At 36.3% G+C, this 72089-nt stretch overlaps 5 protein-coding genes and 2 long non-coding RNA genes across 9 annotated transcripts; 5 read left to right on the top strand and 2 right to left on the bottom strand.

Moving 5' to 3' along the window:
* The first annotated feature begins 19652 nt into the window (after positions 1 to 19652).
* On the top strand, positions 19653 to 21052 carry LOC110935032. Its single transcript, XR_002588812.2, has 3 exons — positions 19653 to 19777; positions 20290 to 20355; positions 20955 to 21052. It is a non-coding gene; the product is annotated as an uncharacterized LOC110935032 (long non-coding RNA).
* Positions 21053 to 26378: 5326 nt separating this feature from the next.
* Positions 26379 to 27792, top strand: LOC110935031. Its single transcript, XR_002588811.2, has 3 exons — positions 26379 to 26503; positions 27015 to 27080; positions 27695 to 27792. It is a non-coding gene; the product is annotated as an uncharacterized LOC110935031 (long non-coding RNA).
* A 9441-nt stretch (positions 27793 to 37233) lies between these two features.
* On the top strand, positions 37234 to 38323 carry LOC110937204 (transcription repressor OFP5-like). Its single transcript, XM_022179597.2, has one exon. The coding sequence runs from the start codon at positions 37493 to 37495 to the stop codon at positions 38297 to 38299; it is 807 nt and encodes a 268-aa protein (XP_022035289.1). The 5' UTR covers positions 37234 to 37492; the 3' UTR covers positions 38300 to 38323.
* Positions 38324 to 38984: 661 nt separating this feature from the next.
* LOC110933858 (heat stress transcription factor A-4c) lies at positions 38985 to 40152 on the bottom strand. Its single transcript, XM_022177060.2, is given in 4 exon segments — positions 38985 to 39152; positions 39154 to 39888; positions 39958 to 40074; positions 40141 to 40152. Coding segments are annotated over 4 exon segments (927 nt in total). The 3' UTR covers positions 38985 to 39089.
* On the top strand, positions 39990 to 41594 carry LOC110937203 (transcription repressor OFP5). Its single transcript, XM_022179596.2, has one exon. The coding sequence runs from the start codon at positions 40769 to 40771 to the stop codon at positions 41576 to 41578; it is 810 nt and encodes a 269-aa protein (XP_022035288.1). The 5' UTR covers positions 39990 to 40768; the 3' UTR covers positions 41579 to 41594.
* A 1109-nt stretch (positions 41595 to 42703) lies between these two features.
* On the bottom strand, positions 42704 to 45206 carry LOC110937202 (heat stress transcription factor A-4c). Of its 3 annotated transcripts, XM_035988586.1 has the most exons (4): positions 44385 to 45206; positions 44144 to 44190; positions 43677 to 44043; positions 42704 to 43588 (listed from the first exon to the last, which is right to left on the bottom strand). In XM_035988586.1, exons 3-4 carry the CDS (start codon positions 43830 to 43832, stop codon positions 42833 to 42835), a joined length of 912 nt encoding a protein of 303 aa, XP_035844479.1. In that variant the 5' UTR covers positions 43833 to 44043; positions 44144 to 44190; positions 44385 to 45206; the 3' UTR covers positions 42704 to 42832. The 3 variants fall into 3 exon arrangements, with proteins under 3 accessions (XP_035844479.1, XP_035844478.1, XP_022035285.1); XM_035988585.1 differs by having other exon boundaries at positions 43677 to 44190; XM_022179593.2 differs by lacking the exon at positions 44144 to 44190.
* A 1018-nt stretch (positions 45207 to 46224) lies between these two features.
* Positions 46225 to 51898, top strand: LOC110933857. The gene is made up of 11 exons (XM_035989454.1): positions 46225 to 46559; positions 46654 to 46728; positions 47432 to 48417; positions 48503 to 49183; positions 49623 to 49929; positions 50010 to 50117; positions 50206 to 50659; positions 50738 to 50921; positions 51132 to 51210; positions 51313 to 51386; positions 51455 to 51898. Exons 1-11 carry the CDS (start codon positions 46538 to 46540, stop codon positions 51881 to 51883), a joined length of 3399 nt encoding a protein of 1132 aa, XP_035845347.1. The 5' UTR covers positions 46225 to 46537; the 3' UTR covers positions 51884 to 51898.
* Positions 51899 to 72089: the final 20191 nt, after the last annotated feature.

The following is a 72089-nucleotide window of genomic DNA, read 5'->3' as shown; positions in this document are numbered from 1 at the left end:
TAGATCTGAAGCAAAAGGGAATAGAGATTGGCGAAAGCTCTAAACAGTCTGAGGAAATCACGTTCCAGGACGAAATAGATCGCCTATTAGAGAAACTGTGATGTTTTAGAGCCTATCAACGATAATCTCTTTTCTTACCCGGCTACAGTTCAATTCCCACTAAACCTAGGACCAGCTATTCCAGACCCACTAGTTCATACCAGACCATTAGGCCAAATGGAGGAATGGTGGACCAACGACTGGCAATTCCAAAATATAGTCAACAGTCCTTATAGTTTCCTTCCACAATTTGACCTAGAACCACTCCCAAATCCTCCCATGAGTAATGAAAACCTAGCTGAACTCCGTCAGTTCGGTGAAGAACTGATAGGTACAGGTAATAGGATCAGGGAAATGGGGGAGCATCTAACTTGGAAGTACGATGAGAGGGAGCATCATTACTAGAACTGTCAGTTAAACCACAGAAAGCCGTATTGTATAATAGTAACTTAAAATTCTGTAAAATGGGCAATAAAACTCTGTAAAATACAGGTGTGTATGGATGCATATACAATATACTAACAAAGTAAAAGTCGAGAAATCGACAATTTTGGTTATACTTGAATGTTGTGATAATCTATGTGTATCTATGTGAATTTTGTCATTGATAAGTTAGATACTAATAATTTTACCAAATTAGCAGATGGAAAACGCTAACAATGAACCAATTAATGAAGTAAATCAATCTAAGCAAGAACAGGAAGATCAATATATAACTCGACAAGATATCGAGCATTTTATCGCCCAAGGGATAGCTCATGCTATTCCAGAAATTGTAGCTGCTGTTCGAAAACCTGCCGAACCATAATTAATTCCTAGTAAACGTATTCCAGAAGATAACGGCAGTAACAGCATAAATGGAGGCGGTAATCATGACGATCATGATCCGCAACAGGCCCCACTCCCTAAAAGAATGAAAGCTGCAACGCCTGGTTGCACTTACAAAGAATTTCTTGCTTGCAAACCCGTTGAATTTGCAGGTAACGAAGGGGCAACTGCAACACTGCGTTGGTTAGAGAAAACCGAAGCAGTAATTGCAATAAGCAAATGTGCCACAGAGGATCAAGTAATGTATGCATCAAATCTATTCAAAGAAGGAGCACTCGAATGGTGGAACACGGTCCTCCAGGCAAAAGGAAGAAGGATAGCCTATGCAATGAGTTGGGAAGAATTTAAGAGTCTTGTAGAAAGAAAATTCTGTCCCGAATACGAGAAGGAACAAATGGCAAACAAGTTCCTAAGTCATCGTATGCTAGGAGTAGATTGTCGGGGATATACTTCGACATTCTTTGAATACGCAAGGGTAGTGCCATCACTGGCTTCGCCAGAACCGGTACTTATCTCTCGTTACATCTGGGGGTTAATTAGTGAAATCCGAAACATCGTTAAAGCTGCGAGACCTCGTACTATTGACGATGCTGTAGAATTAGCTAATACCCTAACAGATGAATTGGTACGCACAAGAGAGGAAGATCGCAAGAAGGAATTAGCTCACAAGATTACCCAAGGATTTCGTGTGGGTAATGCCAAGAAGAGAGGAACCGGACAATCCTCATCATCTCCTTTCTGCAAAATTTGCAAAAAGAAGCATTATGGACAATGCAACATGGTTTGCAATTTTTGCAAAATGAAAGGACATCGGGAAGAAGACTGCAGGAAGAAAACAAAAGTTTGTTATAATTGCAGAGAAATGGGACACTTTCAATCTGAATGTCCTAAGTTAGCTAAACCTGTAGTTAACCAAACCAAACCAGCCGAAGGAACAACTAAGAGAAATGCTCGTGCATTCCAGCTGACCACTCAAGAGGCTGAACTCATTCCAGATGTGATAGCTGGTACGTTCTTAGTTCACAACATATTTGCAAAAGTATTATTTGACTCTGGTGCGAACCAAAGTTTTATAAATACTTTATTTTTCCAAGATCTTAAGTTACCTTTAACCACTCTTAGGCAAATCTTCACAGTAGAAACCGCAGAAGGAAATTCTGTGAAAATAGATAAAATCTGGCAAGAAGGAAAAATAGAACGGTTTTCTGCAAATTTGTTACCAATGAATTTAGCAGGATTCGATGTAGTATTAGGAATGGATTGGTTAATAGCCAACCATGCACGAATCCTATGTGACAAAAATACAGTAGAAATTCAAACACCTACAGGAGAAGTAATTTTAATTACTGGAGATAAACCCCGAAAGCCATTAAAATTTATCTCAGTAATGAAATTGGCTAGTTATTCAAGAAAACAGGAAATGGTGTATATGATTTCAGTAACCATTAACACTAAGGATAAGGAACTTCAGGATATTCCGGTAGTGTCAGAATACCCAGACGTTTTTCCAGAAGAATTACCTGGATTACCACCTGATAGGGAAGTAGAGTTTAGAATTCATTTAATTCCAGGTACTGCACCAATAGCTAAAGCACCTTATAGATTAGCACCTACCGAAATGCTAGAATTGAAAAAGCAATTAGATAAATTACTAAGCAAAGGATTCATACAACCGAGTTCATCCCCTTGGGGTGCACCAGTACTGTTTGTGAAAAAGAAAGATGGATCGATGAGAATGTGTATCGATTATAGAGAGTTGAATAAGGTTACAATTAAGAATCGATACCCACTACCTAGGATTGATGATCTTTTTGATCAATTGCAAGGAGCTAGGTATTTCTCTAAGATAGGTTTAAGATCCGGATATCATCAGTTGAAGGTACAAGAAGAAGACATACCTAAAACTGCTTTCAGAACTAGGTATGGTCATTATGAGTTTACAGTCATGCCCTTCGGATTAACGAATGCCCCAACAGCATTCATGGACATGATGAATCGAATCTGTAAACCATACTTGGATAAATTTGTGATCGTTTTTATCGACGATATACTTATTTACTCCAAAAGCCAAAAAGAACATTGTGAGCATTTACATGTTCTCTTAACTTTGTTAAGAAACGAAAGGCTTTATGCCAAATTCTCGAAATGTGAATTTTGGCTGCAAGAAGTACAATTTTTAGGTCATGTGATAAATCACGAAGGAATCCATGTAGATCCTGCTAAGATAGAAGCAATTACGAAGTGGAAAGTTCCACAAACAGCAATGGAGATAAGAAGTTTTCTAGGCTTAGCTGGATACTATAGACGATTTATCAAAGATTTTTCTAAGATAACCGTACCATTAACTAAGTTAACCTGTAAGGCTGCTAAGTTTGAATGGGGACCTAGACAAGAAGAAGCCTTTAAGATTTTAAAGCATAGGTTGACGAATGCACCAATCTTAACTTTACCTGAAGGAACAGAAGATTTTGAGGTATACTGTGATGCTTCAAAATTAGGATACGGATGTGTGTTAATGCAACGTAAGAAGGTAATTGCGTATGCTTCTAGACAATTGAAAAAGCACGAAGAAAATTATACGACTCATGATCTAGAATTAGGAGCCATAATTTTTGCCCTTAAGATATGGAGACATTATCTGTATGGAAGTAAGTTTACTGTCTATACCGATCATAAGAGTTTAAGATATATATTTGGGCAAAAAGAATTAAACATGAGGCAAAGAAGATGGATGGAGATGCTAAGCGATTACGACTGTGATATTCAATATCACGAAGGAAAGGCAAATGTAGTTGCAGATGCCTTAAGTCGTAAGTATCATGAGAAACAGAAGCGAGTCCGTGCTCTGAGGTTAAATCTACAAATAGATTTAATGGCACAAATCAAAGAAGTTCAGAAAACAGCAATCCAAGATGATGCTGAAGGAATGAAAGGTTACCTAAAAGAACTAGAACAAGGAAATAATGGAATTTGGAAATTCCATAAGAAACGAATTTGGGTACCTAAGCAAGGAGAATTAAGAAATAAGATTTTAGAAGAAGCCCATAAATCTAGGTATACCATGCACCCAGGAAACAATAAGATGTACCAAGATTTAAGAAATAATTTCTGGTGGATAGGAATGAAAAAGGATATAGCCGAATACGTATCCAAATGCTTAACTTGTTCACAAGTTAAAGCTGAACACCAGAAACCTTCAGGATTACTACAACAGTTAGAAATGCCTGTATGGAAATGGGAACTCATAACAATGGATTTTGTTACTAAGTTACCCAAAACCAAAAGAGGTAATGATGCGATTTGGGTAATCGTAGACCGATTAACCAAGTCAGCTCATTTCCTACCAATGAAAGAAACCTTTAGTATGGGAAGGTTAGCACAACTCTACGTGGACGAAGTAGTATCCCTACATGGAGTCCCGCTCTCCATTGTATCGGATAGAGATAGTCGATTTACTTCGCATTTTTGGAAAAGTTTTCAGAAAGCAATGGGAACTCGACTAAATCTAAGTACTGCTTATCATCCACAAACAGACGGACAGAGTGAAAGGACAATACAAACGCTAGAAGACATGCTCCGAGCATGTGTCATTGACTTTGGTGGTAATTGGGATAGCCATTTGCCATTAATTGAATTCTCCTATAACAATAGTTATCATTCAAGCATCGAAGCTGCACCATTCGAAGCATTGTACGGACGTAAGTGCAGAACTCCAGTATGTTGGGCAGAAATCGGAGAAAGTCAATTATCAGGTCCTGAAATTGTACAAGAAACTACTGACAAAATAACTCAGATCAAGGAAAGATTAAAAACGGCTCGAGATCGTCAGAAGAGCTATGCAGACAATCGTCGCACGCCACTCGAATTTCAAATAGGAGATAAGGTACTTTTAAAAGTTTCTCCTTGGAAAGGAGTAGTACGATTCGGAAAGAAAGGAAAGCTAAGTCCGAGATATGTTGGACCATTCCCAGTGATTCAACGAATCGGACCAGTTGCTTACCGTTTGCAACTACCAGAAGAATTGGCTGGAGTACATGATGTATTTCATGTATCCAATCTCAAGAAATGTTTAGCAGATGAATCCCTGGTAGTACCTCTTCAAGATGTAGAGGTGAACGAAAAGTTGAAGTTTATAGAGAAACCACTACAGATCGAAGACAGAAAAGTCAAGTTTCTCAAGCACAAACGACTAGTGCTAGTAAAAGTCAAATGGAATTCAAGGAGAGGACCATAATATACTTGGGAACTGGAATCGGAAATGAAGCGAAAGTACCCTCATCTATTCCAGTAAATCTCGAGGACGAGATTTTTCTTAAGGTGGGGAGGATGTAACAACTGTCACGAAAATCCATAATTAGGATGGTAATTAGGTAATAAGGAAACCCTAATTGAGAAACCCAAGTAATTCCGCATAAACCCTAAAATTTTCATAACAATCGGAATTAGGATCAGGGCCCCTAAAACTCAGGGGGGGTTAAACCCTATTGACGTTTATCTTCAAAACTTGCTGGAGAAGTAAAATTTTCGTTGATTAACAACTCATCCAAGCTACTGGGACACGAACCTACCCTACCCTAAATTGTTACCCGTCGCGACACGCTACAGGACCAGGTCTCCCTGTCGCGATACGCGGGGGAGTCCAATTTTCAGATATAAATAGGGGGCAGTGGCACTTGAACTTCGGTGTTACTGCGACGTCCAAACTCATAATACACACTGAGTTAGACGTAAATCACTATCAAACACACACGAATCACGAGGTGCTGCCACAATCAGGGTAATAACTCGATCGCTATTACGATTCAACGTCCGATCGATTATAACTATCCAACGATAGTCCGGGTGCTGCTCAATTGAGCTTGTACTTTGATTATTCGTCGTGATTTCGACTTGAATATTAGAGTGCTGTTCGAATTCGGACTATGCTCTGTTATTCGTTGTGAATCCGATTGAATTATCGAGTATTGCACTGATTAATCGTTGTGAAAGTTTAATCTCGTGAATTGACGTAACTGCTGTATTAGTTACTAACCTGTGTGTGTGCATTGTGTTAAATTAGGTTTAATCAAGGATAATCAGTAGGCTTATATCTATTGCTCGTTAATCTGCAATGTGAGTCATTCTTCTTTTTAAACTGTTTTCTCACAGTTTGTGAGTAAGTATTACAATACCTCAAATTATTTTCAAGGTTATAATTACAGGGATTAAGTCTTTGTAATCACCAAATTACAGCTGGTATGTGGGGTATTGTGCACATTACTGTTATTATCACTCTATGTGAGTGAATATTACTCTATGTGAGTTATTATTACTCTGTGTGAGTACACCGTCACTATTTGGGCAACAGGACCCAATAGTGGTATGACCACAGTCACAGAAATGAATCGAGTGACAAATACCCATTCTTGATAATTGGTTGATAGAAACATTGTAATCGCTCTTAATACTGCAAATTATAACTAACGGGTCGTTTTAGAAAACAGAATGATTCACTCAGTATTTCCCGCTGACAAAACCTTTTTCAAACATGTTTCGGGTGATCTGTGTGATCCAGAAAAAGTGCAGTAAAGCACTATCAAGCTCAGGGAAGTGGCTCAGTGTAAATAAATGAATAAAACATGTTTTGAGAAATAAAGATTTCTGTGTGAAATCAACGTATTGTAAATTATGGGATTTATCCCTTAAACTTTGTGTAATATATTAAACGAGCATATTTCACGGATAAAAGATCCTGTTATAAAAAGACTTCCGCTACCGCAATTAATTAAATACCACGGGAACTGCCTCGCGGTCCCCCGACTCCGTCCAGGGTGGGTCGAGGGGCCGTGACAAGAGTCTTTGTTATAAATTTAAAACTTACTTTCATATTACATGGTATTTATGTTTTATTTTTGCGTCGTCGGAGTCTAATTAAGTAGTGTCTTAGTTTTTTTGTTTAGAGTCGTTTTACCGTTTTTTTGTCAGTTTTTGCAGTGGATGCCGCATACGCGTTCACAAGGACCCCCACCGAAGCCAACCTTCTCTTCTTCAAACCTAAAGGTTAGTACATCTTCTTCTTCATCTTCAACCCGTTCTGACTCTACCTTCCAATCTAAACCACCAGCCTTTGACTTCACACCGAAGTCATCACCGTATAATTCCCTACCACCTTCCCGTCCTACTAGTCCACAACCCTTTGCGCCAAACATGAACCGTTAAACCATCCACCAGTAGTCCACCACCGGTTTCACCGATGTAAATTCACCCATCACTCTTACCGTCATTAATAATGATAAAATCTTGGCATATCCCGTCTTATATCATGACCGCTATCACTAACTCGTTCCGATTCCACGGTCGTGATGACGAGGATGCCCTCGCCCACATTAACCGGCTGACCCGCATTTGTGGCACTTTCTCGATTGAAGGTGCTGGGAATGACGCCCGGTTTCTTAAGGTTTTTTCATTCTCATTTGCCGGTCGGACCGCCACTTGGCTCGATTCGCAGCCGGCAAGTACTTTCACCACTTAGGCCGCCCTTCGAGATGCTTTCCTAGCTAAGTACTTTCCATTCGCAAAAGCATCTCGCCTTTGTGATCAGGTCCATTTGTTCTGAATGGAGCCTGACGAGCCCTACTACCTTGCATGGGAGAGGTTCCAAAACCTACTGTCTCGATGTTCTCAACATGGTCTCTCCGATTGGGCCCTTGTAGTGAAGTTCTACAATGGGCTCACCTATGACCCTAAAGCCCATTTCGATACCTATGTAGGAGGCCACCTTATGGGTAAGAAATAGGTGGCTGAATGCAATGACTTGTTCGAGAGCTTTGCTCAATATGAGTACGAACAACGGTCTGCAAACAGGAATTCCATTCCTGCACCTAGTTCATCCTCCACTACGAGGAGTGTACACCAAGTTAGCTTGGAAACTACGATGGTCGCTACTTCGAAAAATCTCAAGAGAGAAGTGAGTAAAGGGATCCAAGAGCTTAAAACCAAAGTAGATAAGTGTGAGGTATGTCGGGGGGCAATGGTACAATAGAGTTTCCTATGCTTACAAGGGAGCAGGTCGAGTACATTACCGGTCAAAATCAGGGTCCCACGAGCGCGCTTAATAATAACTCCAATTATAATTCAAATTGACAAAATAATAATAATAATTGGCGTTCTTATGGTAATCCTCCTGGTTTCCAGTCGAATCAAAATAGGGGCAAGGTCAGTTTGCGAGTTCAGACCAAGGGGGTCAGTTTGCTAGTGGGGGTTTAGGTCAGTAGGGTCAACCTGGGAGTTGGGGTTCGGGTAATAGTTTGGATAGAATGGAGGAACTTCTTTCTCAATTAGTTGTTAAGAACCAGGTTACACAGAAAACACTAGCGGAGCATGATCTTCTTTTGAAAAATCAACAATCCACACTCTTAGATCTTCAGTGGTCCGTAGGTGATATTGCCCGGCAGTTGCAAGAACGACCACCGGGTCAGTTCTCGGGTAACACTTAACCAAACCTATCAAACCATCATGTGAAAGCCATAACCACTAGGTCAGGTCTAGAGCTAGGGGAGGTTGAGAGACACCTGTTCAGGTAAGGGTAGAAGAACCAGTGGGTGAGGGTTTAGAGTTAGAATCGCCCATGTTAGAGAAGGTTGTTATGAAGCATTTCTTAGATATGTTCAAACAACTTATGATCAATTTGTCGTTAATAAAAGCTCTTAAGCATATGCCGAAGTATGCTAAGTTTTTAAAGGATCTCCTGAAAGGGAAAGATAAATTAGAAGAGCTTTCAAATGTCCCTCTAAATGCTGAATGTTCTGTCGTGGTGATGAACAAGCTACCGGAGAAACTGACAGATCTGGATATCTTCACAATCCCGTGTTTGTTTGGTGGCGATGTTTAGAATCACATGTTAGCCGACCTTGGTGCTAGTATTAATTTGATGCCATATTCATTTTACGAAAAACTAGGCTTTGGTGAGCTCAAGCCAACTCGTATGACCTTAGCTTTAGCCGATAAAACTGTTAAGTATCCCCGGGGGATTGTAGAAAATTTGCAAGTAAAAGTTGATAAATTCGTCTTCCCGGTGGACTTTGTTGTGCTAGACATGGAAGCGGATGAAAATGTACCTTTGATTTTAGGACGTCCATTCTTGTACAATGCTAAAGCTCTTATAGATGTCTTCTTAGGCACTATCATGCTTAGAGCGGGTGAAGAATTGGTAAATTTTAAGGTCACTAAGATGAGAAGGTCGAGTGCTCGAGTGGAGGCGATAGCATCGGTGGGGGAAAGAGTGAGGGAAGAGAGAAATGTTGACCGGTGGATGAGTGATCCTAGTTTAGAGATGGTGATAAAACCTAAGTGTGGGGATCGTTCTGGTAGGAAGGCTGAGGAATTAGAGAAACGGATAGAGTGGTTAGAAGCTAATATGGAAACACTGAGTGAAGCTCAGTGTCAGGATGGATCTTTATTTAAAACATCTAGGCTTACACCACCAGAGGATGAGTTCGGATTTTGTGAGAGGTATGGTGGAGTTTGGAAAGAATCGGGTTTTAATCGGTATGATAGTGCTAGAACCCGTGAATTAGGATACGGAGGTGAGCTGGGTCTACATGATCCTCCGTAAGTGCTTAAGAAGTTGAGAAATTAGGGTGGTATCCCGTTTGTAGAGTTTGTAGAGTTTTGATTCGTATTCATGTTTTCGAGTCTTATTTCATATTTTTGGTAGTTCGCATTTTGTTTCGTTGAGTTTCGCAAGGATACATTACTGTTACGGAGAGGAAATATACGAAGAATTCACGCTTAAGGTAAGTGTTTATGTTCCAAATTGGTTTGGGGAGTTTTTGGGAATGTTTAGAGAAAGTTTAGAAAAATTTTTCTAAGGCATAAATGATATAAAAATAAGAAACTTTATGATGTTAAGGGTGTCTCGCCACCCGCGAGACATATGGATATACCTATCGCGGCCCATCATAACCAAAAATGACCCGGACCAAAAATAGGTGCGCCGTGGGGCGCGAGAAGTTTACATTTGGGCATCGCAGGCCGTGAGGCCCTATTAAAACGTGAAAAAATAATTTCTTTGCCCAAATTTGATGCACAATTATCAAAATCGTTGGTTCTTCGTTGTTTAGCTAGTCTCCAAGGTATGTTTTTCTGAATTTTGTACTACGAGACTAACTTATTGTTCTTTGAGTCAGTTTTTGTGTCGAGTCGGTATTATGCTGGTTTTTGCTTGTCTTTATTTATGTAGGCTTGAATATGTACCGCCCATACTCAATCTCCATTCGGGTGTTGTTCGGAGCTATTTAGTGAATATCAGGCATTTACCAAGTATACCAATCAGTGTTAGAGCCGATCGCGAACAAAATGCTATACGATCGAGCTGGATATGATTAGAGATTTGGAGCTTACGCGTTAATTAACCAGCTAAGTCCTTTCCAATTTGCCTTTGTCCTTTTATTTCTCATTTATTTTAGTCTTTTGAGTCGGATTCCATCATATATTGAGGGCAATGTAGAGTTTAAGTGTGGGGATGAAACTATCATTTGAGTCTGTCTAGTGTCGTTTGAGTCGTAAAATCTGAAAAATAGAAAAAAATAGAAAATAAAAAAATCCAAAAAAAATTTAAAAAATAAGAAAATGTTCCCTGTTTTAGAAGTTTGCAAATAAAAACGGAAAGTGATAGAAAAGTCGGATATATTCGGGTTTCGAATAATAATAATATAAGTTAAAAAAGTTGAATTCGTGTCAAACATGCGATGTTTGAGTAGGCCCGATCCGGTTTCTAGGTTCCTTTGAATTTAATATACCTTAATTGTTAGTCTACTAGTGAGTTCTCATCTAGGAGACATAGGAAGCCGAAACCGCCAATAATAGTGTAAGGAATGCCGTTATAAGCTAAAATTGGTAGAATTTTTTAACAACAAAAAAAATATAATAAATTGAGCTAGATTGATATAAAAACGAGGCCTATGTAATATTTATTAGGGATGGTGACTCTAATTTAGATTGCCTCTAGGTTAAGTTAAAAAAAAATGCAGAATTACCGACGCTCACGTTGTCGCTCTCGGGGATGGTGACTCTGGTTAAGACAACCTCTAGGTTAGGTATGCAAAGTCTAGTGCTCAAAAGAAAAGAAAAAAAGATAGAAAATATTTGATGTTAAACTCTTTTGATTTTGGTATAAAACAGTTAGGAAAGGGTCAATTGATTCGTTCCTTTTGTTTCATGCGCTTGAGGCGGGATTAGGTGAAACTGCGGCTTTTAGTGTGAGACCCTAGGTAGATTGACTAAACTTGAACATAAATTGCATGATAAGGTCTTGGAACCGAGTTTGGGTTTAAATGGACACATATACTTGCAATTGCGGTTAACACGAGTTTTAATTTTAATAAGTAATTTAGATTTTGAACTCGAATATTTTATCTGATTATGATTCTGTTTGCATAATTATTTTTCAGGGACGAAAAAAGGTTAATTGTGGGGATATTTGATGTATTGCAAAATACATTGATTTATCTTGTATAGTTTGTATGGTTTTAGTTAGATTTAGTGTCGTTTTATTTAGAATGTGGAAACTTCTGATTTATTTATGTTTTACAGGGCATGGTTGATTAAAAGTGGTTGAAAAGAGTGGAAAACGAGCCAAAGTATGCGAAAACCAAGTACCGGGACGCGAACGAATGATCGAGAGTTGAAAAGAAATAAGAAATGATGTTTTAAGGTTTTTCAAGCGTCGCGACGGGATTTAAGGAGGTCTTCGCGTGGCGCGAGGCACTGAATTGACTTGTTGACTTATATGGGGACGTCGGGGCCCGCGATAGAGTTTGTTGAGGTTGTCGCGGCCCATCAGAGTATCAAAGTTCAGCGAATTTCGTAATAATTAGGGTTTTAGGTATTGAAATAAGTATATATATATATATCATGTTATGATCATAACAAGAACCCTAGACGACTTGGGATTGTTGAGGACGAAATTAAGAGTTGGTATTGCAAGGAATTGAGCTACGGAATAATTGGATAGAAGTTGGGAGCATAAAGATTGAAACTTTACGGGTTTTACCTTCCCAATTTGTCTCGTTTCTTAGTTCTTGCTTTTATGTCAATGAATTGTTTATTTGAATCTTGTTTTCTGGATTTTGCTGTTATGTTTCTTGGCTAAATACTTTAATCTACTTAGGTTGTGATGAACAGATTTAATGAATAATTATTGTCCCTCATGTTTCTAGATTTGATGTGTTTTATGGATTTATCTTGAATAGTAGCAAACTTTGGTTCCTTAATTTGATGTGTATGCATGTTTAATCAAATTTAATGAATAATTATTATCCCTCATGTTGCTAGTTGAATGTCTTTCAAATAATAATCGCATGCTAGGTCAATTACTATGTCTTTTTCGCTATTAGATGTTTCGCTAGACGTAGTGATTCATAGGGGTATAATTGTAATTTAGATAGTGTTAAATGTTCTACTAATCTTAATATCTGTAAGGTGAGAGATTGTCGGTCCGACTTTAGTGTTAGATTGCTAGGGTTAGATTCTTTGTAAGAATATCCCTTAGTTTACCTTTCATTATTTGTTTACCGAGTTAAATCAAGTTCCTTAGTTGCCTTAGACTTTCCACTGTGAAGTAGTTAGTCACATTAGGGCACTTTTCTAGATAATTAGATAACCGTATTGGAGTTTAATCAACCGGTAGTCTTAACAGCCTATTAGAGTTCCATAGGTGTCTTCCCGAGAAGGGTCGGGGGTACTGTTCGGTTTCTCTTAGGGTTTAGTATTTAAAGATCCCGGTTCCATAACACATTAGCATCCGATAGAAAACTTCACAATAACAATTGGGATTCCAACCTAGTAGTTATTCGTCATCACCAAGTTCAATCCTAGTCTATGTCGTGTTTAATTTCATTTTAGTTAATTAATTTTATTTTAATTGCAAATTAGGATTTTAGAAACCACCCCCAATAAAAAATCATTTTAGTCGTGTCAGTCTGTCAAGTCTATAGAGTCTAGTAAACGTTACTAGAGAGTCTCGTGGGTTCGATACCCAGACTTACTTAGGTTATACTACATTGACCGGTACACTTGACGGTTGTGTGGTCTATGTTTAAAGAGTCTTTGTTATAAATTTAAAACTTAGAGACTCAAATTTAGGGTTTAATTTTAGTTGATTTAATTTGACCACTTTTAGCACATCACTCATACATGGACCAACTTGACAAAAGGAAACATGGAAAAAGTCAAAAAGGATCCATACTTTAAACTAACATAACTTGGGTTACGGTTGGAGTTACCAGGTATACGAGCAACGGACGGAAAGGTCTAGATGTGTCGGATCTTGTGGTAAACAATTGTTCGTGGTTTGGTCTAATTGTCAAACCCTAATCCCTTATTGATTAAGGGCTCTGGTTTCGTCAATCAAAGTTTCCCCCAAATTTTGCAATCTTCATGCTTTTCCTTTTCAAACCCAAAATGCGTGAATCATCAATTGAATCAATTTACACGTTTATTTCTCTGTTTAATTTCAGTTTGTAATTGCAAAATTTTGGCAAACTTGCCGAATTTTGAATTCCCTTATAAGGGCTCCTCTTGTAATCGTTTATGCTTTTAGAAATCATAAATTTTCTTTGAGGATTCTTTCTTTATTATTTACTTACTTCTGCTCTGAATCAATAGGTGACTCGAAGTAACGAGGTGTGATTGTGAGTGATAATAGTACAAAGGGTGAATGTGAGAAACATGGAGTGTGGCGGGTGAGTTAGATATAGGTTTCATACTTTTTTTAATCTTTTATAGACATAAGGGTAAAATAGATTTTCATATGTACTTAACAGAAAAATTTTATGGACAACCAAATGAACCAAAAGATGTATAATAGATTTTCATATGTACTTAACAGAAAAATTTTATGGACAACCAAATGAACCAAAAGATGTTATAGACGAGTAAAAGATAAGGAACCAAGTGTATACTCTCTCAAACTTATGAACCAAAACGACACTAGAAAGATATCACAAGCTTCTTTTTTAACCATGTCTCGAAATAAATTTTACTAAAAATAAAGTTGCGAACACTAATGTACAAGTGATCGAAGCTTAAACTTGTTATTATATTATATATTTTGTTTTTCTTTTATAACTTTTTAAAATTCAACGTTTTATAAGATTCCAAGTTTGTCGATGTATAAAAGACCGAAGCACAAACGAACTATTTTATTATTACAATTATTTTTGCGCATATAAATAGAGTGCCTTCTTTTTGCTGGTAACGTATAAGTGTCGTTATATAGCGAACTGACATTGATCGAACATCTATAATGGTATCAATATTGTCGGAATACTTACCGGTTTTCATTTTTATAGTTTTTAATTGAGGTAAAGTACGTGCTGATATTCTTTTGGGCATATCACAACTTTTTTTTGGGTTTTATCTCTTGGTTGCTATGCTGAAAGCCGGTATCGTACCGATATCCTAACGAACTAATTCGACATTGACAAAATTGTATAATGTTACATGTGGCTAGTGTACTAGTATCCTACATGTAGCTCCGACCTCCGATCGATCAATCTTGAAAACGGAATTGCATTCAAAATAGAATGTTTTTATTAGTGTCCTAGCGTACTTGTTTGTTACAAACCAAACCAATTCCGGCTAAAAAACATTTGTACCAATACGGGCTTTATCGGAACCACTATCATTATTTGTTTTATATTTTCGATCAATGTGTTTTTATTGTACCATACTAATTAAAGAACTGAATCGATACCAATTGAATTTCCGCCACAAACCGCAGGTGAGTTCCGCTTGTTTTCTTTCAAATAATGTTTATAAGTTCTATATAGAGTAAATTGCTAAAATTGTCCTTCAGGTTTAGGGCTGTTTGCCAGTTTCATCCAAAATGACATTTTTATGCCAAACAACCCTTCACCTTTGGGATTTTTGTCATTTTCATCCAAACCACTAACTTAGTTTACTTTTTATGTTAAGTTGAAGGATATTTGGATGAAAATGGCAAATATAAAACCTTAGGGACAATTTTGGCAATTTACTCAAACTCTTTTTAATTTCTTTTATTTAATTAATTTTATCAAATATGTGTAAAAGAAAATATACATGCAGTTTTTATAAGAAAAAATTTAATTGTGTTGTCATATAATTTTTATAAATTTTCATCTAAACCACTAACTTAATTTATTTTTTCTGTTAAGATGAATGGTGTTTTAAATTTTATAACGTTAGACATAAATTAATATCCAGTTTTTTATATAGATCGGTTTTATAAAGAGAAAACAATATATAAAATAAATATCAATGGTGTGCATAACAATCGATTACAACTTTTAGTATTTAATCAAGTATAGAGATAGAAAAAATATTGTAAAACGTTACATATTTTTAAATGTCTTGATCACCTAAGAAATATGTTTGCAGAAATAAAATATTTATCTAATTAACATTATGAGGGTAACTAACTAATAATTATTCCGAGTGGTTTGAGTTAAAAAACCTTTTGGTTCATGGCATTATACTTACTATTTGGTGTGTAATTTTAAGGTTTGGTAACGATACGTTGTTTGATTGGAGGGGGGAGGGGCAGTGGCTTCTGTTTTTGTTAGGAGCGAATTTAAAAGAGTAGAAGATGAATTACAAAATTAGTATATTTTATAAGATTTGTTTATTTGACCTTTTTTATAAGGCCACTAGTATTTTAGTTTTACAAAATTTAGAGGTTGAAGTAGATTTTATTTTTATAAAACTGATGTATATAAAAAATTGGAAATTAATTTTTGTCTTACTTTATAAAATCTAAAAGATCCTTCACCTTAATAGAAAAAATAACTGAGTTAGTGGTTGGATGAAAATTAATAAAAATTATGTGACAAAACTATTAATTTTTTTATAAGAACTGCCTATATATTCTGTTTTATATATATGTGACAAAATTAATTAAATAAAATAAATTAAAAAGAATTTAAGTAAATTGCGAAAATCATCCCAGTTTCATCAAAATATCATTCAACTTAACAGAAAAAGTAAACTAAGTTAGTGGTTTGGATGAAAATGTCAAAAAATGCCAAAGGTGAAGGGCTATTTAGCACAAAAAAGTCATTTTTGATGAAACTGACAAGCAGACCTAAACCTCATGGACGATTGTGGCAATTTACTCTTATATATAATTTAAACTATGTTAGAACCCCGTGTTTTACATGGGTTGAATAAAGGTAATTTTATATACTAAACAATAAAATAATATATCTTTAAAAACATTATTTATTATACTGGTCGAATCATTGTAATTTTATATACCAAATAATAAAAAGTTATATCTTTAGTGTATTACACGGATTAAATAAATGTAATTTTTTATAGTAAATAATAAAAAATTATATCTTTAAAAAACCTCGTTGGTTGAATAAATATAATTTTGTATGCTAAATAATAAGAAAAAGTTATATCTTAAAAAAAATCTCATGTATTACACGAGCTGAATAAATCTTTTTGTATAGTAAATAATAAAAAAAATTATGTCTTTGTATAGTAGATAATAAAAAAATTGTCTTTAAAAACCTCATGTATTGCACAAATAAATCTAATTTTATATACCAAATGATAATGAAAAGTTGTATCTTTAAAAAAACTGATGGATAAAAGTCTATACTCAGCTAAATTTGACCCGAATGAAATTATAATTAGCTTTGATTGGTATTGATTCCCTCTTAAAAAAATTGATTAATGAAGTGTACGTAAATTCTATAATGCTAACTTAATATACAATTTCAAATACAAAATTAGACTCAAATTATATACGTCTAAATTGATGAACACTGTTAACATTTAATATTTTATTATTATTATATGATGAACATTTAAAATAGGAAAATTGGTTTTTAATAAACCAACCTTTGTCCGGTTGGTAAATAATAATCTTACCTACGTAATTGGTATACAATAATCCTACCCATCAACATGTTGGTTCTTAATGAACTTCCGTTAATTATTTTTAACTGAACTTAGTTTTTAAGTTTTATTTATTATACAAACAGTCCCTGTAGTTGTAATTTACTAATTTTAACTATTTTGTAAAACAAAAAAAAACGTCAAGGGCCATGTAATTAAATTTTATATATACATATGTATACTAGTTTCAGATTCATCACAAACACCACTCGAAAATCCTCCTTTTCCTCGATTTTGATTTCCGATGTAAACAACTACCATCGCCACCGCCACCGACATGGGAGTTCTCCAACGGATCAAGTAAACGACCACCAAAATTGGAATTTCAAGTATCAAACTACTCGGTTTTGGTCGGTGATTAAAAGCCCCAAACAAATTTCTATCACTCTTGATTCTTTCGACCGATTTGGGGGCTGGTTCCAATCTAGGGTTCATATGGGGAATCAAAGTGTTGACAACTTAAAACTAGTAATTGTTCTTGAGGTTTTTTTGTTTTATAAAATAGTTAAAACTAGTAAATTACAAGTACAGGGACTGTATGTGTAATAAGTAAAACTTAAAAACTAACCTCAGTTAAAAAAAATTAACGAAAGTTCATTGAGTACCAACATGTTGATAGGTAGGATTATTGTATACCAATTATGTATGTAAGATTATTATTTACCAAGGGGACAAATGTTGGTTTATTAAAAACTAATTTTCCTTTAAAATATTATATAGTATAGATAAGGTGTTATTATTATTTTAGGACTTTTCTTTTTATAAAGCGACTCAAACCCGAACCTCTAAACCATGCATGTTCCTTTACTTGTGTCATGTCACGATTTGATATTACACTGAAATATATATTCAATATAATTTAATTGGCCTAATATTCATGTCACGATTTGATAGGGGGCTGTTAGAATGAAAACCACCCCGAGTTGTAAGAACCGCGAGAACCACACCATTCGGGTCGCCGTTTACCACGATTTTTTTTTTACAACTAGATGTGTAAATTATAAACACATCTGTAAAAAAAAAAATTTAAACGCCCCCCCCCCCCCCGAGGGGGTAGTTTTTTACACCACAAGTTTGGTGTTTTTATTTTTTTTTTCTTTTTTCTTTTTTTTTCACCAAACTTGTGGTGTAAAAAACTACCCTCTCGGGGGGGGGGGGGGCGTTTAAATTTTTTTTTTACGGATATGTTTATAATTTACACATCTAGTTGTAAAAAAAAAATCATGGTAAACGGCGACCCGGATGGTGTGATTCTCGCGGTTCTTACAACTCGGAGTAGTTTTCATTCTAGCGGCTCCCCGATTTGATATTACACTAAAAAATATACTCAATGTAATTAAATTGGCCTACTATTCACAAAAGTATGTTAACTGTTAAGGTCGATGTCGTTTTGTGGCGAAACACTAGCATTTATACATAATGTTTTTCCTTAAAAATATTCTCTACTAAAGTCATTTAATTCCAATAATACCCAGAAATAAGGAATTGAAAGGAAAAAAAAAAGGTTGTTCTTAAGCCTAAATTGAAAGGAAAAAAAGGTTGTTCTTAAGCCTAAACCGGGTGGGGAGAAAAGAATCAAACTAATCCCTTTAAATACAAAAGAGTTCTTTTCATCACCATTCATGATTCCAACTTATATATTTTTTCTTTAAGTTTAAATTATAAAATAAAAAAATTTAGAGTTAAATAAGATTTTCATTCATGGGTTTGACCATATTAACGCTTTTAGTCCAAAATGGGGATTCTATAAGCGGCCACTAGTGAATTTACAACCAATTATCCCAACTGGGGATTCTATTGACACACCGGTTGGTTTATCCGTACACTTTGAAAGTCTGATACGGATCGTATAGACGTATGCGATCCGTATTGGATAAAGTTAAGACATGACAGACTGACAGGTGTAGGGCTTGTCTGGCGGCTGGCTTATACGATGCGTATTAAGACCCTGATTTTTTGAGGTTTGACTTTTTGGTGTGTTGTGTTTGGTTTTTGGTGTTTTGGGTTTGGTTAATGGTGTTTATTGTTGGTTATTTTTGTTTCAATGAATTTAAAATCTTTATTTTTTTTTTATGGTTATGTATTGTATTATAGCGTATCGTGACGTATAGTATCACATTTTTAACTTTTTAATATTTTATCGTGACGTGTCGTATGATATCGTATCATCCTTGTACCGTATCGTAGTTGTATTTTGTATTAGTTTTTATGTTGACGTATTCACGACGTGTGATATTTACATTATACGTAACCAAGCAAACTAATCTAAACAGTCAAAATAAACAATCACAAATACAAATAAATTGAAACTGCAAATTTAATTACATAATAAGTTTGTATATATACATGACATCGTCTAAAATACATAAACTGTCAAAATCCAAAAAAGTACAACGATCCTAAACCGCTGGATCCTGACCCTCCTGACTGGTGCCTAAGGGCCCCGCCCCTGATCCGCATCCTGTCAAGGGCGAGGCGACAACGGTGGTATTAGCAATGGGGTCTGACCACGGTCAATAGCCACCTGTATATCGCCCTGGATCGCCCACATGAGAAGGGCCTCAGTACGGCGGTGATGGGCGTCTATCCGCACCTGCAGACGGTGTAACACCCCGAAAATATAAAACCTTATGTTAAAATTATAAATTATAAATAAACGCAAATTTACTAACTAGAAACTTCTAACCTAGTTAGTTGATAGACTAGAAATAGCTCATGAAGGGTTTAAAGCCTACTAAACAATGTGTAGAACATAGTAGAGGGGCCTGAATTGTCAAAAACTAAAACTTAAGTCATAATTAGTAACTAAACAAAACCAAACACCCAAAAACCTGGTGTTTGGTCGATCAAGAGAGAAGGGGGCGACCAGGGGATATCTTCAAAACCCTAACTTGTCACAAAAAGCTCAAATTGAAAGCCCAAATCAAGTCCAAATCGAAATCTAAACATAGATTAGTGATCCTCATCACAAGAGGATTCCAAGGTATGTAAAAATTCGTGTTAATTCTTCGTTTGAAATTCTCATGATTTTAGTAAATCAGAGAATTTATGTTGCATGTGTGCTATTAGGTTTGATTAGAAGTGATGAGGTGTTTAGAAGTGAAACCTAACTGATTTCATGCTAAACATGACCAAATTAAGGAAAATTCCATGAACACCTTGAAGGTGGGTTGTGGGTTTTACATGATGATGATGAACTCTAGGATTTTGAGTGGTTATTTTAGTGTAAATTGACCTTAGAAGATAGCTCCAGAAAGATATGATGTTTACATGATATGTGATGGCTTAATTGAAGTTAAGTTAACTAATTAGCAATCCATAAACATGAATACGAATGATATAGAAATTCTGCCCTCATGATGTTTGTTGAAATGCCTCAAAGAAGGCTTGAAAACTGAATTGTTAAGTTTTAAACGCATAAATACGAAGTATGACGAATGTGCGTTATGTGTGTAAAACATGGAGTTCTAAACATAAAGTGCTTGAACTCTTTAGGGAAGGAAGCCGGGGCATCTAGCGGACAAACCGGTGTGGATGCACGTTGAAGGGTTTACTTTAAAGGTATGTAACATGACCCGTTACATTAAGTGAAATTAGATCATTGTAGTTGAATATCAAATTACTAGTTGTTATGAATTAAAGCGATGGTATTGTTATATTGAATACTTGGTTGAATGATGAATTAAACTCGTTGGTAGTTGTCATAAAGGAAGGAATTCCATAGACAAGCCAAACGGGTCAAATAATCAAGTAAAACATGATTTACATTCCGGAACATGATAGATTGTTGAATGTAGTTGGTTATATCATGACGTGCTAGAAATATCAGACTTTATTACATTGATACTGCAGAATACTGAAATCCGAGAGTTGGGATTTTGGACGAAATGCTTAAACCAGACAAAAACATGAATTTCCAGGTGCTACCGTAAATTACGGTGTCACCGTAATTTACGATAAAGATTAAGGATTTACGGTAGACTTCTACTGATTTACGGTGGATCCAAGGATTTCCAGCACTCACCGTAACTTATGGTGGCACCGTAAGTTACGGTGGAGCCTGGAAAACTTTATATTTCTGTTATTTTCAATGTGATGTTAAACCTTGAAATCCTATTATTTATTAATGTCAAAGCTAATGATTTAATGGTTGATCATAGGTATTTAGGTGGGTCTCATGGATGGCGATCAAGTGATTTAATGAAGAACCGAACACTCCATTTTGAAGCTTCCGCTATGTTTTGAACTTGTTAATTAGTTGTTCTTGGTTTGTAAACAAATCCTTAAACGACTTAGTACGTTCTACCTTAGTCATTAGTTGACTAAGGCGTATAATATTTTTGAAACTTATGTTAAGCTATCATCTTTTGGTATAAATTAGCGATTAATTCGAGTTTAAATTTAAGGGTATTACAAGTTGGTAATCAGAGCCACAGGTTGTCAATAAGTGTTCGGTTCAAGCTTGATCGACCATCCGGTAAGAACTAACTTCTGTTAATAAATTTTATATTACGTAAAGAATGAGTAATGAACAAATATGCATGAAAAGAGCAAGTAAGCTCATTTAAATACAAGAAATCAAAAGCAAGAACGATCAAATCAAGTTGTGAACTTGATTGAATCAAAAGCAAGAACGATCAAATCAAGTTGTGAACTTGATTGAATCAAAAGCAAGAACGATCAAATCAAGTTGTGAACTTGATTGAATCAAAAGCAAGAATGATCAAATCAAGTTGTGAACTTGATTGAATTAAAGCAAGAGCGATTAAATCAAGTTATGAACTTGATTGAATCAAACAAGAACAGCATGTGTTATAAATGGAATGTTTTAACAACTTGTGTAAACATTTCAGAAATAGAGATGGCTGATAAAGGTAATGATGATGCGGTGCCAAGAGTCACCGAACAAGTGAGGGAAGTGATTGCCGAAGAAGTTGGAAAGGCAATTGAAAACAGTCTGACAGGCTTCATTGATAGAATTCAAAACACAGTTCTATCAATGGTAGAAGATAGAATCAAGAAATTAGAAGATGACTCAAAACTTGAAAAGGAAAAACATGGAGGACGGAAACCTTGTTCATACAAGGAATTCATGGCTTGTAAACCACCGATATATAATGGGGAGGTTGACCCAATAGTGTGCCAAAGATGGCTAAGTGATATCGAAGGGGTATTCGAGAGGACCCATTGTGATGTAGATGACTATGTAGCCTATGGTACGGGTCAACTAAGAAATCAAGCAAAAGATTGGTGGGATAACAAGAAGAGAGAGATCGGTATTGAAGCTGTTAAGGTCATGACTTGGGATGAATTCAAGACGCCATTTCTGAAGCATCATAGCCCTAAAGCGGTTATGAATAAAATCAAGGAAGAGTTCATGCAGCTCGGGCACAAAAACGAGACCATAGACAAGATCACGGCAACGTTTATGGACAAAATGAAGTTTTGTGACGATCTAGTGACAAACGAAGAACAAAAGATATACTACTATCATAACATGTTGAGTGCCGAGTATAGGGAGTTTATCACCCCTTCCAAATACGAGACCCTTACCGAGATTATAAATGCTGCTCGGGAGAGGGAAATCGAGCTGAAAAAGAGTATCGAAAGGGGTGAACGGAGAGCACATGATGTAAATCCAAGCCCTACTAAGAAGGCACGAACAAATGAGACCGCAAGGAAATCTGATACGAAAGGCGGGTCACCAAGTTGCAGAATTTGCGGGAAGGGTCATAAAGGCGAATGTCGTTACAAGGATAAGCCTTGTCCTATATGCAAGAAAACGGGACATATAGCTATATCGTGCCCGGAGAAGGTGACGGTTTGTTATAATTGTTATCGAACGGGTCATAAGAAGTCTGAATGCCCGGAATTGGTTGAAAAGAAGGATGGGCCGGAACCGAAGGGTGAAGCCCCTAAAGCAAAGGCAAGATCTTTTCAACTAACCGCCGCAGAAGCAAAGATTGAACCTGACGTGGTCTCAGGTATATTTACTGTAAAATCGATTCCTGCACGTGTGTTATTTGATACGGGTGCGAATAAATCCTTTGTTTCGTATGGATTTATTCGACATCCTTCATTTGTTCTAACTAAATTACCTGTGCCCTTAGAAGTAGAGATAGGTAATAATAAAAGCTTTATTGTTTGCGATGTATGTGAAAATTGCAAACTGAGCATTGACGATGAAGAATATTTGATAAATCTAATCCCGATGTCGATGGGAGAATTTCAAGTCGTCGTTGGGATGGATTGGCTATCTCGACACCATGCAAAGGTCGTGTGCTTCCGTAAAGAGATAAAACTGACATCTCTGAGCGGGAAACACGTCACCATCTATGGCGAAAAAGGAGGCAATCCCATAGTATGCTCAATGTTGAAAGCTCACAAGCTAATGAAGCAAGGATGCAAGGCATTTATGATATACGCTAATGAACCCGAAAAAGAATCACGAAAGATTGGAGATGTACCGGTAGTACGAGATTATGAAGATGTTTTTCCGGAAGATTTACCGGGGATACCGCCCGAACGGGAAGTAGAGTTCGGGATCGAATTGATTCCGGGCGCGAAACCCGTAGCAAAAGCCCCGTACCGACTTGCGCCGTCAGAATTATAAGAATTGATGTCCCAAATCCAAGACCTGCTCGACAAGGGATTCATAAGGCCGAGTGTGTCTCCTTGGGGCGCACCGGTATTGTTCGTGAGAAAGAAAGATGGGAGTATGCGCATGTGTATCGATTACCGGGAGTTAAACAAACTCACGGTAAAGAACCGGTACCCGCTCCCGAGGATAGACGATTTATTCGACCAACTACAAGGTGCGAGCTGGTTTTCCAAAATTGACCTTAGATCGGGGTATCATCAATTAAAGGTCAAAGAAGAAGATGTGCCGAAGACGGCTTTTCGCACGAGATACGGACATTACGAATTCCTCGTGATGTCATTCGGGCTAACAAACGCACCCGCGGCTTTCATGGACCTCATGAACCGGGTTTGCAAACCAATGCTGGATAAGTCGGTCATCGTGTTTATCGATGATATATTGGTATATTCGAAAAGTGAAGCTGAACACGCACATCACTTACGAGAAGTGTTAGAAACCCTTAGACGAGAGAAGCTTTACGCAAAATTCTCTAAATGTGCCTTTTGGTTACGAGAGGTACAATTTCTTGGCCATGTTATAAGTGCCGACGGAGTACTGGTGGATCCGTCAAAGATAGAGGTCGTGTCAAAATGGAATCCCCCGAAGAACCCTTCAGAAATTAGAAGTTTCTTGGGGCTTGCGGGGTATTACAGGAGATTCATTCAAGATTTCTCGAAGATTGCGTCACCACTAACAAAGCTAACACGAAAGAAAGAGAGGTTCATTTGGGGTGTTGACCAAGAGAAAGCGTTTCAAACGCTAAAAGAAAAGTTAACTCAAGCTCCGGTACTAACATTGCCGGACGGAGTCGAAGACATGGAGGTTTATTCGGATGCTTCACTATCAGGACTCGGTTGCGTGTTGATGCAACGGGGCAAGGTAATAGCCTATGCCTCGAGGCAATTGAAGATACACGAGAAGAAATATCCCACACACGATCTCGAGTTGGCGGCGGTAGTGTTTGCATTAAAAATATGGAGGCACTACTTGTATGGGGTAAAGTGCACCATATTCACCGACCACAAGAGTTTGAAATACTTCTTCGATCAGAAGGAGTTAAACATGCGACAAAGAAGATGGCTGGAAACGGTGAAAGACTACGATTGTGAAATACGTTATCACCCAGGAAAGGCTAATGTAGTGGCCGATGCGCTGAGCCGCAAAACAGATTATACCCCGATACGGGTACGATCAATGCAACTGGTTGTGACTTCAAGCTTGCTAGAACGAATTCGAGAAGCACAAGATGAAGCTGTAAAGGCAGAAAACTGGAAAAAGGAAAGAATTATTGGCCAAGTTAAAGACCTAGAGGTAGGCAGTCACGGCCTAAAGACTCGTTTTAATAGAATCTGGGTCCCTAACACATGTGAGGTTAAGAAGCTTCTACTTGATGAAGCTCACAAATCCCGCTATTCCATTCACCCGGGAGCGACCAAGATGTATCATGATTTGAAGCAAAACTATTGGTGGCCCGGAATGAAGCGGGACACCGTGAAATACGTGGAAAGATGTTTGACGTGCCTACAAGTCAAGGCGGAACACCAAAGGCCATATGGTAAACTTCAACCGTTAGAAATTCCGGTTTGGAAATGGGAGCAAATTACGATGGACCTATTGACCAAACTGCCTAAGACAAGTCGTGGTTTTGATGCTATTTGGGTGGTCGTGGATAGGTTAACTAAAAGCGCTCACTTTCTTCCGATTCGTGAGACTTATACATCTGAGAAAATGTCGGAGGTTTACACCAATGAAATCATAGCAAGGCATGGGGTACCGATATCCATTGTGTCAGACAGAGATACTCGGTTTACTTCGAAATTCTGGCGTGAATTCCAAGAACAGATGAGAACTAAATTGTTCCTTAGCACTGCTTACCATCCACAGACGGATGGGCAGAGTGAAAGAACAATACAAACGTTGGGAGATATGCTGCGGGCTTGCATTATTGACTTTGGAGGTAGTTGGGATGTCCATTTACCCTTGGTCGAATTCGCATATAACAATAGCTATCACGCGAGCATTAAAATGGCCCTGTATGAACTATTATATGGCAGAAAATGTCGGACTCCGGTTTGTTGGGGAGAAGTGGGTCCGCGAGGACTAGCACCTGCTGATATAATCCGAACTACAAATGCGAAAATCGATATAGTCCGGGCACACTTGAAAGCGGATCAAGACCGGCAAAAGGCATACGCAGATAAAAGAAATAGGCCAATTGAATTTCAGGTTGGCGATATGGTCATGCTAAAGGTTTCCCCATGGAAGGGTATTATCAGATTCAGAAAAAGGGGGAAGCTAAGCCCGAGGTTTATTGGACCATTTAAAATTGTTGAAAAGATTGGCAAAGTAGCTTACCGCCTCGAACTACCGGCAGAACTAAGAGGAATTCATAGCACGTTCCACGTGTCACAATTAAGAAAGTGCCTAGCGGACGAAACGACTTATATCCATTACGATGACATCGAAGTGGATAATAGTTTGAATTATGCGGTAAGACCGGTGGAGGTTTTGGATCGAAAGGTCAAATACTTACGAAATAGACAAATCAAACAAGTCAAGGTCAGATGGGAGCATAGAAAAGGCTCGGACACTACATGGGAGTCCGAGGAAGAAATGCAACGACTCTACCCTACATTAATTGGTACGTAATTCGGTTTCGGGGACGAAACCCTTTTAAGGGGGGTGGACTTGTAACACCCCGAAAATATAAAACCTTATGTTAAAATTATAAATTATAAATAAACGGAAATTTACTAACTAGAAACTTCTAACCTAGTTAGTTGATAGACTAGAAATAGCTCATGAAGGGTTTAAAGCCTACTAAACAATGTGTAGAACAAAGTAGAGGGGCCTGAATTGTCAAAAACTAAAACTTAAGTCATAATTAGTAACTAAACAAAACCAAACACCCAAAAACCTGGTGTTTGGTCGATCAAGAGAGAAGGGGGCGACCAGGGGATATCTTCAAAACCCTAACTTGTCACAAAAAGCTCAAATTGAAAGCCCAAATCAAGTCCAAATCGAAATCTAAACATAGATTAGTGATCCTCATCACAAGAGGATTCCAAGGTATGTAAAAATCGTGTTAATTCTTCGTTTGAAATTCTCATGATTTTAGTAAATCAGAGAATTTATGTTGCATGTGTGCTATTAGGTTTGATTAGAAGTGATGAGGTGTTTAGAAGTGAAACCTAACTGATTTCATGCTAAACATGACCAAATTAAGGAAAATTCCATGAACACCTTGAAGGTGGGTTGTGGGTTTTACATGATGATGATGAACTCTAGGATTTTGAGTGGTTATTTTAGTGTAAATTGACCTTAGAAGATAGTTCCAGAAAGATATGATGTTTACATGATATGTGATGGCTTAATTGAAGTTAAGTTAACTAATTAGCAATCCATAAACATGAATACGAATGATATAGAAATTCTGCCCTCATGATGTTTGTTGAAATGCCTCAAAGAAGGCTTGAAAACTGAATTGTTAAGTTTTAAACGCATAAATACGAAGTATGACGAATGTGCGTTATGTGTGTAAAACATGGAGTTCTAAACATAAAGTGCTTGAACTCTTTAGGGAAGGAAGCCGGGGCATCTAGCGGACAAACCGGTGTGGATGCACGTTGAAGGGTTTACTTTAAAGGTATGTAACATGACCCGTTACATTAAGTGAAATTAGATCATTGTAGTTGAATATCAAATTACTAGTTGTTATGAATTAAAGCGATGGTATTGTTATATTGAATACTTGGTTGAATGATGAATTAAACTCGTTGGTAGTTGTCATAAAGGAAGGAATTCCATAGACAAGCCAAACGGGTCAAATAATCAAGTAAAACATGATTTACATTCCGGAACATGATAGATTGTTGAATGTAGTTGGTTATATCATGACGTGCTAGAAATATCAGACTTTTATTACATTGATACTGCAGAATACTGAAATCCGAGAGTTGGGATTTTGGACGAAATGCTTAAACCAGACAAAAACATGAATTTCCAGGTGCTACCGTAAATTACGGTGTCACCGTAATTTACGGTAAAGATTAAGGATTTACGGTAGACTTCTACTGATTTACGGTGGATCCAAGGATTTCCAGCACTCACCGTAACTTACGGTGGCACCGTAAGTTGCCACCGTAAGTTACGGTGGAGCCTGGAAAACTTTTATATTTCTGTTATTTTCAATGTGATGTTAAACCTTGAAATCCTATTATTTATTAATGTCAAAGCTAATGATTTAATGGTTGATCATAGGTATTTAGGTGGGTCTCATGGATGGCGATCAAGTGATTTAATGAAGAACCGAACACTCCATTTTGAAGCTTCCGCTATGTTTTGAACTTGTTAATTAGTTGTTCTTGGTTTGTAAACAAATCCTTAAACGACTTAGTACGTTCTACCTTAGTCATTAGTTGACTAAGGCGTATAATATTTTTGAAACTTATGTTAAGCTATCATCTTTTGGTATAAATTAGCGATTAATTCGAGTTTAAATTTAAGGGTATTACAGACGGTCCTCCATCTGCTGTAACGCAAGCGCCACAGCTGGATGGAGCTGGTTGTACAGAACGTCCTTGGGGTATTTAGGCACCCCCTGTGGTTTCGGCTGCAGTGGCTATCCAGCTGGCGGGGGTGGTGGGTGAGCGTGGTCACCATCGACATTATCGCCATCGTCATCGTCATCGTCCTCGGCGGCATCACCACCTGCCGGCTCTGGCAGCTCCTCTGGTAACTCAGCTGGGAAGTCGGCGGGGACAAACTGCTGCCCATCAGCTCCTATAAATCGAAGCTCGAGCCAAGGGAAGTCACGCGTCATGTGCATGCCGATCAGCTTCTGCTGTGTCAACCTGGTCGGCTCCACGTACTTTAGCATATTTGGACGTATTTTAGCATATTTTGACGTATTCAAGCGTATTTTAGTGTATTTTATCGTATTTTAGCGTATTTTGACGTATTTTTGCGTATTTTAACGTATTTTAGGCTCCGGTAAAAAAAATTAAAACAAATGGAATACATTATTTAAATAAATTATTCTTTAAAGTTACAAATTAATTAGTATAATGCATTGTCTTGTCAATATTAGGCTTCGTTATCATTTCATACCACGTTATGCGTTCCGTGTAGTGTTCCATCCAAAGTGCTGCTTCTTCACCCGCGTATCTTACCCAAAGATAGTTCGGTGACGGCATTGGATAGTCCCCTTCAAGTTTGATGTGGATGAAATGACTATTCTTAACATATACAGTGTAACGACCTGATGGGGGACACGTCCGCGCTCTGGATGATAGAAGGGGAATAAAGTCGAACAACCTCTTATGTCTAATACGTGAACAATCACACCAAACCTATGGGCAAGAAGGAGTCCTGCCTGATGATCTCCATCTAATGCTCCATGGGTGCTCTCCCAACCACAATAAAATTTATTCTCTTTAGTTGCGCGTCGTAGTCTCCTTGGTAAATCACTGTCTAAAATGTACTTCCACATATCTTTGTTCATAACCATCAACTCTTCAACTAGTTGGCTCCGAATAAACCCAAAGTAGTCTTGTTCCAACCCTAAACCCACAGCCATATCCCGAAACCCACAATGTCCATCCGGCTTGATATCTTTTATTTTTGAAATGTGGGGGGCGGAACACTTTTGGAATTTAATTTTTGAATATGAGAACATATTCAAGCGTTCCATCATCAGTGATTAACGGAAACCCATGGTCCTCATAAGGCTCTTTTTTTCTGTGAAGCCATTGAACGACTACGTCGCAGTAACGACCTTTGAGACTTTTGAGACGTTGCAGATGTAGACGGTATTAGAGAATCTTGCGACTGTACATAAGAGATGTGTCGAGGAGGGTCACACCTACTTTGTTGTTCGGAAGGCCCAACTGAGCTATGTCTAGCAGGTTGTGCTCTTCTTTGTTGGGCCTTGGACGTTGGCCGCCCACGAGTGTTTTCTTGTACGATAGGCGGTTTTTTGTCGCTTATAAATGGGTTTATAACCGCCTTGATCTTCGATATGATGCTTTTCTTCACTTGCGGGGGTTGGGTACACATTTTCTGTTTCACATCTTTTAATTCTTTTTCTACATCAACCTCTTCATCATCAAAAGTTGATGGATTCAGGTCAAGTTTTCTCAAGAAAATGTCTATATCATCGAGCTGAATAATGCGTTCTGCAAAACAAAAAAGAGCATTGCACAAGCATATTAAATTAATAAAATAACACATTTTTTATAAGTCTATAACTACCTGTATTTTGCAATTTCTCCAGACGACAGACACATAACAACCCGTAACCGGTGTACAGCTGGCAGCCACATGTTGATCCGAATGACCGCAACGCGGATAGTCTCCGTGTTAGATCGTTTTTTAATAGGTTAAGAGCATGGATGGAAACTTTACAAAGTAGGTTGCGAGACAAAGGAATCTCAAGGTGGCTGTTCATTCGCTTGGTGTGACTTTCTTTCAAACATTTCTTTATTTGTGTATATTGTTTTAGTACCAAGGTGTCCACCTTTTTCACCGAGGTTTCCAGACTGCATTTCGGTGTAGTGAGCTGTTTCTTTAATGCAGCATATGTGCCTTCAGCTCTATCTGTCGTAGTTTGGTAAAATGTTAGCGTTTGATTGGTCCATGCAGATACAAATTTATAGCGGGATGTGTTTAACCAGTTATCCCTCAGGTAATAAAAAACATTTGAAAAAAATAAATATATTCAAATTATATATCTATTTATATGAATGTATTAAGAGAAAACGTACGTTTACGTTGTTGATTGAGAAGGTGTCTATGAAGGTTGGAGAGTTTATAATCGTATAACTCCTCGTTAGCAGAATCACACACTGTTTTCCACTGACGAACAAAGTCCTCCCAATCTGGTTGAGTAAATGAATTCTTGCAGTGCTTTACAATATTCTGTAAGATGTGGAACCTACAGAGATATCTATGTGCGGTAGGGAATATTTTTTACACCCGTTTATCAGTGCTTATTTTCTGTCCGTACAAATTACACGCGGCTCCATGCACTCGTGCAGCATGGACCTAATCCTCTCTCCAGGACCCAATCGTACATTACCTCCTGCTCATTTAAAAGAAATGCATGCGCAACACAAAAGGTTTGGTTTGTCGACGTCATACCCACAACTTGCAAAAATGGAAGATTGTACATGTTAGTTTTGTAGGTTGTGTCGACCATAAGCACATGCGGGAATGCCCTCCACATTTCAAAGAACTTGTCGTGACAGAAAAATATATTCTGAACGACATTGGTGGAAGGTTCCGCCTGTATGTAACAGGTCATCTTTTTTTCCTGTAGGATTTGTTCAAGTCTCTGCATAGGAGTCATTTTTTTATCAAACTTTGTGGCCCTAATCTTTTGAAGAGCGTTGTGTATATCCTTCGGAGCGATGAGGATTTGTTCAAGTCTCTGCATAGGAGTCGGTTACGACCTTCCAGATTATATGGGGTTGTATGTCTTGATCTGTCAGCTCTTGCACCAGTCTAAACTCATTAGGAATAAGTCTCCTAGCATTCGTGTAACCCTCCAGATGTTCACCAGGGCGTGGTTATGCTTCTCGTTAAAATTTTTATGCAGATAATCTATCCGTGAAGCTCGACGACTTTGGTCGAGACGATCTATCACCATAAAAGGGCATGCGCATTTTTTGCTGCCGGTTTTCCTAATTGTGGCCTTACTCTCATGCTCGCCACTACGACAACATTGGAGCCATGTCCAGTGATCCTTGGACCGTCTAGTAACAATAACGTATCCGTTGGCTAAACCCCTTCTTTTTACCCAACCTTCCAACTCATTGCGGGATATAAAATCCTAAGTGAAAAATATATATAACATTTATAATATTTTTTTAACAAAAAATATATAACATTTATAATACATTTAAAAAAAATATAACATTTATAATAATTTTTAACAGAAAAAATATAACATCTATAATACAGTTTTTCAAATATATAACGTTTATAGTAATATTTTTAACAAGGGAAATTGGTCTGTAATAATCCAACAAGACCTTATTAGCCATTAATAATCCCACATTAGAATATTCCCCCCACTAGTCCCACCTTTCACATATTTTTCCTACAATGGTCCCCCATTAAAAAAACTTAACAGAGTTATGCTTTTTTCCAAATTACAAACAAAATTTTTTAGGGCTTTTGACTAGAACGACGATACGAGTCCACTGATGTAAAACTTGCCTCGAAAAACGATGAAGACGGCGCTTCAATTCGGGTGTTTAAATTTCCAATTAACCAAAATCAAGTCACTTGGAGCACCATTTCGAAGTAAGTTTTACATCAATGGACTCGTATCATCGTTCTGATCAAAAGCCCTAAAAATCTGTTTGTAATTTCGAAAAAAGCTAAACCTCGTTAAGTTTTTTTAACGAGGGACCATTGTAGGAAAAATAGGTGAAATGTGGGACTGATGTGGGGAATATTATCAGGTGGGATTATTAATGGCCAATAAGGTCCAGGTGGATTATTACAGGCTAATTCCCATTTTAACAAAAATATATATTATTCGCACCTGATCAGTTTTGTACGAAACTTCAGGGTAAGCGGGTTGCTCGTCACCAATGATTCTTGCGCATAAAAAGGTTCACCAATGTCTTGTTGTACGCCCGAGGCACCACTAACGGAAAGTTATTGTCATATTCTTCTTGTCCAAACGAGGCACCGTAACTGGCATCATAATACGGAGACCCATAACCATGATCATCGCTAGCCACAATAAACTGAAAAAAAAAACAACGGTTAAATCATAACGGCACATCTAAAAGCCTTCTGAATAATATGTAAATATATTTTTACCTCATTCAGATCTGGCAACAACGGCTGGCGGGGCTCAACAAACTAAAAAAACCAACGGGTAAAAGGTAATGGTAAGTTTAATGCCGAATAGAAAAAAATAAATAAATACTTACCTCGTTGAGGTCTGGCAACAACGATTCATTATGACGGGGACGAAAGCCGGACACGACCTCCTCCGCGTGATGATCATTTCCTCTCCCATAGTAAGAATCAGGGAATGCAGGCCCCTCCTAATACAAACGGTGTGCTAAGTATTTCACAAAAAAAAAAAAAACAATACAACACAAGTTGAAAAATGTTATACCACACTGCTTTTCGGAATAAACGTGCTCGTGTTTGTGTCGGACAACTCGCCGAAAATGTAATTAAGGTTGAACCAAGACATGGTGGAATCGAATATAAAGGAAAAACGAAGACAATGTGAATCGTCTTCGTCTTCCTCGTTTACAAAGGCCAACCAGAATGCAAATTTATAGACCAATACGGGTCGTATAGACCTATACGACCTGTATAGGGCTGATGCAATGTTCTTTCAATCACTTTATGTCAATGTTAAGTGACGGAATATAATTCCGTACTATAATACGGATCGTATAGGCCTATATGATCAATATAGGGTTTGCACGTGAACCCTATCTGTCAGGTTTGATAGACTACCTGTTACTAATACGCATCGTTCAGTCCGCATGAGGAGACAGTGTTAGCCTTTAACTGACCTTGAAAATTAAATTTGACCTAATACGCATCGTATAGGCCAATACGATGCATATTAGTGGTGTCGATTTAATTTTTCAAAGTGTCTCATTAATACGACACAAAACACTTTCCCATAAAACATCTTAACGATTTATACCCAAATATATCAAAGTTAATATACCTTTATCATTTGTTTACTCTTGTTCACATTAAATCTTATCCCTTTGTTTCAAACATATTTTATTAACCTATTCATCGTGAGTCACCTAACGACCACCCACACATAGTGATTTTCAGCCATACCTGCCCACGAAGATACACTCATACACATTAACAACTACCTAAACACAGTGATTCACACCCATGTTCACCTACCCATGGTGATACGTGTTAACATCCACCTACACATAGTGATTCGCAATCATGTTTACCTGCCAACGGTTATACATATTAACGACCACCTACACACGACCATTCACATTAACCATCACATACCCACACGATGATCACGTTTATGATAATATACCCAAGACAACTAACCCACAAGTGTACCACATTAACATACTATTATCAAACCCCGCATAAAACATTTAGCACGCATATTTATATATTCTCTTACATAACATGACACGTAACTAATACATGAATTGTTCTCTAACAGTTCCTAATCATGAAACTAATCAACACTATTATATTGGTTTTTAAGATAAATAAACCCCACTACCCTTGGGTTAAAGTGCTTCACCTATCGTTAGCGGTAACTCGGGTATGCAAGACATTCGTTAGAAATCGTGACTAAAACCGCCTCTCGTTCACCACTATGCACCGCTATTGATTACCTCTGTATCTCACCATCAATCATACCCGCTTTACTCACTCTTTTTGTAATATGTCACTAGATTATCCTCAAAATACACTCAATGGATTCTCGAGGCTCCACATCTCGCAGAACGAAAAGACGAGCCCTGAATCACGTATTTATACCCTAAAAGTCGATGCAGACATGCCCATCGATATGACCTGTGTATGATGACTCACCATGTACACAGGCGTGTACAATGAAATAGTAGACGCTCGTGTACAGCTTAGACACACGTCGATTTTTGCACCATGTGGCAAATGTTTCTTTTTTACTCAGCTTTGGGCACACAATTGTGTAACAAGCTTGACACATTTACTACTTAGTCTCACAACTTTCAATTTCGTACCCCTCAACTATCATTTATTGCCTGCTTTGTTTAACACCCGTTTATACACTTTATTAAACACCCATAAAGCAATCTTAGAAATATAAATGCAACTTATGCAAGCACATCATGTTTTTCATATTCCGAAAACGAGATGTTACACTAGTGTTAGTGTTAGGGCTGAAAAAGTTATAAAAGTAAAGTTTAGTAGTTGTATGACAGAAATTCTATTTTGAGTTAACTTTTGTTTTGCTCCCTGTAGTTTGGTTATTTTAACGATTTTGCTTCAATAGTTTAAAAATAGTCATTTTCCTTCCTGCTCTTTCGAGTTTGTCGCCAATTTGCTCCCTAGCTCTAAGTTAAAACGTTCAATTAAAAGTAGGCGTATTTCGGTAGTTTACTCCCTGGCTCTAACATAATTAAAACGTTTAGTTAAAAGTCGTAGTAGTCGTGGTCGACAGGTGATGGTTGCAGATGGTGGTGGATGGTTGTGGATGGTGGTGGCCGGTAGAAAGAGTGGTTGGAAAGATGGGGGATTAGAAAAGAATTACTTATAATACATGTAAATAAACAAGTTATAGGTTTATTTAGGTGAAAAGACTTACATGCCCTTGCTTTTATCTATAAAATTACCAAAATACACTTCTAGTTAATGGATTTTTTGAATGGAGTTAGAGGCGGGAGCAAAATGACGATAAGTTAGAAAAATCAGGAAAGAAAATGACTATTTTTAAACTACTAAGGCAAAACCGTTAAAATGATCAAATCACAGGGAACAAAATGGAAGTTAACTCTTCTATTTTAGACATAAAACATTATCCAAACCACATTTTGACGAGAAAACCGTAGATAGTTCTAAATTTTAATCTTATATTGCCGATGGGCTAGTGGTGGAGTGGTAAGGGAGAGATCTGACGTTACAAGTGACCCAGATTCGATTCATGCTCTCATTATTTTCTGCGCCACCTGGTGATAATGGGAGACTAGGCGGAGATCGCTAGTTCAATCCTTGAACTGAGCGGGTTTTATCTCACCGCACTGTCGTGCCTTCGGACGAATGTTCACAGACTTCGGCCCTAGGTGGAGGTTTAACAGTAGCCCGATGTGATAAATTTTGACAGTAGCTCATTTAAAGAATTCGTTTACCGTTCAAAAAATAATTGTATTATAAATATCGTCATAAAAAATTGGGATATGTACAACTCAACCTTTATTTCATTTCACATGAGAGCATACATGTTTAGTCCTATTCAAGCTCACAAGTTTGATCATATCATCAATTATTCAGTTTACCCATAGCTCCAGACTCCAATGCTCTTCAACAATCACTATCTAGTGTGTTACACCCGTTTGTAACTTATGCTTTAGAGTTGGTAATATTAGCTGAAACTTGCATTAAAAAAACATCCTTTTACGTGTATGGGTATCCTACCCCTCTGTCAAAATCAACATTTTAGTCCCGCAATTTAACTTTAAAATTAAAAAAAGCAGGCGCGACAACAAGATATCGTGGTCAGGTACTCAACATCGGGCCAATGGCCTCATGGTCTAGTCCATCAGGAGTTTAGTCTTGTCAAAGTGATGCAGGTTTAAGTCTTACACCAACTTGTGAGGGCCAATGGTCTCATTTTCAAGTCTCTTCACACCGAGTAGTCTTACAGAGTGAAGAATAATGGATTTAAAAAGTAGAGTTTAGGAGAGTGTGTATGTTTATGGTACAGAAAAAAAAAAGATAACTTTGGTTTATTAAAAACTCGTTTTGAGCACCGCTAAAAGGAAACATATGTTGAAGCTCATTTAATAAACAAGTTTAAACCTAACCGTCGAAAACAGTCTTCTAAAATAGACCAGATATGCCGAATCTGAGCTCCCAAACCCCATAGAGACAACTCAGACAAGTGAAGTTGGTGAGCCGTATGATGGGCAACTATCTCATGCGTTTCGGTAAGTTACATATACTAAGATTGTATTCAGAGACCTATATGAGACAATTAATCATATAAAGGTTTAATTTTTTATAATAAATATTATTATATAATTATGATACAATAACTGACTATATATTATTATTATTATTTTATATGTATAGAACTAGAGTTGTAAGTATATAAAAATATAGTTATAAATGTATATAAAATAAAATACTAATACATAATAAATAAGGCGAACTCCATCTTAATTTTTTTTTAAAAGTTGGGTTCGAGCTTTTAACATTCATCTTGAAACAAGCCTCGAACTCTCTAAAGTTAAATGAGTCGACACTCTCTAAAGTTAAATGAGTCGACTTCAAGCTTAAACAAAGCTATGGCTCGGTTCGTTTACAACCCGCTAGAAAACAACTACTCAAGAAAAACTCAGTTTTCTCATTAATTTTTTTTCCCAGCATTAATTTTGCATTTATGTGTCATGCAATACGGAATAAACAGAGAAGAGAACTTAACCAACCTAAAACTTAAGATCCATTAGACTAGAGGGTATGGAGAGCCCCATCCTCAAGAGGATGGGCCGTCACGTCACCGCCACGTAGGAAGGGCTTGAGGGTGATGGACTAGGGGGTGGGGGATGAACCTCTTTATATATATGTGTATGTATGTATAGGTATATGTGAGAGAAGGAGAGAGGAGAGAGGCCCGTCGACTTCGTTTGTGGGCAGCCGGTCTAGCCGGGACGGAAGCAGGGGGCGGTGTGGGGGACCGGCGCCGGGCCTCGCCAGGCCTAAGCCGGCCCCCATACCGCTTAGTCTTAGGATAATGATACACTATAAATAAAATATATCTATACAATAGAATACTATATGAGTCAAATATAACTATATATAACTATATTATTGTTTAACAAAACCCCTTTCTAGAGTCAAAAGTATAACATGAAACTTAAAATGCATGTATATTGTTCTTAAGAACAGGTATTCATGAGGTTTCATGATCCTGCTTGTGAGTTTTTTGTAACACACTTGACCTATGTTCATGCTCCGTGCGCAAAACATTTAACCATAAACCATAAATCCAAAACACTAATCTATAAAAACTAGATCTTCACTATAAGGAAACAGGAAAAAAAAGACAATGACAAAAATGGTCCCCTTTATTTAGAACAAGTAGACCAGAAAAGCAAAGGACAAAGCTCAAGTAAAATGAAAAAGTGAAGTAAAGTGATCACAAGATCTATGGCGGGCCTTTCTTTTAAACTTCAAATACAACAGCCACCAACAGTAGTCAATTGTTCACATAACAAACTACCTGTTTTAACTTAATTCTTCTCGAAATCGACGAATTCTCATACATCATCCATTTATATATTTTATAACAAAGAAAAAGCCAAGAAGTAGACAACTTCTTTGATGTCAAATATGTCTCTAAAGAAATTGGTATTGAGGTTCAAGAAGGTGAAAGATGGCGATGAACCCGAATCAGAAAACGCGCGTTTTCACAATTGGATGTATAATTCGGATAACCGGCTGAATGTTTCGCCGGTAAGTGCTTCAAGTTTCAAGAAAATGGTGTCAAATGGAAGAACGATGAAAGAGTTGATTGGTGAAGAAGAAGAAGAAGTAAAAAAGATTGTGTTTGAAAAGAAATCTGAGAGCATAATTCAAGCAACATCTCAAGATTGTTTGAAGTCAAAGTCAACCGTTGACTATACAAGAACACGATCAACAAGGTCGGGTTTGGAAGAGTTAAGGAAGCTAAAAAACAACAAGATCAAAGACATCATGTTGAAGAATGAGGAACAGAGGAAATGTGTTGATGTAAGCAAAAAAACAAGTAGGAAAAAGTCAAACCCGGGTTGTAAAGTCAACGCTTACACGCCACGAACGCTCGCCAGAGTGGAATGCAGAATCAAAGCTCTTGAAGATATGAAAAAAACAAGGGTGAAGATGAACAAAGAGAGAGAAATTAAGGATGCATTTAGAGCTTATGCTGATAGTTTTGCGGTTTTGAAAAGATCATTTGATCCGCAACAAGACTTCAGAGAGTCGATGATGGAGATGATCATGGAGAACGGAATCAGGCGAAGAGAAGAGCTTGAGGAGCTTTTGGCTTGCTACTTGACATTAAATTGTGATGAATATCATGATCTTATTGTTAAGGTGTTCAAAGATGTATGGTTAGAATTAAACCAAGTCTATATTGATCCATATTTTTAGTTTTCAGAATTATCTGTAAGAAATGTTCGGTTAACGTTTTAATGAATTTGTAAATTCCTTATTGTCACTTTGCCCAAACGGCCCACCGAGGCGAGCTTAGGTCCAGAAGCGATTCACGGAATAAGTAAAATAACGATAAGAGATAAAAGAGTATGTATCTATTAAGAATATATGAGCAATGTGGATTAACCATTTATGATTTAGCATATGACAAACTTTTTCTTTCTTTCTTTCTTTCATTTTTTATCTTTTCCCTTTTAGACATCTTTCTGTTTTTAAATAAAACTCCCTCCACCCAACATTATTAAAACTTGAATATAACACCAGGGGAAAGTTCATTGTAAAAACACTAAAAAAGTGGGGAACAGTGAGGAACCGACTAAAACGAACTCCGATTGGATTCATTCCAGCGGCGTTGGAACCGTCTCGTCGAACCCTAACTAAGATCTCTTAACCCTAAACCCTAAATCCTAACTCCTAAAGCTAACCCTAAAGCCAAACCCTAATATATTTAGGGTTTAGGGGTTATGATTTAGGGTTTAGGGTTAAGAGATCGTAGTTAGGGTTCGACGAGCTGGTTCCAACGCCGCTAGAATGAGTCCAATCGGAGTTCGTTTGAGTCGGTTCCCCACTGTTCCCTACTTTTTTAGTGTTCCCTAATGAACCTCACATTATAACACCAAGGGATTGTAAATTATTAGAAAGTATTGAATATCCAGTATTAAATCTCTCTTATCAAACCCTCATCAAGATTTACAAATAACTGACAACAGAAACATCATAACATATTTCAAAATTTACACACATATATATACACAAAACATTCTACAAAACTATTTACACTCTTCATGTTTCCACCAAAACGTCCCGTATTGATCAAACCCTCTGCTGTCATTATCCGTTAACGAACCACCAGGATTCTCAGTCATGAACTGTTCCCAAAACCCGTCATTCACACCCACGGTATTAACTGGCTCGGAAGTTGTGGCAATCTCACATTCTTCATAACCCGTTTCAAGGTTTATTGGCGACTTCTGGTGAACATCGGTTAACGCATCCTCCCAAAACATTATAGAAGACTCCAACTGTTCAACCAACTCCAAATCTAAAGCCAAAAGAGCGTCTATACTTATCGTCTCAGAGATCTGGACATCAAATGAGCACATCTGATGAATAATCTCGGACAAATATCGTCTTTTTCGGTCATTCGTGTCCAAATTCTGAGCCGGTTTCTGCAACGTATAATCCAAGGTACACAAAAGATCTTTTTGGTGTTTTACAGCAAGCTTTAAACGCGCTGTTAACGCTCGCGCTGCTGATTCAATATCTTGTTGTTCCTTTTGTTGCGTTTGAAACTGTAAAGATAATGATTTGTTCTCTAAACGCAGCCTGTAAATATCCTTTTTGTATTGGATTCTTTCGGATTTAGTCAATGCAGAAGATGAAGAAGCTTCATGGATGTTAACATTCTGCATTGAATGACTGTGAACAGGCTTTTTTCTATGGATGTTCTTTAAAAGATGAGGTCGATCTCTGATAAAGTCTTCATTTGCAAATTCCCATTGTTCTGGATCAATTTTTTTAAAACCCTATAAAAGATTGAACAATTCAAGCTTGAGAAATTAAAGACCTGTGAATGTAAATGAGGGATTACTCACATAGGTGTTTAGTTGTCTAATAAAGCTTGAGAAATTGTTGTGCTTGAAAAACCTTGGAAGCAATTCACCGGAAAACTCGGCATTATGCCTAGTGGAGATGGGTATGATCAGGTGGTTCTACTGGTGGCACGATGATACCCCAATAGTCCATGAGTGATTCAAATTTGATGTTCAAAAAAAAACCTTAAGATCCATTAGGATAATGATACACTATAAATAAAATATATCTATAGAGTCAAATATAGCTATATAACTATATTATTGTTTAACAAAACCCCTTTCTAGAGTCAAACGTATAACATGAAACTTAAAATGCATGTATATTGTTCTTAAGAACAGGTATTCATGAGGTTTCATGATCCTGCTTGTGAGTTTTTGTAACACACTTGACCTATATTCATGGTTTTTGGGCAATAAGATTCAATCTAAAACTTCTTACGCTCCGTGCGCAAAACATTTAACCATAAACCATAAATCCTAAACACTAATGTATAAAAACTAGATCTTCACTATAAGGAAACAGGAAAAAAAAGACAATGACAAAAATGGTCCCCTTTATTTAGAACAAGTAGACCAGAAAAGCAAAGGACAAAGCTCAAGTAAAATGAAAAAGTGAAGTAAAGTGATCACAAGATCTATGGCGGGCCTTTCTTTTAAACTTCAAATACAACAGCCACCAACAGTAGTCAATTGTTCACATAACAAACTACCTGTTTTAACTTAATTCTTCTCGAAATCGACGAATTCTCATACATCATCCATTTATATATTTTATAACAAAGAAAAAGCCAAGAAGAAGGCAACTTCTTTGATGTCAAATATGTCTCTAAAGAAATTGGTATTGAGGTTCAAGAAGGTGAAAGATGGCGATGAACCCGAATCAGAAAACGCGCGTTTTCACAATTGGATGTATAATTTGGATAACCGGCTGAATGTTTCACCGGTAAGTGCTTCAAGTTTCAAGAAAATGGCGTCGAATGGAAGAACGATGAAAGAGTTGATTGGTGAAGAAGAAGAAGTGAAAAAGATTGTGTTTGAAAAGAAATCTGAGAGCATAATTCAAGCAACATCTCAAGATTGTTTGAAGTCAAAGTCAAAGTCAACCGTTGACTATACAAGAACACGATCAACAAGGTCGGGTTTGGAAGAGTTAAGGAAGCTAAAAAACAAGAAGATCAAAGACATCATGTTGAAGAATGAGGAACAGAGGAAATGTGTTGATGTAAGCAAAAAAACAAGTAGGAAAAAGTCAAAACCGGGTTGTAAAGTCAACGCATGTACGCCACGAACGCTCGCCAGAGTGGAATGCAGAATCAAAGCTCTTGAAGATATGAAAAAAACAAGGGTGAAGATGAACAAAGAGAGAGAAATTAAGGATGCATTTAGAGCTTATGCTGATAGTTTTGCGGTTTTGAAAAGATCATTTGATCCGCAACAAGACTTCCGAGAGTCGATGATGGAGATGATCATGGAGAACGGAATCAGGCGAAGAGAAGAGCTCGAGGAGCTTTTGGCTTGTTACTTGACATTAAATTGTGATGAATATCATAATCTTATTGTTAAGGTGTTCAAAGATGTATGGTTAGAATTAAACCAAGTCTATTTTGATCCATATTTTTAGTTTTCAGAATTATCTGTAGGAAATGTTTGGTTAACGTTTTAATGAATTTGTAAATTCCTTATTGTCACTTTGCCCAAACGGCTCGCTGAGGCGAGCTTAGGTCGAGAAACGATTCACGGAATAAGTAAAATAACCTTTAGCATATGACAAACTTTTTCTTTCTTTCTTTCTTTCTTTCATTTTTTATCTTTTCCCTTTTTGACATCTTTCTGTTTTTAAAAAACCTCCCTCCACAAAAAAAATGTAGATTTGCATTTGAAGCTAAAACTTGAATATAACACCAAGGGATTATTATTATTATTATACATATTATTTGAAAGTCTTCATGAATAGTGGTTTAGTTTTTTTTAATATTGTTTTTTCTAAGTTTTTAATATTATATTATTTTTTATTAAGATTTTAAACATTTTTTTTTCTTATAAAATGAATGCACACCGGTATCAATGTTGTTTGGTTTAGTTCGGTATTGTTTTTTTTTTCTAGGTTTTCATTATTACACTGTTTTCTATTATTTGAAAGTCTTCATGAATAGTGGTTTAGTTTTTTTTAATATTGTTTTTTCTAAGTTTTTAATATTATATTATTTTTTATTAAGATTTTAAACATTTTTTTTCTTATAAAATGAATGCACACCGGTATCAATGTTGTTTGGTTTAGTTCGGTATTGTTTTTTTTTCTAGGTTTTCATTATTACACTGTTTTCTTATTAACTTAAGTTTTCATTATTATATTGTTTTCTTATTGATATGTTATCAGTGTATCGAAAGCATAATCAATAAAAATAGATAGGGTATTGATACAAATGTAGTTCAATCGGTTTCAATTCGGTTTGTTACGATAGCAGCACGATATCTCTTTTAGAAATAAAAATCACAATATTGAAATAAAATAAACATAAAATGCAAACGAATTGAACCGGTATCAACTAAACAACATCAGTTCCAGTATCGATATATGTTTTTATTGTTTTTGATGGATGTAATGTTTTCTCTTTCGCCTATTATAATGAGTGCCGGTAACGTAACGAACCAAATTGATACCGACTGAATTCCCGACCGAATCGCGAGGGAATCTCACTAGTTGTAAATTATTAGAAAGTATTGAATATCCAGTATTAAATCTCTCTTATCAAACCCTTATCAAGATTTACAAACAACTGACAACAGAAACATCATAATATTTTCAAAATTTACACACACATATATATACACAAAACATTCTACAAAATATAAATGTTGAGTTTTTTCTACAAAACTATTTACACTCTTCATGTTTCCACCAAAACGTCCCGTATTGATCAAACCCTCTGCTGTCATTATCCGTCAACGAACCACCAGGATTCTCAGTCATGAACTGTTCCCAAAACCCGTCATTCACACCCACAGTATTAACCGGCTCGGAAGTTGTGGCAATCTCACATTCTTCATAACCCGTTTCAAGGTTTATTGGCGACTTCTGGTGAACATCGGTTAACGCATCCTCCCAAAACATTATACAAGACTCCAATTGTTCAACCAACTCCAAATCTAAAGCCAAAAGAGCGTCTATACTTGTCGTCTCAGAGATCTGGACATCAAATGAGCACATCTGATCATTAATCTCCGACAAATATCGTCTTTTTCGGTCATTCGTGTCCAAATTCTGAGCCGGTTTCTGCAACGTATAATCCAAGGTACACAAAAGATCTTTTTGGTGTTTTACAGCAAGCTTTAAACGCTCTGTTAACGCTCGCGCTGCTGATTCAATATCGTGTTGTTCCTTTTGTTGTGTTTGAAACTGTAAAGATAATGATTTGTTCTCTAAACGCAGCCTGTAAATATCCTTTTTGTATTGGATTCTTTCGGATTCAGTCAATGCAGAAGATGAAGAAGCTTCATGGATGTTAACATTCTGCATTGAATGACTGTGAACAGGCTTTTTTCTATGGATGTTCTTTAAAAGATGAGGTCGATCTCTGATAAAGTCTTCATTTGCAAATTCCCATTGTTCTGGATCAATTTTTTTAAAACCCTATAAAAGATTGGAACAATTAAAGCTTTTGAGAAATTAAAGATAGAAGAACAATGAAACCTGTGAATGTAAATTAGGGATTACTGACATATGTGTTTAGTTGTCTAATAAAGCTTGAGAAATTGTTGTGCTTGAAAAATCTTGGAAGCAATTCACCGGAAAACGCGGGTGGGTCCCACACGATGAAACTTCGGTTATTGTGGCTCCATGATACGATGTGATCGGTCAAAGGATCGTTCACCATTTCGTAAGTCTTGGCGATGAACGGAGGGAGACTAGTGGCATTACTTTGAGCATATGATGGTAAAAATTCACTTGAGTTCAAGCGGAATATCAAGATCTGTAAGATAACTATGAGACATGATCCAAAGATGATAAAGATTCAATCTTTGAAAGATAATTATCACAAGATAATGACTTTAATACATCTGCACACCAAGTGTTCGACGATTTGCCTGAAAGACAAAAACAACAAAATATAATCACAATTTACCACAGAAAAATGCCCAAAATCCAGTCTTGTTTATTTTTCCCGCCAAGAAAAGCAAAACCCACCAAGCTAAAGCAAATTTATCAAATCATTGCTGCCCTGTATTTACTTCCTACCAGAAAAATAAAATAAAAGAAGACAAATAAGAACAACTCACTTTAAGTGGTGATTAGTTTGCTATCAAACATCAAAGTCGTTAAAAAGAGAAACTGGTTTCTAGAAGCTTAAAGCAAAAGCATCTCACTTTATACTATCTTTAAAACATACATACATAATACACATGTACACAGGATGAACATGATATACCTGGAAATAACCAAAGCAACTGCACACCATGTGTTCGATGAATTGCCTGAGAGACAAGAAGGTACCAAAATCCAAATTTTGAATTTGGGTTCATCAATTATACGGTGCTCCTGGAATGCAGGAATCACGTTGGAGGGTTGATGGTTACGTATAATTAAAGTGGGTTTCTTTATATTGGTGATGGAATCTGTAGAAAATCAAGATTTTTGATCGAGTGACATATGGGCTGTTGACTCTGTTTTCTTGGCGAATACGCAGGAAAAATTGCAGTAATACCCTTTTAGTTATGGCCTAAGTGCAAAATATACCCTATTCTTGAAACACATTACAAGGTGTATGATACAAACCCAGAGTTGTTGAGTCAGAATTATTGCTAGATAGAGATAAAGAGGTTGGAGGGAAAGTATTCAAAAATTCAGGAAGTGTGGATGATCCATAAATTGAAGGAAGTGGGGGCATAACTGCCGATTAACCGCCATTAGATTTAGAGTCTTTATATTTAGGTTTTGTTTAGTGTTTTAGGGGTATGAGACATTTTATTTGTATTGTGATCTCTGATTAGAATTTAGGAGACTAGCCCCTCTCGAATCGAGCGGACTATCGTGTCTGTTCTTGTTTCAATTTAATCATATTTTCAGTTCCTATCATTTGGTTCTATTGACGGGAATCGACATGGTTCAGACCCGGAACAATTCCGATTTTGTGGCTGTTCAATTAGCAGAAATCGCTACTAAATTTGATGCCATAGTGTCGCAAATGAGGGAAGATGTTGAAGAACTCAAGACCGTGATGTTTGGAAAACCAAGCAACGCCACCAGCAGAAATACCAATTCCGCCACCGCCGCTGACAAAACTAGTGACTCCACCACAATCGTCGCCGAATCTACCGGGACCACCGCCGCCGCCGCCAAAGCAACCATCTTCCATCACCGAGACCACCGACATCGCCACTACCACTACCGAAACTACCCATTTTGCCTACATCAATAACATCTTAACACACAAAAGGACATTGTAGTCACTACCTTTGCCAAAGAGATATCATTATCTGTTTTTCTATCAAAGAGCTCACTCTGTTTTAATGGCACTGTTACATTGTAGTCACCACCTTTGCAAAAGAGATATCATTCTCTGTTTTTCCAAAATTCGTAGACTTTAATGGCACTGTTACGCACTTATGTTCCTTCTCATGTTGTGGCAAACAATTTGTCTCATTTGCATCCACACATTGCATTGCGGCACTTATTTCTGGTAGTTTTCTTATTCGTATAATATTTATGGTAACATTATTGTGGTGGATATATGTCATAAATGTTACCCATGTCTAGTAATTTTTTTTTGAACGGCTAATTTCTTTAATCCTCTGTCGTCTGTAGGACTTGAACCTAAGACCTTCCCCTTCCCAACCTAGGTGTTTTTAAAGGCTTTGCCTTTGTCAATGAACCACCACCCCATTGGTATGTCTAGTAATTGTTAAATTTAGAATTTAAATTATCAAGTACTTCAAGAAACCATTCATCCTTAAAACCATGCAATGCAATCTAATATGTATCTAGTCAAGTAAAAAAAACTTTTTTGCAACTAAATATTCTAATCTATAAGGTAGCGTTTGGTATGAAGGAATAGAAGGTAGAATTGAATGGATCATTCTGATAGAATGAAAAGAAACATGTTTGGTTCTCATATGGTAATGGAATAGAGTATTCCAAAGGAATGTAACTCCTTCCAAATATAATAATTTTCATTCCTTGGTATGTAGATGTTTATTTTTTCCATTCCTTCAAGGAATGGAGAGAAATATGTTGTTGTTATTATATTTATATTTATAGAGGGCGGTTAACCTACATTATGAGTAATCGTACATAACATACGTTATAATCCTGACCGTAGGATCAAGGGATTAAAAGCGTGATTAAATAATTGTTTAAGGGTCTGTCTAAAACGTAATTATGTGAACCAAAGGTTAAAATGGTCAATTTCCTATACCTAAATACCCGGCTAAATCTCAGTATCTAATCAAAAACCATATTTGATCATCAAAAATTTCGGTGAGTTTCAAACGATTCCGACCGACGGAGAAAAAACGATTCCGACCGTCGGAGAAAGACGATTAACAACGGTGAACAAGCAACGACCATCGATTTCACTTGAGAATGACGAATACGGCATTAAGAGGTATCGATTTAATCATCTTCTGAACCCCGTTTATTTTGTTAGCCAGTCCCAACCTTATAGTTGAACTAATCGGCGGTTACATTATTTGTTGAAGAAGCTAAAAGAGAAAGACGGAGCAAGAAAAGAAATGATCCGGTGAAGCCGGTGCACATTAGCGGCATAACTACAGGTTTGATGTTGATTGAAGTTTTTTAAGCCAAAATTAGGGTTGGTTAACTAGCGTTATTTGATAAGAACGAGCGTAATTTTTTTTCTGATTAGCGGGATTATCAGGCTTAACATTAGATGATGATTCTCTTTAATGAACTAGCGGAATTAGGTTACATTGTGCAATTGGGAATTTTACCACTTGATATTGGGCGTCTGATCTAATTGTGAAATTGAATCATTTTAGCTAACAAACAACATTAGCATGATTGATATGGAATATTGAATTAGGTTACATTGTGAATTGGGATATGAAACTTATAATCTTGGGGCTTCTGCGGTAATTTTAATCCAAAATTAGGGTTGGTTAACTAGCGTTATTTGATAAGAACAAGCGTAATTTTTTGCTGATTCATTGTTATGTAGTAGCGGGATTATCAGGCTTAACATTAGATGATGATTCTCTTTAATGAACTAGCGGAATTAGGTTACATTGTGAAATTGGGAATATGAAACTTATAATCTTGGGGCTTCTGCGGTAATACTGAAATTGGTGATTTAGAGGTAACAAGCGGCATTAGCATGATTGCTATTACATATGTTGAATATTTGATATGACCTAGCGGTTCTAGCTTAAAAATTGTGTAGTTGGAGATTTTGAAATAACAAGCGGCATTATCATGATTCATTCCATCTTTTAAATTTTGTATTGAAATATGATGTAGGGGTTGCTGATGATGATGATGATTTTGAGCCCCCGATTCAGTCGATGATGACAAAGCAACCTCAGAAATTAAAGGTTAATAGAAAGCATACAAAATTAAGTCTACAAGATGATGATGATGACTTTGAAGTACCTATTAGAGACTTGATACTCAAAAGGGGTGAAAACACAAGAAAAAGGCCAAATACTACAAGTAACCAAGATGGTGATGACTTTGAGCCAGTAAAAAAGAAACAATCGAAAAACGAAAAGCAGATGGATCCTATCGAGGGGAAACGGAAGATTACCGGTGCAGAGCCTATTAGGACAGAACCAAGACCGTACTATGATTATCATCATGATGTAATAAGCCTACGGTGCAGTCCTTCAGGTTTTTTGGATACAGTTAAGCACTTTACTGAAGCGCAGGTGGCGGATGTGAAGAGCATTGGATTTGGTGAGGTCCTTAATATAAAGCTTTATCATATAAGCACACGTTTAGGGTATTGGCTCGTACGAAACTATGACGAGCAATACAGCACACTAAACATAGGAAATCACAAGATAGAAATCACCCGAGATTCAGTACATGACGTGTTTGGTATTCCAAAGGGTAATGTTATTGTACGAGAAAAAAATAAGCCTAGGAAAGGAGCAATAGTGGAGAAAAATACGGCTACTCAAGGCGCAGAAACAACCATAGATGAGTTCAAAAACCAGTGGCCAGACACAAACAAAATTACTCATACTTTACTTGCAAGAACTATGTCAGAGCAAACCACTGGCGGACGATTATTCAAGCTAAATTTCCTAGCCTACTGGAACACTTTGTTTGTAGAGATAACAAAGTCAACAACTGTTAAACAAAGTTTTCTACTTGCAATTGACAAAGAGGAAGACATTCCAAATCTGGATTGGTGCTCCTTCGTTTTAGAATCGCTGAAACGAACAAGACAAGGTTGGAAAAAGTTAGACTCACAATACAATGGCCCGGTTGCATTCCTAACGGTATGTTATGTACACATCTTTAAAGGTTATGCTAAATACGATATTAATATTAATAATTTGGTTTTTTTCAAAAAACAATATGCAGCTTCTATACAGCCATTATTTCAACCAAAGACACAAAATTTTCGATGAACCTGTCAAAATGCCTGTCATACAGTATGTAACCTCTGGTATGATCGACGACGTGGAAGAATATTTATACAACAACGGGCCGCTAAGTGTTGAAGATTGTGATGAAGTGGAGGAAGACGAAGGAGCAAATGATAATCGCCAGGATCAACAACATGTTACTGCCTCACGCATCAATGGCAATGATCATCAAAATCAAGAGGCTACGACCACACCATTCGAAATCGTAAAACAGAACACTTCGACGCTGTACACTGACCTTTTCGCTGACAACATCCCGATACACGAGGCAGCTGCGGTACAAGAAAACCTCACCGAATTCAATACATTAGATCAGCGTATGGAAGATACGGATGAGTACATGATACCACCAGTGGATACGACACATGTCTACAACAGAAGAAACCTGGCTGGAAACGTGGATGGGGAGGATCCGATTGACGAAGGTGACATACCATCAAATACGGATTGGTTTGACGGGTGGAATCCGAATGAACATATTTCAGCTTTGAATTTAGATGAAATGGACATAGGGACACAAACGCAAAAAGAGATTGACTACTGCAGCACTCCGGTTCAACTAACCGGGGTGATCTATGATCATGCTGCGTGGGAAGCCTCGAAAAAAAGTAAAAAGGTAAACTGGATTTTTTGTTTTTGTTACTGTCAATAACACATGCTATAATACTTGTTTATGATGTTAGAAAATAATTACTGTACATGTAATAACGCATATTGGACAACAAATTAATAACGCATGGTTGGGGACTTCAGAATTTGACAGTTGGGGTTCCAAAAAATGAACGTATGCTGCTGCTGGTTTGGGCCGACATAAGTCTGGACTAAGGAAAAAATATATATGACTGTCAAATAGGAGGCCCATTAGCATAAATCTTGATGCCATAAAAAGTGCAATGGGCTTCTAATTTTATTTACTACCCACAAGTTTGAGCTGTTGGTCCAATTTTTTAGTAGTAACACATATCCTGATAATCACGCATGATATTAAAAAAAATGAAACTTGGCTTCTTAGACTGGTAATCACGATTGAACTTTTTGAATGTCCAATTCCGCAGGTGTTGTTGAAAACAATGGACAATAATATAAAGAAATACATTTCTCTGGTTTCGGATATGAATAATCTCGTTAAGGGGGTAAAGGAGAAGTATTTCTGGGATGTTGAAATTATGGAAAGGTGTAAAAAATGGAATGATGCGGTTAAAAGTACAGTTTCTAAAAATACAGTTTCGATACCTGTTCACGTAAGCTCTGCTGATGATGAGGTGGTTCAAAACAAAGTTGGACAGGGTGGCGAAACAAATCAAGAGTTAGAGGGCGATGGAGATGCAAGGTTGGAACATGAAAACACAGGGAAAGATAAAGGTATATAATAATTTCTCTTATTTGTTAATATTTACAGTAAATTATGATTAATAAAAACCAAAACGTTTGGGATTTTATAGGATGTGATGATGTTCATAATACCCCATTTGATGATGGTGGTATTTCGGACTCATGCCTGGCTGCCTTACAAACAATCGAACCAGGCGTATACAGACAGACTACAGAAGGTAACAAAAATACGTTCATTACTAAAAAAAGGTACATTTTTGTAGCTTGTGATTACAAAAAAATTAACCAAATCAAACATAAAAACAGTGGCACAAGCAGATGTGGTAAACAACATGGACCAACCTGTAAATTTGGCAGAGTGCAGTCAGCAACAAGCACATAAACAGAATACAATAACCGACGCCTATGATAAAGAAAAGCCTCCGATAACATCAGCTGATGAACCTGATGAAGTGACCGAAGCAGAAATGCAGTCGGTTGAGACACTTTTAAAATTGGCTCCAATCCTACAAACATCAAGTGCAAGTAATCCAAAGACTCCTGTGTCAGCGAACACAAATAAAACGGATGACGAGAGGCATACACACCTAGTGAGAACGCGTATCAAGATGATCAGGGAAAAGAACGAAAAGCGGATGGCAGAACTAGGTGACGCATACAGATCACCTTACTGCAACAGGGTAACCGACTTATATGAGCCACTTTTGGCACGTGACCAAACAATCATCTGTTATCTCTTAGCTCCGGTGGGAGATATTGGGTAAGATTTTTAACCCTAATAATTAGTTTAAAAATTTCATCTTTTTTTAAACTTTTCTTTGTTGGTATTAAAAAACAGGACATTGATATACAAGTCTGAAAGTGGAGTCGAAACGCTAAAAATCATATTTGAAACCTTCCACCCATCGCAATACATATCATATGGTGGAATGGACGCATTTGTAGATGTTTTAAACTTTGAAGAGAAAAAAAGGGACAAAAAATCATCACCCTACAGGCTGTTCTTGCCAACTACAATATTGGTAAGTTTTTCAACAATAATCACGCAAGGTTGAAAATTTAATATGTTAATCACGCATGGTTGCATTTTTATATATTACACACCCGTGTATTAATGTTTAATAATGAATACATGTTTAATGTTACCCACCCATTCTATATTATAATCACTCTTGTTAACGCTTAAATGGAGCGATGGATTTTAATGAGAAAAATCACGAAAATTCTTGCAGCAAGACGAAATGTTTGAGCCAAAAATCACAGATAGTGATCGATTGAAAGTATTCGGACCAAGCGTAGACGATATATTGTGTAAGTATCAGGTGAAGAAAGTTGACAAAGTTGATCTCATCTTCATTCCAGTACTACTTTCTGATCATTACTTGTGCCTATGCTTTAACATGAAAAATGGAGATATCGAGTTAATAGATAACTCTAGGTATGCCGAATCGTTTACCAAACGCTACCGTGGACGCCCCGAAAAGCTGGTAATTCTAAGTAGCTTTTTATTATTATGATGAATAGGTACTAATATGAATTTTTATCGTGCTTATAGCGGAGAGTTCTAATACTATACCTAAAAGGCAAAATTGGACAAAAAGAGTGGATAACAAAGTTGGAAAAGGCAAAAATAATTCGAAAGGAAATGGATTGGAGAACTCTTCAAAACGGTTGTGACTGTGGTGTCTTCACTATGAGACATATGGAGACATACAAGGGCAAATCTCCATGGGATGCAGGGTTTAAAACGGAAGACCAAAAGAAGATGCAAGATTCACAACTACGGTTTTTGCGGTACAGGTATCTTAGTAAGATTATATTGTCCGACTACAATCTTATAAGGAAAGAGGTATACGACAAAGCTACGGACTTTATGAAGAATTCGATACCCGCAGATGCTTTGCACGATCTAGATATCAAAATAAGTAACAGATTGGATCAGTTCTTCAAGCTCAAAAAGGGGAAACAAAATGAAAAGTCTTAGGACTACTATCTTGCTGTCTTTTGTTCGAAACATCTTTGACATGTTGGATTTTTTATTTTTATTTATAGTTCTAATAATTTATGGTTATAAACATAAACTAGTCGGACATTTTCATTATTCAAACACACAACTTTCATACAAAATATAAAAACACTTAGATAGACATGATTTCACACCCCATATGATTGACGATGCATAATAACCATCAGAAATAAGTCTCTAAAAACTGGATCTTCAACTCCATAGAGCATCCCAAGACGGTAATGGCGTCCGCGAGTTGTTTTAACTGTTTCTCATCCCGCTTGCCAAGATCAACCATAAACATCATAGCCACCTCTTTGACACTTGAATCTGACATACCAGACAACAAATTCAGTATCTCTTCTCTCCTTTTCATGTTCTCTCTAACCCTATGAATGTTAGTTTCCAGCAAGTCTTTACAAGACTTATCTTCAGCTATTTGATCCTCAAATCTCTTTTTTAGATAAGCACGCATACCAGATGACGAAGACGAACCACTCGATGAATTACAAGAATCTGCCATGTTTTAAAATAAAAATTGAACGGATAAAAATTGAACGGTTTTCCAACGATATATAAAAGGGAATTGCAGAGCAAGAGGACAATATAAAATTATTGACCATGACAGCTGTTTTTTTTTTTTGTAGTTTTGTTGGCCCATTACAAGTACAAGTTAGATTCTTTTTATGTTAAAAAAACGCTTGAATATATGAAATCACGCATGACCAATTTATACCGCAGGAATTAAAAATATAACGCATGCCCAAGTTTTATCCCGCATGAAATGATAATTAGGCAAACATTATATTAAAAAACACGCTTACAGTATACAACTTTTATTCCAGCATGAAATCACGCATGTCCCAATTATACCGCATGAACACATAAGGAAAGCACGCATGACCAAATTATACCGCAAGAATTAAAAAAAATAACGCACGTCCAAGTATTTATCCCGCATGAAGTGATAATTATGCAGACATTATCAGTATGCAACTTGATGTATAAAAATACTTATCTCTTCAAATAATGAAACCCTATAACTAGATAGACTACTGTTAAGTCGATATGACTTGTAATGATGTAAAATATTAAATTTAACTTACCAAAATATCTCTCAACTACCAAAATTAATTACGCAGTAACACACATATATGATGAACTCACCCCCCCATTAGGCATATACTCAAAAAAAACATATATCAGACTCTCTTCAAGAACAACAATGTCGACAGATCCCGCAAACGAAGCAATCAAGGAGCTCTTGAATACCCGCAGGTTAACGGAACTTGCTTCTAATGTTAACTCTTGTAACAATATTCTGGATGTGCAGGGAAGGCTATTAGAACAACAAAAAAAAAAAACCCAGGAAGTGTGGGGAATGCTGCTGGAAGAACCAAAGTCTTTGTTGAGGGATAAAGCAATACAACTGATGAAGGATCAAGCATCTGCAGATAACTTGGTATACTCATATCTGAAAGATGCAGTGGAGACCGTTGAAGAGAAGATGGAGACGTCCGAGAAGGAGGTTGGGAAGATAATGTCACCGAAGTAGGTGGTATGGCTAATTAATACACTATTTTGTTGATTTTCGGGATGACCTAATGTGTTGTTGGTATTTTGAACAATGGTAGTTTTAAGTCTAGTTTTATGTGTATTGAAGTTATATGTGGTGGTATATTTTGGTAAATCATCCACCCATATCTAGTTATGATGATGAGACTCAGTGTTATGTCACTTGATGTCTCATACTTTTTTGAATGTTGCTTTAGCAATATTGATATGAAAAAAATGCATGTTAAAAATTATCACGCATGAGTTTTTATTTTATTACGCTAGTTATGGAGATGAGAATCAGTGTTTGGTCACTTGAAGTCTCCATTTCAAATAGTCCTGTGTATGGTTATGATTAATCACAAAAAAAGGGGTAAAAAAATCAATTGAGATATATAATCACCCATATCATGTGAAAAAAAAACATGTGAATGTCATAGATTACATAAAGTTCAGTCATAACAAAATCATTAAATATGGAATGTTTATGTTGTTCAAACACTACTCGTCTTCGCATTCAAAATCACTATCTTCTGCTTCGTCGGACTCCTCAAACTCCTCTTCGTCACCAGTTTCAACCTCCTCGTCCTCTTCATCAACTAAATTAGGATCCTTCTCTAACTGAATTGCTCTTCTTTTCCTCCCCTCCTTATTGGCAACCTTATCAGCAGCAGTAGCTTCACCCTTTAACACCTTGCAAGTTCGAATGTCATGACCTTTGATATTGCAGTGACTGCATGTCCGACCTCTCTTGCCTTTTAGACTAATAATTTTCTCTTTTTTTGATTTAATGCGCTTATGTGAACCGCGTCCTTTGTTTCTAATACCAGTTGGCACACGGACTGTAGGTGGATCGTCAGTGTTTGGTTTCTCGTAACCAATTAACCTTGAATATCTATCAAACTTAGGGTCGATGGGCTTGGTTATGCGAAGTTCATCAACCATTTCTTTCATCTCTCTCATCCGATCCCTGACTATAAGTAGATGATCGAAATCTTTGATCAGGTTACCAATAAGATACTCTCCAGTCTGCATAATCTCATACGCAACCTCTTTGGCCTTTTTATGCGCATCATCACCGTCAACAGTAATATCAAATGTATTATTAAGATCATTCGGTACGACATCTTTAGTCCATCTTCTCATTACATACTTGTTGGGAATTTCCTTCACTTTGAACATCTTGAACACGAAATATATATGCTTGCACAACAATCCATATTGTTCAAACCTGCGACACGTGCATAATGCAATTACATCCTCCCCCTTCTTGAAACATACCTACACAAGAAAAATAATAAAAAATAAAATAAAAAGGAAACATGGTTTGGCAATAAACGCATATTAGCTGATGTATATATTATTACCTCTAATAAACCGTCGCCGTGAGCTTTCCAATCCTTCATACTTATCCTCAAAAAAGGTTCCTCAATTTTAGTCTCTATAGGAAGGCACTCGGACAGTGTTCCTTGTAACTCTGCCTGTTGATCAGCAAAAATTGACCTGGTGTAAATTTAATGGCATCATCCTCTAGAGTAGATTCAGAAAAGTTATCTGGGACTGTATTTCTAGATATATGGTCATTCTTCCGATGGTTGAATCTTTGAATGTCCATTGCACCATCAAAATGGTTAAAGAACTCAACAAGGGTAAGTTGAGAATTCGCAACTTGACAGAAAAAATGGTTTTCGCTCTCTAATCTAGAAGTGGTCCGCATAAGCCCAGACATAGGCTCATGACGATAGAACGCTGGGATCCACGAAGATCTCATGCCAAACATATCATCAATCCACTTATTCTCAGTTAGACCGAAATCAATCATTATCAACTTCCAGTCTCTCTCAAACGTTTCTGGCGTAATCGAATCTGTCCATACAATGTCACACATACGTCTCTTAAAGTCTTCGTTATTGCACAGCTGATGTCCGACCTATTAAACCAAAGAATTGGAACTTATTGAATAAGGGTAATGAAAAAAAATGAATAATGAACATAATAACGCATGATGTATATAATAACGCATGATGAATATTTTTAGTGTGGGAAAATAAAGATATGAAACCAATACAACTATTACGCCAGTTCTAACATAATCACGCATACTCTATTTGAACCTAACCTTATCAGCAAGTTTCTTCATTATGTGCCACATACATAATCTGTGCCTACTCTTATCGAACACTGCTTCGATGGCTTGTTTCATCGCGGGATCCTGATCAGTGACAACCACATTCGGCTGCTTACCAAATGAGTTCAAAAATGACTGTAAAAGCCACTTGTATGATTCAATGCTTTCGGATGCTAACAACCCGGCTCCAAGTGTCACATTTCGACAATGATTATCAATACAGTAAAAGGTACAAAAACCATTTTATACCTTCAAAATTCAAAAAATGAATATAAAAAAAACAAGATGATTATAAAAAAATAACAGTAAGAAGCTTGAACTGATGACTAACTTGTTGGTTTTAAATGTAGCATCAAACGATATGACATCTCCAAACTCAGCATAGTTACGTTTGCACAAGCCATCGGCCCAAAACAGGCCGGTTAATCGTTTGTTTTCATCGACCGAATGAAAGAATGAATAATCAACCATAAACTGCTTTTTATCGGTCAACCTATTGATAACCATATCTGCATCATACTGTCCGATGTAGCTATGTATCCTAGCTCTAAAATTCTTGCAATCGTCTTTAGTTGCGCCTACATTTTCAAACCCTCCGTATCTTTTTCTCATTATATTAAAGGCTTTCACTGGCCCAAGATTCAATGTACCAAGCTCCCATATCATCTCTTCTTGTGTCTCAGACAGATGTCTATAAGCTGGTAATAAGTGCATATCTTTGGGGCACACGAATATATGAATGATTATGCGATTGAACAAACTTATCAACCTTAAACAACACCCCATCCGTCGAACAAAGCTTAATTTGTGCTTTACAGCCGGTTCGAATAGTCGGTCTGTTCCTACGTTTATATGGCTTAGACAACTTCGAATAATTATCATCAAATGCCTGTGGTTTATGCCCCTCTTTTGAACACACAAAATATTTAGACTTTATGATACCACCAACATGATGTTCACCTCCTTTTCGAGCGGAGAACCGTGCCTTCTTGGCATATGTCTGATAAAAAACATATGCTTGTTCTATGGAAGAGAACTCCATTCCAATAACAGGAACACATGATGAAGCTACCTCTGGGATATACAATCTTTCATCTACATTTAAAAAATGACAACAAGAAAATATTATAAACATACAGAGAAATAAAGTAAAATCACGAAAATTGAAAAAAAAAAATAACGCATCACTATAAATAACGCATGTAATAATACTAACGCTTCAGAATCTAATACCGCATAAACAAAAAACACCCAGTAAATTAAACTTCTCTTGCATTCAAACAAACACTCGTGATTAAAAACACATTTAAGAAACCTAATAACTGTGAAAATGATGGAGATAAAACACAACACATTTAGTAAAGCCATTTACTTTACAACTTACTAGTCTGATCGTCTAAGGTAACGTTGTTGTCTGATGTCGGATTCCGATATTGCTCTGCATCATCATTTCCGGTATCGACCTCAGCATCTTCAAATTCGACATCATCTATGTTTCGAGCATTACTACTCTGTGGATCCATTACAAAGAAAAAACTGATGAAACCCTACACGCCCACCAATAACCGCTAATTTTATAATTTGAAAATGGAAATCAATTGAAACTGATACTGATCGTAATTACCGGGATGCTGGAGATAACGAACTCGCGTAATTTCCTTGTTTTTAGTAAATGTCTGAATTACCCCTGTGACAAGAATGAAAAATACTAATCTGCCCTTAATGATTAAACCTTAATTGCGAGATGATCAAACAGATCTGACGGTCAGCATATTAGCGTACGTGATGTACGATTACCCCTTTTGTACATTACACTTCCTCTATATTTATATTTATACTTATACTTTTATTTATATCGGTATTTATTAATATTCATACTAATTTCAATATGTAACAAAAATCTATTATTAATTTTTTATCATTAATATATTATTATTATTATTGAGGCAATTATATTTTTGTTATTTTTAATATAGTTGTGTTTCGTTACTTCATCTTTTTTTGTTTATCAAATTGTACAAAGTAATAATTCATTCTATTCACATATGAGTAACCAAACATCACAATGGAATGGAATGATCCATTTCATTCCGTTGTGCATTCCATTACCTCGTCCATTCCATTACCTCGTCCATTCCATTCTTTCATCTATTCCATTACCCCATACAAGTGTAAAGTTTGAACTTATTATCGATTCCTTACTTATCTATAAGAGACTAAAAGTATATAGTTTGAACTTATTATCCCTTAAAGTTGCAATACAATTTAGTAAGTATCTAGTTAAGGTTGAAAATTTCTGGATTATTTTTTGTTACTTTTTACAAGCTCTTTTTATAAAAATAAATTATTTTCTTTTTTATTAAATAGAATGTTTTATGTATCTCACTAAACCTAATTATTGGGCAAAATTCTAAACTATAAAATTATTTTTAATGAAATAACTGAGTCATACCTAAGTCAAAGCCTAACTCACACGGTCCAGCTAAAAAAGTTGACCTTTTTCATTTACAAATGAAATAACTTTCATCTAGAGGTGGAAATTTAGACCGTTTACTCACAAATTGAGAGTTAGAGTTGTGTTTAATCTCTAATGGGTCATATGAAAAACTTTAGCTAAAGGGTAACATGTTGAACAGTCTGAAAGTTGGCCAAAAGTCTAATTTTTGTATACACAATCTTTTAATTCATTTCCTTAATAAATATTGATATTATTATCATAATAATATCCTTTTTGGAATGATAATTAACCAACCATAAATGTTAGGGGAGACCATTGTGAAAAAACCTATAACCTATAGACTTACTTAATTTGCACATACGTCCTACAACATTAGGGGACTAGGGGTGGAATCACTAGTGATGGATTCTATCACTCCCACTCTCCAATCAAATCATGACATGTCATCAACCATATTTCTATCACTAGTGATAGAAATGGACTAGGGGTGGAATCACTAGTGATAGATTTTATCACTCCCATTTTTTTTAATTTTCAATTTAAAATTAGAAAATAAAAATAAAACACTAAATTATAAATTTGATTAAACTTTAAAAAAAATTACATAACCAAATAAAAAAACAACTAAACCGATTTAAAAAAAAACAACTAAACCGATGGTTGGTTATGGTACGTTTGCGATTGAAATTGGTGAGGTTGAAACGGTGGAACGAACGGTTGGTTATGGTACGTTTGCGATTGAAAGGGCAGGTATTGTTGGGTTTGAAAGGGCGGGTATTGTTGGGTTTGAAAGGGTGGGACTTGGTCGGGTTCGTCTTGCAACCTAAATCGAGCGGGCTCACCAAGATTCGCTCGAACCTTGGGCCTTATTTTCTTCGTACCCGAACCGCCACCTCTTTTTTTCGATCCACCACCTCTCTTGCTTGAACCGCCACCTTCCATATTTCTTGTAAAAAATGAGTGTGAAAATACTTGAGAGTTTTTTGAATTTTTGGTGTAAAAATTGTTGAAAGGTTTTTGAGTTTGTTTAGATATATGGGGTATTTATATAAAAAATTTAGATAATAAATTAACCCAAACGGTCAAAAAAAAAAAAACGGTCAAAAAACGTTCCTTTTTCAAATGTTAACGCGTTGTGTGGAGCACGCGTCATTTTTACCACGCGTTTTAAAAGGGGCGGCGGCGGTGTGCTAAAGGTTCATCACGCGTGGAACTTTGGTATAACGTACCCACCCCGAGTCCTCTTAGGGGAGACCATTGTGAAAAAACCTATAACCTATAGACTTACTTAATTTGCACATAAGTCCCACAACATTATTTTTGCATGAGTAAATTCCTAACTTTAGATCTTAATTGCCCTAATAATAACTATATAAAAAAGCGCATCTTATTGTAAATGTCCTCAGTCTCGCTTTTTGTACAACAATCTTGTAGATTTTTTTTAAAGATTGTAAAGGAAGTGGGGCCTGCAGAACTCTACCAGGGCCTCACACCAAGTTTATTTTAGGTGTCCTGTATGCTTAAAACTATTTGGCATACGATACCTTTCGGAAGGCGTAAAAAAAGATTAAGTTGGCAATATTGCAACTTTGTTAATCGGTTCAGCAGGTAGAGCAATTTCAAGTAGTGCCACTTTCCCGCTTGAACTGGCCGAAAACATATGCAAGCCGGTGTTGTAAACGGGTGGGACTATGATAATATGCTTCATGCACGTTTGACCATTAAATATTAAAGCACATTGCTTGAAGTAATTGATTTGGGGGGGGGGGGGGGGGGGTTAATGGTTATGCATTAACTTGATCTTGATATGTCTTTTTAATGTGTCAGCGAGTTAAAGGGGTTGTTGCAATTGTGTAGAAAAAGGAGGTTGCATGTGCTCATAAAAGACACCCTCATTTGATGACATTGCAGCTGTTGAGAGGATTCGGTCTGAATTCAAGTTGAAAAACATTGACCCATGAATTTATTATTAGGGTTTTTGAAATTGCCCAAGATCATGGAAACCAAAAGACCAATGCAAAGATTAGGTAAAGTGCAAATCTTGATGCTTTTCGTGTTAATCATAAGCCTTGTGGTTGTTGTTCTCATAATAATATCTCAACTTTGATTGTACCACCTGTCACCAAGGGTATTTTGGTCAACGAAGAGGGTGTTCAAGTGCAGAAAAATAGGCAGGTCCAATCGGGCATGTGTAACATGTTCAATAGGGTTCAAGTGAAAATGGATTTATTCTGAAACGGGCCACATAAATCCGTGTCAAGACAGATTAATTTATGACGTTCAAAAAAAAGTTTGATTTATAATATCTTCACTCACTATATTTTTATTTTACGTGACTAAAGATGTTTGGTTATATGGATATCTTGTCCAATCTTTAGGGTTGCTATGTTTCATGGATTATGATAAAATACAAAGACTCCTAATTGTAAGAATTTTACAAAGGTTTCTAAAAAAACTCACTATAAAAAAAAAAAAAAAAAAAAAACTAAACACCCACCACCACCAGAGGGGGGGGGGGGGGGGGGTTGTTTAGGTCTTTGGGTGGTGGGTGGGTGGGTGTTTAGGTTTTGGGTGATGGTGTTGTGAGTTTAGGTTTTAGGTTATTGAACATTTGTCACTCTATAAATCTTTTTTACACTTCTTACAATTAGAAATGTTTGTATAATAACTTAACCCTAAGTTTCATATGGTGTGTATCATACTTTTGTGAGTGAAACATATTTACAGTAACACACTTTTCAGTCAAAATTACATAATTCACCATAAATATACAATAACTATATTGCTCTCATTTATAAACCTCGAATACAATAATTATATTGCTCTCATTTATAAACTCGAATATTTATAGGTTAGTGTTAGCGTCTATATAAGATAAAGATTTACCACGTGGGGATGGTTCAAATGAAAACCACTTTTAACGCGAAAACTCGAAAACTAACTAAAAAAAGCCTAAAAAACACACAAAAATTTTTTTTTTTTTTTTTTCAATTTTTTAATAAAAATCGCTAGTTTTTATATATAAAAAAAAACTTTTTTTCAAAAAAAAAAAAAAAAAAAAATTTGTGTAGTGCACATGTGTAATAATACACATGTGTAGTACACAGACACATGTGCAGTATTACACATGTGCACTACACAAAAAATTTTTTTTTTTTTTTTTTTTTGAAATTTTTTTTTTTTTTAATAAAAAAACCTGCGAAAATTTGATTGAAAAAAAAAATTTTTTAAAAAAAATTTTTTTTGCATGTTTTTTTGGCTTTTTTTAATTAGTTTTCGAGTTTTCGCGTTAACTAGTGGTTTTCATTTGAACCTTCCCCTTACCACGTATTAAACTAAATTTATAACAAGTATGAACTTTTTCCACGAATTAAGTTTATTTTCACAAAATTAGTTAGGTTTTTATATATTAATTTTTTATATAAATGTGAGAAACGGAGCAAACCATCATGGGCCAAATATTCGAAGATCACTTTGCTAGGGTTTATACCTGAATGTTTGGGTTCACTAGCCAGTCCGGACATTATCAGAAGTGACTAACACATCACTCGTCAAGAACAAGTGACTAAAGTGAAGTCTCTTAGACTATCCACTATCACAACCCAACCCAACCCAACCCAACCCAATCTTATATTAAAATACTAATTTCTCTCTCTTCTACCTACACAACCCAATCCAATCCAATTTTTCACCAACTATCACAATCCAACCTAAACTAATATTTTATATATAAAAAAGGAAAAAGAATTAAATATTATAAAGAAATAGAAGTTAAATAATAGAAAAAAGAATAAAGAATTAATATTATGTTGGTTGTTGGTTGCAACCATTGGTTGCCATACCAACATGGTTGTCCATAGATTTCAATTATTTAATTAAAATAATTTCCTACAATTTTGTCCTATTTACCATGTGACAACCGTTTGTGCAATTTGGTCACCATAGTGACTAGTCTTATCTCTATGTGTATACTTTCTATATATGAAGGAAAAAATTTAATAAACGTGAAATATTATATAACGATAAACTAAAATGATGTTCATTTAGATGATACCTAACACATTAGTTTCTCCTTTATGATGATGCACCTTGGAAAATAGCCCCCTTTCTCCATGAACTAATTCTCTCTCTCCCTTTTATGAAACATGGTTTCTCCTCCATTGATCGTTTGCCCAAGAAGAAATAAATAAGGAAAAAACTCACTTAAAAGTTTTGAAAGACAGTATTACAAGTTATAATTGACTAGGGGCCTACTCCCTACATTCTTGTTTTGATTTACCAATCATTATATAACCATGTGGTTTGGTCTTTTTTGTTATGTGGTGTTCAACTCATCAAGGTCTAAAAAGTGGGTAAAATGTAGTGATGAAACATGTGAAATTAATGCGGTTTGAATTGAAAACAAATAAAAAATTGGTTTGATCAACATAATCATCAACCAATTAATCTCTTTCTCTCTTTTGTACTACGTGCTACAAACCACGAACAACACCCCAAATTGTCAAACCACATGAGAAGAGGCGGTGTTGAGCATGTGGTTGCATGTGGTTTAGCCAACCACATTGTTACTATTGTTTATAAATAGAAGGGTTGTAAGTGTCAAATAGGAAAGTTCAGGGTTTGATTGTGTCAGAATTGTAGTCAAGTTTGGTTAGTTAGTTGGAAGTAGTTAAGTGAGCAGTTACGTTAGTTGTAATCAAGTACAAGTAGTTGTGTGATTAGTTGGAATAAATGGCTTTGATTGTGTGATCTTCTTTCTGTGTTCTAATTCTCATTTTCAAAGCTAACAATTGGTATCAGAGCAGTCGATCCTCGGCTAGCTCTCGATTTAATCAGCTAAAATTCGATTCATTTCATTTGAATTTGATCCTTGTTTGGTCAAATTTTGTTCGATTTTGATTCAACTCGTTTGAATTTGATCAGTGTTCAATCAAATTCTCTGCGATTTCATTTTGATTCGGTCAATTCCATTCTTGAAACCCTAATAATGGCGACTCGTACTCAGACTATGGAGCAGAGAATGCAAGATCATGAAAATTCAATGAACAGGTTTGCTGAAAATTTGGCGGCCATTAAGAATCAAATGGAAGCACAAATGACGGAGGTTCTGCAGAGTATTCAACAATGGGAACAGGTCCTGCTTACAACAATTCTAACAATAGATTGACTAAGATGGACTTTCCTAAATTCAATGGAGAGAATCTGGAAGGATGGTTATGCAGAGTAAAACATTTCTTTGCTATAGATGAGACCCCGGATCATCTTAAGATCAGAATGGTAATCATTCATATGGAAGATATGGCAATTCTTTGGCACCAATTGTTTGTTCAATCCAGAGGAGGAAGCATAGAAGGTATGACTTGGTTAGAGTATAAAAGTTTTATTACTGCTAGATTTGGGGTATTTTTGAATCAAGATGCTATGGGTACATTAGCATCTCTCAGGCAAACAGGAATTGAAAGATTTGTGTAAGGAATTTGATTTGGCTCTCACTAAAGTTTCAATATGTGATGAATATGCTATCAGCCTCTTCTTGAAGGGTGTGAAGCCTGAAATTGGGTATCCAGTGAGGATGTTGAGGCCAAAAAGTTTGCCTGAAGCATATATGTTAGCAAGAATGCAGGAGGAATCTTTAAATGTTACTCAGTCTAATAGAAATATGATAAGGGGTACATATAACAATACTATAAGAAGTGGAGAGTCTAATTCTAAACCATTTCTCACAAACAATACCAATAATCTACCCTTATTACCTGCTCCTTATAGTAAGCCAAAACCCTTAAATTCAAGGAAATTGACACATAAAGAGATTGAGGAAAAGAGGGAAAAAGGGGAATGTTTTGGATGCACTAAAAAGTATGCTCCTGGCCATATCTGTAAAAATAAGCAGTTATTCTCTATTGAATTAATAGAGGTAGATGATGATGATCAAGTTGATCTTTCGGAGATAATGTTGCAAGATATTTAGGAGGCCAAGATATCTTTGAATGCCATATTGGGGGTACCATCTTTTTCCACTATGAGGGTAAAAGGGTCAATTGGTACAAAATCTTTACATATTTTGGTGGACTCAGGTTCTACCCATAACTTTGTAAATGTAGATTTGGTGTAAGACCCTTAGTCCATTTATACGATTATCATATAGATTCCGACTATAATAGTGTATTTACGTTTAAACATACACTTAAAAATACGAGTTTGTTAAAACATTTTAAACTTTAAAACATTTTAACAAAACATATATAAATTTGTCATTTAGAAGTGACGATGAAACGTAACGCGGAAGCTTGTATATCTTGATTGTGTTCGGTTCTTATTCGAGCTTGATCGTCATCCGGTACAGCATAACAAACCTACATTTCATAAAACTTGAAATGAGTTAGTCATTTAATGTTTAAAACATGTGTAAACAAGTTCACAATTCAAAACAATTGAACAGCAACATTTTTGCCAGCTCTGGTGGCTTTCGCGGGCCGCAAGAGCTTCAACTAAATGGGTCGCGGGCCGCGACCGCCATCGCCTGTTTCGAAGACATTGCTGTCTTCTGTCGCGTGGCGCGAGAGGCACTATTTTCCAGCAGGTTTCATTCTGAAACCTGCATTTTTCCAGCCAAACCATTTTTTCACGGAAATGAGCATAACTTGCTCGTTTTTTATCCGATTTAACTCACGTTTCTTCCTACGTGATCGTAATTTAATTCTCCATCACATGGAGTTAACATCCGACATCCGGATTAAAAAAATTAGACTTTTAAGCCTTCGGCTTAAAATGTAATTACGAACTTTTGACACGTTTATTGTATAAATCAAACAAACATGTTTGTTTGATCTCAATTTCTCATAAACTTTATAAATTCAATGTTATCTATCGTACTAGATTCAAATCCCGGGTTTATATACATTTTTAAACCCGTTTTTACTTAAAGGCTTATTTTGACCCGTTAAGAGTATTTAAGCATTTTTCCGCATAATTCTTGCTCAATTGCTTCTAGCATCTTATTTCCACATTATTTATCAATCGATCTTCCACCACAACTATAATTGTGGCAGATTAAATGTGGGGATTTATATAATCCGAGTTTTATCCCTCAGATCATTATTTTACGGCAAAGACTCCTATAGAGTCATTTGACCAAAGATTTATATCTTTCACTTTTCATACTTATTCTAAGTATTTATTTAATCATAAAAATCGCTTCCAAACAACCTTTAAAGGTCGTTTGCACAATTTAGCTTACAAGGGCGTTTTGGTCCATTTAGCCTTTCATTTACGATGAAGGACCTTTGAAAGCATGTTTAACCCAAAATCCCTCTTTTTAGCTATGATTTCGTTTGAAAAGTCGTTATGTTTTCAAACCACAATGACCATCATTCGAATCATTTGGTTTACTCATTAAAGTAGCAAAATGTCTATTTTGACTTCATTTAACTCTCAATGAACCCTTCGTTCCAAATGAGTAGTTAACCTATTACACATACCTGGCTTGGATCAATATATTGACCCATTTCAATACCTTACCTTAATAGCCGCTAAGTAATAGCGATGCAAATATCCATTCGATATTTATTCCTATAATCATACAACTCGACAAACCATTAGTCGATATTGTCAAAGGGTGATATTTTCACCTTTTAACATTTTGGTCTAAATGACCGTGTATCTTGCGAGATGGATTTATTATCATCTCATCTACATGACTCGCACCGGTTTACGTCGTACGATCATTTTACTTATAAACAACTTTCTTAACTCCTTTGACCCATTATGGCTTACGCCATAAAGTGTCTTTCAAAAACTAACGGTTATCGTCAATGTGTGATCGAATTACCGTTTTACCCTTATTATTTATGTTGGTTTACCCTATAAGGTAACCACTTGAAACTCATTATCTATTAGTCATTGCATGACCAAATTATCGTATTAGTCCGTTTTAACCATTAAACATGGTTTATTATCATTGTCTTTTGTTCCGAACCGCACATGTCGTGTCAGAACATTTTAGTTCAAATATGACTTTCTATTATTCATAACCTATAAAACCAATAGGTATTCAATAAAAGGTGTAGGCTTTGACTTACCTAGCATCCAGATTATGCTTTTCCTCCATTCTTGATTCGTTTGACCCGCTTCCTTCTCAAGCTCTCACCAAGCTCGTCAAGCTTCAAACTATCATTGTAATTTGTAAGATGGTTAGACTAGTCATAATCATTCACGAATATTCCATCCTACGATCTTTAAGTCGAATTTGTCATTCGATCATATAAAAGGTCAATTTTGACTTTTAAAAAGTCAAACTGCCTATTGACAAAAGTAATTACACGATGTAGCTTAACTACTCGTTGTATTACTTTGCCACTATATGGTAAGCATCCTTATTATGCTACCGTTTTAACTACTTATGAAATCAAGTTATTGTTAGAATTTCATTCGATTAACACATGATGATATCAAACATCATTTTGATCATAATATATCATAATTTCCATTTTATCATACTAATCCCTTTCCTAGGAAGTATGATCATGTACTCAAACACACAATTTGTTCAAGTATTTCCTGATTACTATCACATATGATGATTCTAATCATAATTATATCATCAAATTCATCATAAGATTAATACCCACTTATCCTAGTGTGGTAATTCATCAAATCATTCAATTCATAGCATCATATTTATAATTTTCACTTAGAGTTTTGTTCCTAAGCAAGTATACATCACTAATTCAATCATAGCTTCAATAATTCATTCATAATTTGCGATTATGATATGATTATTCAAATTTCACAACTTCATAAATCATCAAAATTTGACATACCTTATGATCCCCTAGCTTGGGTGATCATTAATTGACGTTCAATTGTGAATTTGAAAGTCATTTGGCCCTTCAATTTGATGATTATGTTGGAATTAGGGTTTGAAGCTCCTGGGAGCTTCCTGATGTCGATCACATAACACACACTAAATGTGTGTGTTTTGTTTTAAGTTTCTTTTATAATTAAACTTTCCATTTATCCGAATCTGACCCCTCTTGTTTGGTTAGTTAATAAGTAGGGCACAACCTACTTATTTCTAACAATATTCCCACTTATTAACTAGGTTAAACATTCCTAGTTAACTTAGTGAGTTTGGGGAATTTATTACTAAGTTTATTTTAAGTCCCGCTAACTCGGGCCTTTTTATAAACTTTATTTCCCAAAAGCATTCTTTTTCCCTTTTTTATTATATATTAGATTTAGTTACATAAATCCTAATATTTTCCGGGTTAATTTTACCACTAATGGTAATTTACCTGCCTTTTAGTATAAACGTGGTTTGATTACCAAACCCGTTTTTGGGGTGTTACAAGTCTATCCCCCCTTAAAGAGGTTTCGTCCTCGAAACCTTTCTTTCATAGTTCACTGAGTTTTAAACTCCATGTATTTGATCTGAGTAATCTTTTAATCATTACTCATGCTTTAACCAATTATTAGTATTACTAGAAAAGTATGGTAACATCTTTTTGGTTACAAATCAATGTGCGTCATTCATACAAAATAACGCAACTCCAAATAACGAAATTTTTTTATTTTAACTGGCTTGGTTAACTTAGCGAAATCCATTGCTTTTATACTTTCGGACTCTTTATGAATCCGTTATTTTAACCTGTTCAGAGGTCTTTAGTGAAATCTTTCACTTTTAACAAACAAACTCTTTTGTTTGAGTTGATTTCCCGACACTTTGCTTGGGTTGTCTCATGATCCCTTAAAATAGGTGATCAGTATTTTCTGTTATTAAGGTCTCATGGACCTTTGTTGTTTACTTGAACGAGTCGCCAATTTGGCCTCTTGATCATGTAAATTTATTGATTTTATTTATTCCACGCTATTATCATAATAAATAGCATATTATCTAAATTCTCAATTCACTAACTAGACTTATTAGTCCAGTTACTTTATACCCATCGCTTGGGCTATAATGTGATTATACTTCACATTACTTTTCTTGACCGTGATCGCATCACGTCATGTTTGGGTTTATTTCAACCTTTCATTTTCGAAAATATTTCTTTTCAATATATCATCTTGCACCTATCAGTGTCAAGACCTGTATCTTTAACATTTACAAATTTCAATTCCTATCAGAATTTATATTTGTAAAAACGTTATTTCTTACTAAAACTGAAGTTCTAGTTTTAACATCTTCTCTTTAACTTTTGTCAATTATCCATACCAGGATATTGACAGTTAAGAATTTATTCTTTTACAGTCTTTATTTTACGCGGGGATTCTCAATTGGTTCCCTCTGTAAGACCCGTTTTTCAGGTAACAAAATGGTGACCAAAAGACATTAGAGATTTGAACTTTTTGAAATGCCCATTCTTTTTACATTCGAAAGTAAGGATATTTATAATATTAATATATAATTTTTGACAAAATTTGGGCATGGCCCGTGCATATAGCGAACGTATCCTTGTTTTAACCATCATCTTTACAACCAAAACTACGACCCATTCAAAGACACAACAAGGACTTAACATTACGTTTTAAAAGACTAGCTACTAACAAGGTTATTCACAACATGGTATTTTCAACCCAAAATTTCGAATCAAAATAGCGGAAGCGCATGATGGTCATGATTCGTGCGTGTGTTCGCTCCAAGTCGCCGTGCCACCTAAGTTGAGGATTTACCTACAACATCATATAAATGAACTTCGTCAGTTATATTAACTCATGATTAATAATTCAACTAATCCGATTTATACTTTCATATCATACATTCATCTTCTTACCCGGTGAAACGGGTCAAAACATACTATCTCATACTTGAGATAAAACTTGCCATTCCTTAATCCGTTATAATGCACATTTGCAAGCATACATAAACATCCATTCGGTTCGTTTATAACGAATCGAAAGCATCCCTTTCATCACATTTACATTCATTCATATCAATCCGTCTACAACAGATTTAAATCATTACTTTCCTTTTTCCTTTGTAACAACATACATTTTCTCGGTTTGTTTTAAACAAACCGACTATACTATTTTCGTTCATAAACATTCATTCCCAATAACCCGTTCACACGGGTTAGGCTGCTTACTTCATTTTTACAATAACATAGCAAAGTCTAAACTTTTTTTTAAACAAAAAAATTGAACAACTAAATAAATTTTATGCCGGAATACCACGTACCTCGATCTTGTGTGTTTTCCGTTTTCCTAGCACTTGAGCTTTCTTCTTTCACGCCTACAATAACATATTCGTTCTATCATTTAGCCCATTCGAACATCATTTCATAATTTACATAATCTATCATAAAGCAACATTATCATAATTTTCCAAATTTCACATATATATTCTCTTAAGCATTTCATCGAACACTTGGCGGGTTTCGCATTAGTAGGACACTAAACACAATTATTCTAGTACATAATCTAACTAGTTCATCTAGAATTTCTTCAGTAATCAAATGAGTTCATATGATCCTTTTTATCCTACATCAATTCATTTAATGTCCATGTATCATACACAAGATCAACCATCAAGATTTCAAGGTTATACATGATTACCTAAATTTTGATCATCCTACATTCATGAAATTTCATATCAAATGAGTTTATGTAACAAGCCCTTTAAATGACCGAAATCAAACATAAACCTTATTCTATTGTGAAATTCTACTTCTAATTACACTTATCATAACATGAACACATGATTGGGTTAAAACCCAATTCCATCTATTCACCAAATCAAGAAATTAAACTTACCATTTCACTATATTAGCGTAGATGATCGAAACTTGAGTTCATACAATGTATTATCTTTGAGATTTCCTTCTAATTTGGCTGAATTAGCAATTAGGGTTGAACCCTTGTCTCTCCCTGCCCTGATCGATATCCAGAGACACACACAGTGTGTATTTTTTGTTTTTCTTTCTTTTTAATATTTGGAGTTTCAATATTTTCACATTTCGCCCTTCTTGTTTATTCATTCATTTAACTTAGTCACCTACTATCACTTAACTAGCATTTTAACACATTTCACCAACTAAGTTAAGTCTTTTAATTATTCTAACTTATTTTCATATAATCCCTTTTTTGGGGTGTTACAAGTCTACCCCCTTAAAAGAGGTTTCGTCCCCGAAACCTGATCATATAACAAATTAATTATTCACGTACCGAAGAGAAAAGGGTAGTGCTTTCGCATTTCATCGTCCGCTTCCATTGTAAGTTCCGATCCTTTCCGGTGTTGCCATTGCACTAAGACTTGTCTAACGGCTTTATTGCAAAGATTCTTTATTTTAACATCTTTAATGCTATCGGTCTTTCGACATAATTTAAGCCCTCATCCAATTCAATGTCGTCAAGAGGCACAAACGCCGTTTCATCCGCAAGGCACTTTCTTAATTGCGATACGTGGAAGGTATTGTGAATCTCGTCTAGTGTAGATGGCAATTCTAAACGACATGCAACCTTTCCGACTCGAGCCAAAATTTTAAACGGTCTAATATAACGAGGACCTAACTTACCCCGTTTACGAAAGCGGATTATACCCTTCCATGGAGATACTTTCAGCAAAACATAATCTCCGAGTTGAAACTCGATAGGACGCCTTCTCTTGTCCGCATAAGCTTTTTACCGATCCTGAGCTGCTTTCAGTCGAGCTCTAATCAAATCAATCTTTTCATTTGTCACTGCTATTAAATCACTTGGTGCAAGCTCCCTTTGCCCTACTTCACCCCAACATACGGGAGTCCTACATTTTCTCCCGTATAGTAATTCATAAGGAGCCATTTGAATGCCACTATGGTAACTATTATTATAAGAGAATTCCACTAGTGGTAAATGGTCATCCCAACTTCCCCCAAAGTCTAAGGCACACGCTCTCAACATATCGACAAGTGTTTGAATGGTTCTTTCTGACTGACCGTCGGTCTGAGGGTGATAGGCGGTGCTTATGTGTAACTTCGTGCCCACACTCTCATGAAACTTCTGCCAGTAACGAGAGGTAAATCTAGTATCCCGATCCGAGACGATTGTCACGGTCACCCTGTGTCGAGATATGATCTCATTCATATAAATTTCTGCCATTCTCTCAGAAAAGTAAGCCTCTCGAATAGGTAGAAAATGGGCACTTTTTGTAAGTCGGTCTACGATTACCCATATTGTATCATGCCCCTTTTTCATTCTAGGAAGCTTGGTCACCAAATCCATCGTTATTTCCTCCCATTTCCATACACTAATTTCTAAAGGTTGTAATTCCCCGTATGGTTTTTGATGTTCTGCTTTCACTTTGGAGCATGTTAAGCATTTCGCGACATACTTAACAATATCGCGTTTCATACCCGGCCACCAATAATTGGTCTTCAAGTCCCGGTACATTTTTGTTGCCCCGGGATGGATTGAATACCGTGACCTATAAGCTTCCTCGAGTAGCGCAGTCTTGACTTCGCAAAACCGTGGTATCCAAATTCGACCGAATCTTGTTTTGAGTCCGATCGAATTTTCTTCTAATTTTTCGGCTATACCTTTCATTCTTTCTTTCTTTGGGTCTTCCGCTCCAAGTGACTTAATTCGGGAGTCTCGTATCATTTCAAGTAAGTGTGGTGTAACTATCATCTTCATGGATTTTACTTGAATCGGAGGTGGATACTCTTTTCGGCTTAACGCATCTGCCACCACGTTCGCCTTTCCCGGGTGATAATGGATATCACAATCGTAATCATTGATAAGTTCTAACCATCTCCGCTGCATCATATTTAAATCTTTCTGTTCGAAGAAATATTTAAGGCTTTTGTGATCCGAGTAGATTGTACATCTCGTACCATATAGATAGTGCCTCTAAATCTTTAAGGCGAACACTACCGCTGCCAATTCTAAATCGTGTGTTGGGTAGTTTAATTCATGTGGTTTTAATTGTCGTGAAGCATATGCGGTAACCTTTCCTCTTTGCATCAAAACACACCCTAAACCCTGCTGTGAGGCATCTGAATAAACAACCAGGTCTTCTGTCCCATCCGGTAATGTTAAGACCGGGGGACTCGACAGTTTCTCCTTTAACA

This window comes from Helianthus annuus, chromosome 4 (assembly GCF_002127325.2).
Source record: "Helianthus annuus cultivar XRQ/B chromosome 4, HanXRQr2.0-SUNRISE, whole genome shotgun sequence".
Taxonomy (NCBI): domain Eukaryota; kingdom Viridiplantae; phylum Streptophyta; class Magnoliopsida; order Asterales; family Asteraceae; genus Helianthus; species Helianthus annuus.
The sequence above is the reverse complement of the archived record's forward strand: the minus strand, read 5'-3'. Positions and strand labels throughout refer to the sequence as shown.

Coding starts and splice junctions, on each gene's coding strand:
- LOC110937204 (XM_022179597.2), top strand. CDS start 37,493: ATGTCAAATATGTCTCTAAAGAAATTGGTATTGAGGTTCAAGAAGGTG.
- LOC110937203 (XM_022179596.2), top strand. CDS start 40,769: ATGTCAAATATGTCTCTAAAGAAATTGGTATTGAGGTTCAAGAAGGTG.
- LOC110937202 (XM_035988585.1), bottom strand. CDS start 43,832: ATGGTGAACGATCCTTTGACCGATCACATCGTATCATGGAGCCACAAT. Junction 43,589..43,676: donor TTAGACAACTAAACACATAT/GTCAGTAATCCC, acceptor AATCTTTTATAG/GGTTTTAAAAAAATTGATCC.
- LOC110933857 (XM_035989454.1), top strand. CDS start 46,538: ATGACGAATACGGCATTAAGAG. Junction 50,660..50,737: donor GCTCCGGTGGGAGATATTGG/GTAAGATTTTTA, acceptor ATTAAAAAACAG/GACATTGATATACAAGTCTG. Junction 51,211..51,312: donor AAGCGTAGACGATATATTGT/GTAAGTATCAGG, acceptor TGAAAAATGGAG/ATATCGAGTTAATAGATAAC.